The sequence below is a fragment of the Psittacula echo genome, assembly GCF_963264785.1.
Source record: "Psittacula echo genome assembly, chromosome: 13".
In the NCBI taxonomy this organism is placed as follows: domain Eukaryota; kingdom Metazoa; phylum Chordata; class Aves; order Psittaciformes; family Psittacidae; genus Psittacula; species Psittacula echo.
Window position 1 is genome coordinate 2881605 of NC_137749.1, and position 53183 is coordinate 2934787.

General features: G+C 39.9%; 1 protein-coding gene across 1 annotated transcript; it reads left to right on the forward strand.

Moving 5' to 3' along the window:
• Positions 1-462: 462 nt before the first annotated feature.
• Positions 463-39930, forward strand: IFT81 (intraflagellar transport 81; the record flags this gene model as incomplete). Its single annotated transcript, XM_080628591.1, has 18 exons — positions 463-606; positions 1367-1470; positions 2083-2263; positions 5165-5254; positions 6314-6379; positions 6693-6803; positions 8027-8111; positions 15572-15735; positions 18376-18471; positions 20428-20574; positions 28792-28941; positions 30821-30949; positions 31705-31794; positions 32799-32885; positions 34220-34291; positions 34378-34463; positions 38542-38587; positions 39748-39930. The coding sequence occupies 18 exons, from the start codon at positions 463-465 to the stop codon at positions 39928-39930; spliced, it is 2031 nt and encodes a 676-aa protein (XP_080484717.1).
• Positions 39931-53183: the final 13253 nt, after the last annotated feature.

Sequence of the window (53183 nt, forward strand, 5' to 3'; positions counted from 1 at the left end):
GGAGCGGCCGCGCCTCTCCACAGCCCGGCACCGCCTCACCGCGCCCCGCCGCTCTGCGCATGCGCGGACACCCCCTCAGTCTTCCCCTGCCCTCCATTTTCCCGCCTCTCAGGCGCATTAGTAGAGACACGCCGGAAGTGACGTCACTGCCCTGGCCTGGCAACTGTTACCAAGGTAACCGGAGGACGAGGCCGCGGCTGTCCCGGTGCCTCAGGGCGCTGCCGCCGGAACTGGTCTCCGCTGGCCCCTTCCCCCCCCCCCCAGTCGCGGTGGGGGGCCTGAACCGTCCTTCGAAGGCTGTAGGGGGGTGAGGGAGCGGCCGGGTTGTGCTCCGCCGAGCCTGGTGCCAGTTCACTTCTTGCGGGCCTCGCTGAGGTGGTGCCTTCACCCGCCCTCCCGGCAGCGCCTTGCTGAGGCCTCCTGAGAGTTCTTCTGCAGAGGTTTTTGTTCCAGGACACGATAATGAGTGACCAAATCCAGTTCATTGTTGAGAAGCTCAATCAGGAACCCTTCAGGAAGAACTACAATTTAATCACGTTTGACTCTTTAGGGTCAACGCAGCTGTTGCAGCTGCTCAGTGATGTTTTGGGAGAGATTGACCCAAAGGTAAGGAAGGCAATCAGAGGTGCTAAGGCCTGCATAGTTGTGGACATCTCAGATGGGGTTGACACAAAAATCTGCTTTTATTTAGATCTGGCTCTGCATAGTCTTGTGGCATGTTTGATTTACCAAAGCAGCTTGTATGGAGCTTCCTGGAAATAAATGTGCCTGGCAAGAATCCTTCGGGTCTATACATCTAAGTGGTTTTGGCAACCCAGCAATATTTCTTGGGCCAGGGATATTGGATGCCTGGTCTCTGGAGACTGATGACTGTGTTTTTTTTCTTGGGTATCAGAATACAGCAACTGGGTTCATACTGCCAACCACTGTGTTCTTAAGTCAAATGTCAGGCTGTGTCTTGCACAACTGGCCAAGAACTGAACCATCAATTAGCTGTTGCAATAGATATTGAATCCCTCTCCTCTGAGGTTACCAAAACCATGTAAGATAGAAGGGATCGTTCATACATCTGGAGTGCAGATACATGTGCCTTGCTGTGCTTGGATATCTGGCTTCTTTGGTGGGAGTAATTGTTTTGTCTGCATAGGCTAGGTCCCATGAGCAGGCAGAATGTATTCCTAGAGTAAATTCACCTGAATAAATCCATTAGAAGAGAATTGAAGTTCAGTGCTGAAAAGGATGTTCTGTAATGGAGCATCTCACTTCATTGACATATGATGAACACATAAATTCTTTTAGTGTTGCTAGTTAATTAACATGACTTGGACAAATGGTGGGTAATTAATTTTCATTTTAAACTATCCAGCATGCTGTTGATATTAGAGAAGAGCTGCCGGAACAAACAGCTAAAAGGATGTTGAATCTTCTTGGTATCCTTAAATACAAACCTCCAGGAAGTGTATCGGACTTGTAAGTATCTATTTGCCTACAAACCACAGTAAAACGTCTTTTACAGTTTATCCGGACCTTGAATTCAGTACCTGGGTGTATTTTTGACCTCGACTGTCCCAGTGGGTACATGTAATGCCTTGAGGACAGCCGGTCCGTTGTCCCTATAGGGTGAGCTATAGGGGATGCCAGCCAAGACTGCCCCTCGGGCCATGCTGCAGCGGCTGCTATTACGGAGGAAGCCAGGAGAGGGTGCCCCATGACTGGCAGGGGCACTCCCTTCCTCATCCATCCCCTTCGGACCAGCCGCCCGAGGCTGGATTGCACCTTCCTGCGCCTGGTTGTAACCCAGAAAACCCACACTCTTCCCCTTTATTCCTTAAGAATATAGCAGAAAAGTAAGAGTCATGGCGGCCGGCTTTAACCTGCTGACGTGTTATGGGGGTTTTATCTGTCTCAGGGTAGCAGAATTGAGATCATAAATAGCAAATTGGCATCATGAATGTTTTGATTTTTAACAGCATTAAGAAATCATTAGACAAGTGGAGGAGGAACATCAAAATACTGCAAATTGTTTGTTCCAAGCCAGTGCTCTTTACTTTGAGGTATTTTCTTTTTGTTGTTTTCCTGTAGGAGTGCATTTCGCCAAGGTTTAGTGGCTGGAAGCAAACCTGTAATTCATCCTCTCCTACACTGGCTTCTTCAGAGGACCAATGAACTCAAGAAGAGAGCTTACCTGGCACGTTTCTTGGTAAAACTGGAAGTGCCAGCGGAGTTTCTACATGATGATACTGTGGCTGACATCAACAGACAGGTACCATTTTTCATGAATGCCAACATCTTATGTTGATTACTTCAAGCGCCAACAGGAGGAGTTACTGCTGAGATGTGTTCAAGTGAGGTATATTAAAAGCATGTTGGAATCAAGGATGAGCAGAGATTTGTGATGGGAAATATATGTCTTGACCATCTTTCTTCCAATAACCCTGAAATTGTATGTTAATAGGTAGCATCAAATTGAAAAGTTTTAAGCCCATTAAGTACTTGGTGCTAAATAATGTTCACAGCCATGCTGGCCAAGGTGGATTTTTATTTCTTAATTTTTAAACACTTTTTTCCCTCCTATGGACTATGAAATGAATGCTTTTAACTTCATAAATTACTACTTCAAACTAGTGCAGAAAATGTCAAGACCAAAAGCCAATGTCTCCTAATAGTCAATTTTCTTTAGAGCTTAATATTTGTATTAGCCCTATCCCACTTCTGCTTCAACCTTATTTTTTTTTTGGTGAATAAGTAAAATAATTGCTTCTTCCTGGCTTGACATTCCTGCTCATTATGTTCCCACTTCTTTTGTGAGCATTAAATGTTGATTTTAGATAGACTGGGTGGGTTTGAAATGTAAAGCTTAAAAGTGAACCAAAGTTATGGTTTTAGATCTGTATTATCTGAGGTACATATTTACTTAATTTTTATGCAGTTTTCTCTGCCTTTTGCTATTTACAGTGCAAAATCACAGTGGTTTTGAATGTTTGTAGCAGGTAACTTGATTTATTAACTGTGCACCAGCAAAGCTGTGTAGTTTAACTGAAGCTTGACTAAGTCCTTTATTTTTTTTGTTGCCACTAACAATATTGATGTATAATTTGGAGTAACTAAGCAGAAGTAGCAAAGAGAGAAAGGAATGCAGATTGTATGGGGGTCTTTTTCAGTATGTCACAGTCTTAGTATGTATAAATATCTAACTCCATTATTTCCATTACCTAAGATTGTTCCTTTTTGGGATTAGAATAATATAACCATCTTATTAACTAATGCCCTGCTGATTAATTCAAAACAGAAGCTGGATAATATAGTGGCTCGATATAAGTTAATATTACAATGCAAATATTTAGATACTATTGAGTAAAAGAATTTAGCCTAAATAATTTAGATACAGGCTTCCCATAGTGTCTTTTTAGAGAAACATTTCAAATAGAAGAGCTTGGAAATCTTTGAACATGGTTAAGTTTTATAGGTGTATAAAATCATAGAATGGTTGGAGTTGGAAGGAACCTTGCAGGATGATCCTTTTGTAGATCATTTAAACGAGATACTTGGGATACTGGCCACCTTCCCAGTTGTTTTGTGATTTAAACATTGGATTGGCTGCAGTACTTAATATAAAAGTAAGCAACTTCAGGCATAAATCTAGTCTTCAGTGAGCTGCCCCCAGGTGCCAGGTATCTTTCTTTCCACTATAGGAACTTGGGTGTTCTTTGGTCATTTGATTGTGTCATGCACTTCAGGTGCACATGGGGTAGCTGCAGCTTTTATTTGGTGAAGGTGAGAAACCTGCCCTTCATTATGCTCTGGCAAAATGTGCTCTGCCCTTGTTTGAATCTTGCCATTGGGCTTGAAATTTTGTGTCCCAATAAGGAAAAGGCTCACTAAAATCCCCTTTTGCAAGAGGTAGAGAATCCATGCAAAGGGAAGCTGCTGGACATCAGCAATCAGGAATAGAGTTGCTCGAAGACTACCTGCTATTTGTTATTTGTTAAAGTATTTCTGTAACACCCAAGTGATAGCATGCAGGCCAGTTGAATTTTTACTCTTACTTTTCTGTAACTTGTTCTTCATTGTCCAGTGTGTCCATACCTTATCATACCTTTATTTGCCAATTAATCAATTATTTTATCTTCTTCTCAGTAGCCATTTTATTGTTGGGTTTTTTTCATTCATTCATTCCAGCTTGTCAGTGTGTTGATATTAAAACAACCAGAAATGAGCAGAGCATTCTACATTCTGGTTCCCTAGGGTTTTATAAAATAGAATTGCTGCTTCACTGCTCATAGCTGGGATGTCTTTGTTTGAACTGGCCCTTGCCATTTTGTTTTCAGCATTCATATCAATTGCTCTTTCCAGGAAGTAAGCAATGACTTGATCTTCTCTTTTTAGATTTTTCCATCTCACTGAATGGCTGTTTCTGTGGAGATTATCTTTCCTTGTGTCTCAGCTTGCATTTCTCCCAAGTTGAATCTAAATTTATTTCCTATCCATATTTCTAAACTCTTTCTGTCCCCTGTTATTTCTCTACCCACACAGACTTTCACACTGCCTCTCAGTTTAAGATTACTGGTGGGCACTGTACTGGTGTGGAAGTAGCACACTGTCTACTTCTTTCTAACTACTGAACTGCATGTATAAATCCCTGTAATATACTGAGGGCATGATTATGCAATGTGTCAAAACTGTTTCTCACGTGTTAAGTCAGGTGTGCTCTTGGACTGCTTTGATGGATTGAAGCTCAGTGCTCTCTAAATTCAAGCCCCATTGCTTTGATCAAGTATATTGTGGGATCAAGCTCTTCCTTTTTGGGCTGATAAATTTATGTATGTGATATACACACAGTAAGAGAGAATAATTTGTTAATATAGCATCATCCCTTTCAGATAACATCTTATCTTCCTGTTTTGAAAACACACTGCGTATTATAAGGTGAAAATACCAAAGAAATTGTGAAACTTCTGAGCATACCTTTGAGTAGAAGATAATTCACTGTGTTTTTTAAGTTTTGCTTTATAAGTTGACAAGCTTTTGTTATGGAAAAAATACCTTTAATTCTTGTTCTCATCATACTACTTTTTGAATATTTGTTGTCTTAATAGCAAAGCAACATGTTGATCTGAAAATCCTTAGAGAGCTCATTCTGCATGGTTTTTATTTCATTTTATAGTATGAAGAACTGATGGAAGCATTTAAAAACCTACATAAGGAGTGTGAGCAGCTCAAAACATCTGGTTTATCTACTGCAGAAATAAGAAGGGTAAAAAAATCTGACAAAATCACACTTTTTTTTTTTTGTTAGGGTTTTTTTGAATGTCAGTAGTTCTATTTTTGTTGGGTTTGTGGACTCACTGCAGTGTAAGTTGTAGGGGTCAGAGCTGGTGGGCACTGCAGCTGCCTTTTGAAACTGTTCTCTGTTGGCAAACAGCTTAGCAAATCCTCACTCATGCTTAGAGCTGAGCTTTCTGAAGCAGATTGGGAACCAAGGCTGCCAAGACTCTGTTCAGCAGGATTTGCAAATATTAGAACTCCCTTTCCTCTGAATGCAAACTGCTACAAAGCTGTTTGCTTTACTGATGCAGGGTAATAATTTCAGAGGGAGTTGAATGAATTAAGAGCTTAAGTCAATAAAAATGATGATCCTGTGTGGCCCAGGTGTTAAGCAACGAGATTTGCCCTGTTTCAGCAAAGTATTGAAGAGTGTATAAAGCTTTTCAGTAAGACATACCGACAAGTTAAGCAAATGTTGAGATAAGGTCTAAATTTGGAGAATTTATTTCCTTTTCTCTCAGAACTATCAATCTGTGGAGCCCTGCTGCTGTAAAATAGGAGAATAATAATTAAATACATGTTTTAGCACTATAAAGTGTTTCTTCTAACACAATATTAATACAAGAAGTGGCAGCAAACATCACTCATCTGCAACTTTGTGCAAGATTGTGTGCCAATTGTTCTAACATTAAGAACCATATGTTAGACTGTATGAGGTGTTGAATTTATACTGATTTTTGCAAGGTGGTTTCTGTTTGTTTGGTTTTAGTTTGGAGAAATCCGCCTGCTTTTATTTTAAATGTTCACATTAATAATGGAAAGTGCAGATGAAGCAATGTCAGCAGAAAGAGAGTGGGAACTGTGGGGGAAGAGAGAAGAGAGGTTGGAATCCTGTATGTTCTGATCATAGATCAATAAATTATAACTACTTCAGTGTATTCAGAGAAGAATTCTGATTTTCATATTAATTTGAACAGAATTTAGTCCAATCCATATGATACTGTAAATAAATTAACATTTCTTTATCTATTTTTTCTCTGCTTTTTAGGACATCGATGCAATGGAAGAGGAGAAAGATCAACTTGTCAAAAGAGTGGAACGTCTGAAGAAGAGGGTAATAAGTAACACTATTACGTTTCAGTGTCATAGTCCTTGGCTTGCAACTCTGATTTTGGAATGCAAACAAGGATTAAGATAAACATGCTCTGTGTCTAGGAAGGAATCAAGTAACTAATTGACCCACAGAGAATCTCCCTAGGCGTTAGTCCAGACCTTTTAAGAATCTTGGGTCCAGAACTTTGCTGTCATTTCTGAGTAGTAACATGTATGGAAAGGAAGTGCTCAGTGAACTTGTGAAACACATGATCTCTTTAATGTATTTCTCAACTATCTGACAGTAACATGCACTATTTATCCACTTGCTGTAGGTGGAGACAGTACAAAATCATCCACGAATTCTTGAAATAGCAAGACAGCTTCGTGTAGAAAAAGAGAGAGAAGAATCTTTGGCTCAACAGAAGCAGGAACAAAAAAATCAGGTACTGCCATAAAAGCATACCTATTCAAATAAATAGTTGTTGACATGTGTTTGGGAATAATGCATTAAAAAAGTACATCAGGAACAACAATCCAGTGTTTCTCCCAGCACCAGAAAATTAAATCCCATTTAAAATATCTATGTACATTTTAAGGGAAGAGGCTTGACCCTACAAGATCTGAAGACCTCATTCAAAGAACTTGGCTGCTTCAGCTGCCACTGACATCATGATGTAGCAGTCCCAGGATATGTTCCATGACTTAACTGTTGTAGCACCCAAAGAGAATGCTTTATATTTATGGGAGTGAGCAAATATTTCCTTAGATTTGTATCTCTTCATCTGTACTAAGATTTCAAGGGCTGAGGAACACAGCAAGTACCTCAGCTTTTCACTGGGTGGGAATATTGATTCAGGAGCAACCGTGGGATTTTGGTCCCTGAGTTTGACAAAAAGATTGTCCTAGGAAACACTGTAAGCAGTTAACATCCGAATTCCTCAGCTATGTTGTCAAAACAGGATTCTTTTATAAAATCCAGTGCAATATTGATATATCATCTTCCCAAATTCTGTAGCATTAACTTCAAACCTGTATTAAAAGGGGAAATCCCCACAGATTTCTAGTATTGCAGTCTATGTCTGGATGTGGAATCCATGTGACTCAGTTGGCTGTCAAGCTGCTGAGTCTTTGCTTGAACCTGGGTGAGATCACAAGTAAATGAATATGATATCCAGCTGATTCCAGTTCTTGATGCACATCATCTGAATCACAAAAATGATCATCAACTGGGTGTTTTCTGGCAACAAGATTCCCAGTGTGCTCTCAGGTTGGACAGTGGATCTCTGTGACAACTCAGCTGCATTGCAAAAACTGCAGTACAAGGATAGTTAGCTGCTGCAATCCTGAGTCTTGCCGTCTTTTTGTTATTGTTGTTCTGATGCTCACGCTACTTGTATTTTTGGTTAAAAATTAAGCAATGAATTTCTGCCACAGAGAAGAAACCACTTTGGAGAACAAGAATCCTCAATGAACACTACAGAATATTGAGTAAAGCCAGGCCAATTGCTGAGAATTTGTTTTGGCACGTTCCCTTGGGAAACAATCAGCAGATGTTCATAGCTATCATTTTTTATATTTAGGATTTTTTTTATATTCTTTTTTTTTAGGTGTTTGAATGTGCATTTCAAAGGAATGAGCTTATCTGTGTCCCATTCTCTCTCCACAGTTGTTCCATGCAGAGCAGAGATTGCAAAGAGCACAGCTCCAGCTGAAAGAAATGCTTCATGCAGTAGTGGATTCAAAACCTGAAAGTAAGTAGTAATCTATAAAGGTTGGGGGTTTACAGTTCTCTGTTAGAAATGAAATCAAAATTGGCTGCTGTCAGTAATATGGTAATGCCAGAAAGTGTATAGAACTTAAGAGGATCTAAGGAAAGAAATAGCTCATGTTCTAAAGGCACATGCTGGAGATCTTATGGCTGAATATGCCTTGCTACAAAAAGCCAAGGAAGCAATCACAAGGGAAGATGATATCAATCATATTTTGAGGTCCACTTCTTAAAAAAGCCTTAAACCAGTTAAATACTGAATACTGACCATAATAATTTGCAAAAAAATACACAGTTGGAAATACAAAGGGTTGGAAAAAATCAGAAACCACTTACTAAATCAGGAGCTTGTCTTCTCAAAGGTTTTATGCCTTTTATATTTGTAATTGGGTGTCAGTGAAATGCTGCTTCTGAATTTGTTTTCCTCAATGAATGTACAGATATATGAAATACTCTGGTTTATTCAGTGTAGGTTTGTTTCTTCTAGTTACCTCCTATAAATACTTTGAAAGTTTGGAAAGCTTTAAGGCCTCTTTCTCATTGTAGTGCAATTTTGTGTTGTAGTTTTGCATGGTACTAAAAATAAAACTAATTTCTAATTAGGCTTTATTTTTATAGATCATGGTTTATATATATATACATGCACTTACATATGATTATGTTTATAAATATTTTTACTAGATACATGTATATATTGAAGCCTGTATATTTAGCTATAAATATATTTGTTTACGTATGATAATTTTTTGTTCCCATTACACAATTGTAGCTGATTGTCTGTTGCTGTATTACATTAATCACAGACTGATTTGGGTTGGAAGGGACCTTCAGCTCATCCCCTGCCACAGGCAGGGACACCTTCCACTAGAGCAGGTTGCTCCAACCGCCGTCCAACCTGGCCTTGAACACTGCGAGGGATGGGGCAGCCACAGCTTCTCTGGGCACCCTCACCACCCTCACAGGGAAGAACTTCTGCTGAGATGAGCTAAGAACCCATCTCAATATCCCCTCTCAGTTTAAAGCCATCACCTCCTGTCCTATCACTACAGGCACTTGTAAAACAGCAAGATTGTTTCTCCTCATTTTCAGTGATACCTCAGTCTGCAAATCACCTCAGCAAATAAATTATAGTAATTGTGGAGCAGGTTAGTACTATATGATTGTTTATCAAAATAGCGGGTGGGAAGGAGTTGCAGTTACTAGATAAATGCATAACTAACTGTCTCCAAAGGCTATGATTTGGTAATATCTAGGTTTCTGCTGGTTTAATCACTTTGAGGGGAAATATAACAAGGATTAGCCTGGCAGTTTGACAACAAAACTGGGAGTCAGGTTAGGGTTCGGTGCTTCAGATGTATGTGATCTTTGGCAAATCACTTACCTCCTTTCAGTTTGTCTCCTGCACTTAGTCGCTAATAACACATCACAAGATCGATAGATGTTTTATGTGCTGTTCATACAGAGATCAGGGTTGATTTATAGGCAAATACTTTACTGCATGTAAAGTAGCGTGGAGGTGTAAGACTCAGAATGATCCTTTCTCAGGGCTTTTCCAGTGGCATTCGAAGTTGCTGTGGTAAAAAAAAGCCATAGAATGGTTTTTATTATCTGTATAAATTACATCCAAAATTATAGAATCTGTTTATAGATTTAAACTGCACAAAGTAAGTCATTGTCCTGCTCTTTCAGGTGCAGTTAATATTCCCGTTGCATCACTTAACTGCTTTGGCAGCTGCTTTGAGCTAGAGAGATTTTTCCATCACCACCACACTGCATTGCTGTTACTTTGTGATTTTACTTTAATTCTTTTATGATGCTCATCAGCTGCTGAACCACAGATTGAACTAAAAGCATCTGAACTATCTTCTCTACTCCAACGACCTGCAGTGGATTTTATAACTGTTCCATTTTTGCAGTAGGTATCAGAGAGTTTATACAGCAAAGCTGTGTCAACAGTTCTATTTCAGTTCCTGGGTTTTCTTTTTAAGGCCAATGGAAACTTGATGGGTTCGGTTCACAGAAGCAAAGGTAATATAAGAAAAGGCAGTAAATATGTCATCTAATCGTTGAGATGAAAATAAAGATAAAGCTAACATATTTAATTTCCTTATCTTGAGTCCTGCTTGCAGGGGAAAAAGTGTTTGGATGTTCTGAAGAAAAATTCAGAGTCATTACTCAAGAAAAGTTACGTTGAAATGTTGCCCCAACAAAGACTCCAGGATGTTGCTCTGCAACTGCTTTTCTCTGTAGTAGTTACAAAGACAAAGCCTGTAGTAGCAGTTGCAGAATGCCAACTGTGTGTTTGAAATAATTGAGATGAGGTGACCACAGTGCACTGAACAGGATCCCATTTATTTTAAAAGCTTTGTTGGGCTACAGTTAACACAATTTATTTTACTTTAAAAACTCCCACTGGCTGCAGTTTAGTCCCTCAGCTGCCTGCTCAGGTCAGTATAACTTGTGTGCTGACAGGTCAGGAGATGCTTGGTAGGTGTGGATTTTCACTGGAATTTAGACTTCTCTTTAAAATGAGTTTATAATACTTCAGGTGGTTTTACTTCCAAAGCAAGACACAATGATAGAAGTTGTTGATAATGAATAGAAGCTTTTTTGTGTCTTACAGATGCTGCTTTGATCACTTCATCCTATAATTAAGTTAGGATGAAGTACTTTAAAGAAATGAAAAGGAATGCAAGTAGCATGTATTGATGAGTGTCATTTGTATGCAATTAGCATCAGTCTGCTTTAGCTAAGCCAGGAAAGTACAGCTTATGGTTAGCAGGTTTGTAACTCTTGGAAACAGAATATTTAGAAGACTTTGTATTGTATCATGAAAACCAGGTGATTGTTTTGAAATGCTCTGTGGACTAAAGTTGATCATACTGGTTTCTACAGCAGACTCCTTGATGGTTTAACTTCAGTACTAAGTGTATTTAACTACAGAGAGGCAGTTGCTGTTGATAGCAGTAACATGAATTTAGAGTTTCTGGGGTTTTTTTTGTGGTAGTCTTGTTATTCCAGATATGAATAGCATTTTTATTAGCACTGACCACTTGCCTGCATAACCTAGCTCGTGCTTCCTCAGCAAGATTCCCGTCTCTTTGCTTTGAATATCTCTTCTGGCAAAACCAGAAATGTTTAATGCCAAGAATCAAACAGAATTATTGAAATTCTTGATCTTTGTTCATTTTATAGGACATTATTGTTCACTTTATTGGCAGAACTGTGAAGAAGTGGATGACTGGAAAATATTGATTAAAAGAATGTATTAAGATGGTTATTGATAAACAGTGAAATTAAGTTAATATGTAGTAATAGATTTAGAGCACTGAGAACCTCCAAGATACTATTATCGTGGTATATTATAGATGTGTTTGGTAAAGGAGAATGGCTTAGGTGGAACTTTATTTCCATCTTGAAATGATTTCTTTATTATAAAGTCACTGTCAACTGATGCAAGCTCGGGGGTTAAAGCACTTTTACACTAACCTGATGTCTCTGATGAGAATTCAAGCCTGGTTGGTCAGATTCATAGTATTGCTGTGTGGCTGACTTCTTTAAGACCATTGACTCTTAACTGGCACCCTATTTTGAAGAACAAACAAGGCAGCATAATTCAATATGGGCTCTGTTAAGAGGATTAAAAGGAATTTGTTGAAGGTTTTAGAAAGAGAATCAGGGAATCATCACTGAGTGGATGCGTTTCTACTTGGGGCATGCAGAAATCAGTGTGGGGCTCTTTTTTGTTTAGTATTTACACTGGACACCTGAAAGAAAACAGCAGATGAGGTCTGGTGAGATCGCCAGGAGAACTAAAAATAGGGGCAATGACTGAATAATGAGGAGACTGTTGATTTGAAGTGACCTTAATCACTTAGGAACCCAAGTCCATGCCAACAGTGTGTATTTTAAGGAATAGCAGAATGCCACAGTATTCCTCTAGGATGTCATTATAGCATGTGGGACATTTTCCTAAGAAGTGACTCTGAAAAGGATTTGTGGGTGATAGTATGAAATGGGAGAATGGTCTGAAAGATTTGGTGCTATCCATATATTTATTTCTGGAAGAAAATGGAGTGGGAGAGCTCTGATGTATTCATCACTGCAACACTGTGTCCATTGACCAGAGTTCAGGAAGAATGTTGAAAGGTCAGAGAGATTTTTGAAGACCATCAATAATGATAAGCATGGAAAGAATAACTTCCAAAGGCAAATTCTGGAAGCTTTTTAGTTCTTCAAGGAGATATCAAAGGGATGATTTTGATCATAATCTGTCAGTGTTTGCATGTGCCAGGCCTCTGATATCACTTCCAATTTCCTTCTGCTAAATATTGGAAGCTGTGGAGGGAATAATTTACATACTCTCTTAGTGAGGGTGGTTGCAGAAAGGGAAGTGAAGGCTTTGATGGAAGTGAATGGCATATGGAAGTTTGTTCTAGATGTGCCTTCCTATGTGGTCTTAAACAAAGTGTTGGCAGGTAGTCTATGAAATGAGTGCTCTTCTTGCACTGTCCCCTTTTTTTCTCCGTTTAAAATCAGTTATTGCTGCAAATAGTATTGATACATGATGCACACAATTGGTTTCCTGAAGAGGGAAAAGAAGTAAGTGAACCAAGCTTTCATAGAATGGTTTTAGATCTATTAGCAGAATTATGCACAGAAAATTGCTTCTTTTCTACATGACTGAGCAAGCACAAAGAAACTCTTCTCCCATCCCTCTCTTTGTAATAATAATAACAAAAAAATCTGAATGGAAAACATGAGTTGCTCTTAGTAGCTCTCCACATGTAAATACTTGGTTGGCAGAACCTTGCTAAAATAACCTTAGGGCACAGAGCCAGGCTTTCTGTGCAGCTTACGTATGTGGATTTTGTAACCATAAGTCAACGCTGAAACATTAAAAACAGAATTTATATGTGTAATGGAAAGATTTAAAGCATGCTTGCTTTTCTTTCCTCCAGCCTGGGAATTTGAAACAAGAGTGTTTTTCAATGAGGAAAAGATTAAACCAAAACCTGCCCTACGTTTTGTTTTTTAAGGTTCTGTTAAGCAGCAAACGTAGCTCTCAGGTAGTTACTTCTCCCTATGTTATGTTGAATTGTATAGGAGGGAAAATATATCCGGAGTAGTTAGGAAAGAAACTACATTAGTCATGAGGGATGTTGACATCATCATGTCTTTCTCCATAAAGATGTCAAGTCTTAACTCGCTTCATTGCTTGCTGAGCCGTCAAGAGTAAGCGTGATGCAGAACCAGCCAGTGTGTAAAGGGAGTTGGTAGTAGCTCAGAGGTATCTGAGAAATGGATCTAGATAGTGATCAAGACTATACCCTGTGAAGGCATATGTCCCCACTCTCATGAAAGCAGTTGTTCAGGCGTGGTTGTTTCCTGAGTGTCATATCTACAACAAATCATAGAGGCATGTACAGTTTTATAAGGAAACTGGAGAGGTGGAAGAAATAAAGTATAGGCTGTAGATGCAGGTTTCTTTTGCTACTAAGAGGAAAACAAGAAATCAGTTTGATTAAAATATTAATATTTAATATCAGCATAATTAAATTGATATCACTTTGCTTTCAACACTAAAGGTCTTGGTTTTAAATATCAAACTGTGTTTCTAGTCAGTTCTGAGGTGGTAATTCTGCTCACAGCATACGTGGGAAGCTTTGCTGCATTTGCAGAGGTGGTAGATCTCTAGTGAGACATTAAAATGTGGTCCCTCCTGCCCAGCTCTGTTGTGGGCTGAGGAAGACTGGAATCAAGTTCTTCTGGAAGAAAGAAGTGGGAAATCTCAGTGAGTCCAGGTGTGTTTCTCAGGGTATAGCTGTAGTGCCATGTACATAATGGCTTTTGCATACCCATTCTGTTAACCCATTCTGAAACCAGTATCAATGCTGTTTGTTTTGCACAAGATAAATGACTTCCACAAAGGAGAAAAGATCCTGTTGCAGTGTTGCTTTTCATAAACACAGAATCAACAAACTAAACTGCTGGAAAAGAGGAATTCCCACTCCTGTTTAGTTTATGTTGACTTGACTTTGTTAGCAACCCTACTTTCCCTAGGGTCTGTTTTCTTCTAGTTCTTGAGGCTTTCTCAAGATCTAATGGCTTGTTTCCCCTCTGGCAGCTAAACCCAGTAGCTTTCCTCTCAGTCTGAGCTGGGAGCAGAGGGTGAGGAGGATCTAGAAGCCCTGGGGGCACATTTTCCTAGGCTTCTATTTCACTTTGCTCTGACCTCCTCCTTTTGTCAGTTAGGGATGTGGTCAGCAGGCTCTCCAGCCTGAGAACCACAAGTTCTGCTCTCACCTACGTCCTTTTCCATCTCTGTTGCATTTTTTTTTAGCTGTGTATTGTTCTTACCTGTAGGTACCTGTATTTATCTGCTAAGAAGGCTAAATTACCTGGTAAGAGCCAAGTCATCCTAAGCATGCTAACATGCAGTGTGCACCAGGCTTGTGTAGAGCAAGACTTACAAATGGAGTTGCTTTTCTGAACAGATTTTTTATCACTACTCAGGAATTCCTTCTTGGTTTTTCTGTTTTATTGTTATTTTCAGCATTCGTAGTCTATATCCTGTCCTGAGAGTGAATGCTTGTTCTTACAAGAAAAAAATAGTGTGCTATTTACAGGGAGGCAATTTATAAGTGTTCCAGCAATGCAAAAGACCCTTAAAGTAGGCATACATTAAATTCTGCTCATTTTAAAGGGCTTTTTAGATGCCAGATTGGAATCAAGTTTTATTTTCAGGGAGACTTTCCAAGGATATACTAACTCTATACATGAGCTAGGCCAAATTAAGATCTTTGTACAGATAAAGGATTCATCCCGAGATAATTTCTGCCTATAGATGAAGTAATTCACATGAAACAATGAACTCTGCATTCTGTGAGTAGCACCAGCTTCAGGACGCACACTCCCCTGGTCCAGCCAGGGAAGTTCTAAGGGATACAGCATAGCTGTGATATGCTTTGCTGCCCCTCATCAGTGTCTGCATAAGCAACCAGAGTCTAGCTCTTCACTTTAAAGGTTTCAGAAGAATGTAATTCACAACACAAGTAACACAGAATCCAGTGTGTTGATGTGTGTAAGGTGCATCAGGTTAATGGCTTTCTGTGTCAGTGCTGCGTGTTGAATTTTGCATCTGATTCAGCTGGAATTTCATGTAAGAAGGGATTTCCTTGTTTGTTGATGAAAAGATTCTGTCAAGGAGTTAATAGGTATATGCTGGAGATACAGATGGATAATAATACTTATATTATTTAACATCCAGATTGAAAATCTAAATCAAGAAACTATCTGTTTTTTCGAGCATTGAAAAGAATGCTCAAGTGTTATGTTGTTGTTATCATAATCTGCTACTAAATACTTAATGTATTGGTGAAATCAGACTTAATTATCTGCTATGTTACTTTTATAGACACACTGATTTAATTTGCTTTGAAGGTTTAATGAAGAAACTGGAAGAGGAGATAAATTTCAATACATATCTGGTTACTGAAAAATTACCTAGAGAGCTGGAAAGTAAGAAGAATTCAACATATATCTTACAAAAGGTGGCTGCAGAGCCAGCTATGAGTCAATCTGATCTCAGTGTACTTGAAAGCAAGGTAAGCTAACCAAGGCCACGCTTAATTTGTATTCCATAGCATAGTCTAAGGTTCTTGTACACTACTTTATATCCTTGAGAAAATGTCTAATTCCCAGAGGAACATCCCTTCAGTTGTAAACCAGAAGATGTGTTAATGACTAAATGTAAACTCCCAGATAAGTTTCTAAAAATACCCACAAAGCAAACAAGAAAACAAGCCCTGAACCAAACCCAAACCAATGTCCTTAAATGCTATTTAGGAAATCGTGTTAGCAACTTGCTGTGGTATGAGCAGAGGTGTTAAATTAGCACTAAAGATTTGATTTTAATTCTCTTCAGATTTCACTTGGTTTAAACTCTCACTGGTATCAAGGGAGTTTACAGCAGCATATAGAGAGCGTTTATGGGGTGGTGAACAATGTTCTCAGAGTGATACATCGACACAGTATTGTGTTTTAATGTGCAATGGCTCAGAACTCCTTAGTGTTTGGAATAGGCCTGGTTTAGTTGGGAAGCCCAAAGGAAATTTGAGAATCAAATACTTACTTTACCTTTCCAGATTTTTTCAGATGTTAAAACCAAATGGTGTTAGAATGAGCAAAAGTCCTTATTTGTAGTATATATCCAAAATGTGCAGAGGTATTTGTTGCCACAGAAGTCCATTTATATATTTCACTCAATGAAGTTTTCTTATTTGCATGATCCTAAATGAAAGATTAAATAAGTAACATTATCTTCTAGAAGAATTTATATGAATGTTAATTATTAGTATTCCTACTGATGATGAAGATTTACAACAATATTAGCTAGGGTAGGAAGACTAGTCCTACATAGTACTAGCTATGAGACTGTTCAGTCTCAATGTCAGCTTCTTTTACCAGCTGGTTTTTACCATCTCTGGGATCTCCAACTCAGGCTCTCCTGTGAAATATGATAATGAGGAAACAGAGTACTTGTAATGGATCAGAGAATGATTTACCCATGGGTGTGAGGGCTGCCATTCACCATCCTTCTTGTGTCTTGAAGCAAGTGATCAACTTCACAGTAGCCTGTGCATTCACACACAGAGCATGCCAAAGTAATGCAAGAAAGAAATGCCCATGGGTTTCTTGGATCAGAGGAGAATCAGCAGTCAAGTGTCATCAGGAATACATTCTATTTTAAGGTTAAGACTACTTTTAACAAAAGTAAAGTCAGTGACAGCCTAATGCTATTTTGGATCCCGATCATTCGACTTTTAAGGATGCAGCATTATTAAACGGTAGATGAGGTCTGAAATAATAAACCAGCTCTGTGGTTCAGCCTCCGCTTTCCTCGGGCATGTTTTCTAATCACAACAGTGTTTGTGGTTACAGTTATTTCTTTCACCCACACTTGAAGCCTGGGTTTGCACTTTCTTTTCCAAGACTTGTTGGGGTTCTTACAATATTTTGGGCAATATTGTAAAAAGATTCAAAGTTGGTTTTTTTCCCCTCTTTCTCCATGAGGTCACCTTTTAATTTGTTATATTTTGGAAGTATGCTTTTCTTAATAGATAATAAACCCAAAATAGATAATGTCATCTACTTGGCTGTTATCACAGCATGGCCTTAGGACAGCATTTCCTTTTTTAAAAGTCAACCTTCTTTTTTCTCAGTGTCTTAAAAAGGAGCTGGATTGCGCTGAGCATGCCACTGTTCTGCATTTTCTAACATATAAACCAGGAATTTATTCACACAAGGGAATTCTTATGCCATCTTCAAATTCAGGCCTGTTCTACCACTAATAGCTTTTGTGAAGGAATAGAATTCACAGGTGGTGGAGTATTTTTAGTCCTATGGAGCACTTTATTTGAAATACTTAGGTTTGAAAGTGCATGGATATTGCTCATGGAAATGTCTGGGGAATGCCCAGTGCTACCTGTGGTACGATTTGACATTATTGGATTTCAGCACATATTTACACTGCTTATCAGCACTCATCTAGTTAGCAGAGAATTAAAGGAAGGTTGCTAGGGCTGCGGTTTCCATGGCTGATGAGAGTCCCAGGGTAGCATTAAGTCAGGACTGGAAAAGCTGGAATCAGTACACTAGTGTAGCTGTGATTTCCAGGTGCAGTGGGCTCTAAAGCTTCAGCTAGAATGAACATCAACAGTTTGAGACTGTGGACCAGCAAAGAGACTATGGAGAAACTGCATTTTGCAGCAGTAGGAAGAAGGTACAATAGAGCCGGAATATGATGGTCTGCAACTCTTCAAAGTATTGATGAATTTGGTATAACTTAGTCTTTGCTTGCTCCCCTTTAAACTTGTGATAAATGGTTGAGTGAAAAGGAATGTTAGTTAATATTGATAAAATGACAGTTTTCATACAGTATGTCACAATATGAGTCTTTTTTCCATCTCTACCAATTCCCTTGCATTTGCTCTCCCTGTACACCAGTTTATTCCATTTTCAGGGCCAATGTCATGCTTCTGCCTTATCATAAAGGCACAGAACTGGAAGTGCAAAACCGTAGCCTCTTCCTGGCCAGTGCTTAATGCCTCACTGAGTTTTTTGGGTTTGTTTCTCTGTTTTAAAAATGGAACTAGCTGGATTGAAAATCTGGTTTGCAAAGCATTTAATTCGTGGGAGAAGACAAATAAAGCTCCATTTCCTTAATTTTCTGCTCTGTCTTGCAGATAAATGAAGTAAATGCACAAATGAATCAGCTTATTGAGAAAAGAATGATGAAGTATGAGCCAGCTGATAGCAAATTTTCCATGTACCGCCAACAGGTAAGAAGGAACAAAGCGTTTGTTAAGCAGAAGCAGTGCAGCAATTTCAGTCCCTGATTGTTTTACGTCCTGATTTTTGTCTTTATTTAGTGAATCAGTGAAATGCATAACAAGAGAGGACAAAAAGCAAATAAATAGCTGTTGAACATATGTATGTTTAGGGCTGAGTCAGATGCTTTCAGGCACGTTAGTGAGTTCGTATCGACTGCTGTCCTTCTGCTGTTAGGTGTTGCCCTTCAGCTGCATCCCAGGAATTCTGGAAGCATCATTTTGGAGGAGCTATTTTGGTAAAGCTCCAGCTGTGGACAGATTCTTAAGAGGCAGCATGTGGGCTGATGGCTGCAGCCAGTCCTGGAGGCAAGGCTTGCTTTCAGTTGTACCCTTGCTTGTGTTTGACCACATGCTATTTTTCCTGTTGCATCTATTAAGAAGGCATTCTTTGATTTCTTTTTTTCATCCTGAGGCTATAAAATAGTCTTTCTATAAAATAGGCTGTCTGGTCTAGTCGGAGTAAATTCACAAGTTCTAAAAAGGATTTATGAACTCTGAGATTTTCAGAGCTTACACAGAAATGTGGCTTCTTTTCCAGGCAGCCTGTGCCACTGCTAATTTTAATGAAGATTTTCATGATGCTGCTTATGGTGATGGTTCAAAAAATAAAAAGGCTGAAGTAAAATGGATCAGTGGGAGGAAAAAAATAGTGATAAAATGCATCCTGCAGTTCAGTCACATATGCAATAGGAAATGCCCCAGTTTGTTCTGTAAGAGATGCTCTTCTTCCCGAAAGAAAAGCTGCCACATAATGTGCTGGTAGCAGGACCAGCAGACTCGGGATATAATTGTGTTCAGTGGAGGAACCACTGCAGGAGTTGAGGTTGCTGCTGTGAGTTGAAAGCATGCGGTGGTCTTTGCTTTGTTCCACGAGGGACTGGCTTCTGTTTCTCACAATGATCATATATATTGTTCCAGAGTTTGTCACTGCAGATACCTCGTGAAGCAAAGAGCCGAGATCCTACCCCAGCAGAACTCTGATAGGTATATTTTTAGACATAAAGCTGGTTCTTTTAACCTAGTGGGAGAAAGCTGCTGTGTATTTTGCTTCATTTCTTTGTAAGTTTTCCCTTTTGTATGAAGAAACCAGCCATGCCTCCAAATTCCTGCACATGCATCAAAATTAATCCATTGTGTAGATAAAGATGCCTTTTTTTTTCTTCACTGAACAGAAGTACACTTAGGTTCTAAAATCCATCAGCTTCTGGTCAAATCTTAGGTACTATGAAATATTGTCTTGTATAAAATATTGGTTTTTAAATGCTCTATCTTCTAGACTCAAAAAGAGGAATAATCTGTAATGTACACTATTTCTGTACTGTATTGCTTTATTCATTGTCTTCCAGCTATTTGCCAAGATTTAGTGGCTCAGATCTGCTGTTAGGATAACATATTTCTGTAGGTTGGAGTAGGTTGGAGTTATAAAAATCTGTATTATGACATTTGTGAAATCTTGGATAACTTTCCAGTTAAGCCATGTTGGTGCATCTTACATATGCACAGAAAGGGACGAAGTAGAAGAAATGAAGCAGCTCAAATGCCTACCTTTTCTTCAATGAAAATGGAAAAAATGAGGTGAAGAAATGGAAATCTAAAATGTGAAATCTATCAACACGAATGTGTGAAAAAGGGTGTGTTTGGGATCTCAGCCATACTGAAGGAAGTTGGGAGCCTGCAGTCAACTTCAGAGGAGTTGCGGTTTAACCCACTGTATCTAATGAATAATCAATGCTTTTTTCTCTGCAGTGAGACATGCTCACATTTCTTAATGAAAAACAGTTTCTGACAGTTAAAATGTGGTTTCAGTGGTGCAGTGCCTGAAATTTAATGGATTACATTTTACTAATGCTGAAAGAAGGCAGTTTTTACTTTACTTGTCCATATGCATTTTTAATGATCACACAGGCATCTATAATGTCCCGGAAGAAGGAAGCCAAGGCTGAGCAGCTTCAGGCTGCTAAGGAAGAGCTGGCCAGTGTTGAAAAGCAGATGCAGCAGAAGACCAGCCAGGCCCATGAGTTGGAAGGCTCTGAAGTTCTGAAAGGGGATGAGGTATGCACTGTAACAGGGGATATAAGGAAGAAGAACTCTGAGAGATGGATCAGTTTTTGTTAACTCACAGTTTCCTTTTAACTTTACATTGCAATAACTGCTCCTACAGTATCCTATCCACCTTTATAGTATCCTGTCAAGCTACATGTCCTCTGCATTGCAACGCATTGGCCTCTGGGTTTTCTAATGCTTGAAGGCCAAAATGATCATATTTGAAGACTTGTTTTTTTGAAGTACAGATAATACAGGTGCTGTCCAGTGCTTTTAAATGCCTCCCACTATTTATACTGCAACAGTGCTTGAGTTGTAGCTGTTTTCAAATTCAAATTTAAAATCCTCACATTGTACCTAATACATTGCAAGGTATGTGAGGACTTCATGTTGGGCTGTCTTGATAATTCCAGACTCTGGATCAGAATAACATCAATATCACAAGGGTGTGATGGCAAATAACTAACTACAGAAGTTAACGACTCATTGATTAGGAGCTCAAGTGAGGAGTAACATTGATTAATTTTATTATTTGGTGTGTAATAAAACTCTGCATTACTGTCCATTCTCTCTATATGATCATAAAGCATAATACCAGTAATATCAGAAATGCAGTTAATCCTGTTGTAGTTTTGACTTGCATTTCCCCAGACCCTCCTGAAGCTCAGCTGCAGTACAGCCTCTGACAAGCACAGTCGCTGTAGCTCAGGCAAGTCATATTTGAAGCTGTACTTAACCAAGCAGCTTTTTCTTCTTCAGAAGTTTGCAGGGAATCTGGCTGCTGCAGCTGGGTACTGGTTTGTCAGGAAAATGAATTGACTTTCCTGATGACAGTAATTTTTCTCTGTTTGGATAAAGCCTGTTAAGTGTACTTCCAGGAAGACTCACTAAAGCAAGGAATATTTTAGCTACATCATTCTTTGACTTAACGTATCTTCTCATGCCCTCATGTATTGCCGTCATTAGCACTGCCATTTATCAAGACTAACACTCTGCTTTCTTTCTCTTTGCCTGTTTCTGTGTTTTTTTTAACATACTACTTAAACCAGGGAACGCCTTTTGTAGCAGGAACTCCCTTCCTAATCCCGTAGGACATGCCCGCTCCACAAACATCAGTTTTCTTTTAAAGGAGTCTTAAAGAGACTGTGGAAATGTGTACGTGTACACCCATGCATCAAGCTTCCTGTGTGGTATGGAGTCCATGCATATTTCACTCGTGCCTCTTGTCTTTCTCCTCTTCTGTACATCAAGATTAAAACCACAGGTGGAAGTAATGGCACAGACACTGAACACGTGAGATGTTGATTTCTCTGACCATGACACACTATACACATTCCAAGGGTGTTCCAAGCAATAATAGGATGACCACTGCATTAGATTTCTCTCCACTACAAGGTTTTGAGTCCCAGGGGCCATGTTGCTAGGGTCCTTGACAGCTTTTTAAGTGAAAAATAAAGCCAGAAAGCAGACAGTCTGTGTTTCATGACGTGATGGGAAAGAAGTTTTTAATAGATCAACAAGAATGCATTACCAAGACAGCAGCATATGTTTTACATTATCTGCACATGCACAGATAATGCATGTGCAGAAATAATTAGTGTTGTGTCTGTTCTTGAGGAGGATAACATACTCTGATCCATAGAAATTCAAGAGAACAGGGCAGGAGGGAAACCTCCTGAGAAGGAACCTCCTAAGAGGCTTAATAATGAAAACTTTAAGTGTCTGACACAAGAGGCTCAAGACAGAAAAAAGACCTGTTTTGAACATAACTTGCTTTCCTTTTGTTCAAATGTGTTCTGCTTTTGACTTCTTAAATCTTTCAAGTCTTCAGTTTTGAGGAATGAGAAACAAATGACAGCCCTTTGGGCAAAACCATCAGCTTTAAAATAAGAAGTGTTTGTCTTTTCATAGGAAGCATTTCCTGGTTTGTCAAATCCTTTCTAATATTGGCCCAAGGAAGGCAGTACTGTACAATCCATGTCTTGATCATGATTTCATTAGGTAAACTGCAGTGGCACTCACAGGCAGTAGTGTAAAGCATTAAAAAGTGTTTCCTATGGCTAAAAACTAGGGAAGGATTTGAATTCTTGATTATTTTGATCACCTCTTTTTCAAAGGTCACAGTTTCCTCATCTGGAAAATGGAGATAGTGGTATTTAATTATTTCATAAGTGTCCGCTGCCAAAAATGCTGTGAAGGACCTTGGTACTGTACTTCTTGTATCTCCTTAAAGTACATTAATTACATTGCAGATGCATCTTATAGATGCAGTCCTGCTTCAGCCTAGGTTTTGAGAAGACACCACTGATAAATGAGACAAATAAGTTGGCACGGAAGCAAAAGTGAAGTGAACAGGTTCTCTCTCATCAGTTCACCAGACAATCTTTTGCTATAGGTTCATTTCTGGTATGTTATGCCTTTAGATTTGTTCTCCGGTTCAGTGCTTTGTTACTCCAGCTTTGAGCCAATACTGAAGGAAATCTTGATTAATGTAGTAGTGAGTCACTGCTGCAATACACGTGTTTGATGGGGACAGAAAGGGGTTGTACATTCAACCTTCGCTTTGCCCTCTTAGACAGCCAAAAGCTTCCTTATGCTTTCTCTTTGCAAACACACACATTTTACATTTAGTTCCTCCAGTTTCAAAAAGGAAGAAAGAAGGGTTTTAACAAAGAGCTTTGCTGTCTTAAGTTTAAAATGGGCTTTTAATCCTGCCACGTTCTACCTATTTGAATGCTACAGTTTAATCAAAGAACTATTTTTCTCCCATTCCTGATATTTCTCATCTTCCCTCTGTCTCACTTTGCTGTATCCTCTTACATCACGGCACTCACAAGACCTGGCAATCAAAGAAATGGTGCCCTCCCAGCTTGTGCTGGTATTTGGATCCCAGTATTTGGATCTCCACTTGGTGAATGAAGTGCTAAGAAGACCTCAAAAGGTCAATCCTGGCTCATGTTTTCAGGTGCTGGTGTTCTCCTTTATTCTGTAATTGCAAAAAGGAATGTTACAGCATTTGAGAGGCTGTACACCTCGATAGACCTTAGAGGAAACAGCAGGGAATAACCAACTCATTTACATCAAACACAAAAAAAGCAGGAATAAATTGTCTGTTTCAGGGATTACAGAATCTTTTCAAGTACTTCAAACAAAGCACAATGAGCATGGGGTAGAGTTGGCAGGTTCCTCGCTGCAGCTGTCAGATCCTGAAAATTAGGGAATCAAATGTTGACACTTAGAAGGCTAGATGGTTCAATTACAAGTTATCCTAGGTAAAGCTGGGGTATTTTTAGTTCTTTACACAATGCATTGTGCTTTTCAGAGCTCAGCATAGGGCCCCAAGGACCTAGACTTTCCCAAGGCATCAGAACAGCAGTGCCATCACGGTGCTTCGCTACAGTAGTTGAACTGAATGTGCTTTTGAGAGTGCAGCATGGAAAATCCTATCAGGTTGTTAAGATACGTGAGGTTTGCACATTCATTTACATGAGGAGTTTAATTTTCTCATCCATGCCTACCTGCCTCCTGGTAAAACAATCTGAAAAGGGTTTCACTTTGCAAACAGAGAAAACAGTTTTGGACCATAGATCTTGCCACTTTTCCTCTCAAACTGTCAGGTCTGTCTGAATCCATCCAAAAGAGTTACCAGGCTCCAAATTAGGTGGGTGGGTTTTTAAGAAAGTAGCTATAAAGGAGCTCACAACTTGAATGTTAAACAGTTTAAGCCAGAACCCAGGGGATGTTATCCTATCCTTTTGCTATCTTTCTCTTAACTTTTCACTACGGTTCTAGGTCCAGTTATATTCTGTCTATCAAAGGCTCCTTCCACACGCAAATAGGAGAGTAGCTGGTAATCAGGGTGTAAGAACAACAGTGGCAAATCTGTAGGGTTCTTACAGAAGCCAGAAGCTTTTTGCTGTAAGAAGTTAACCATCATTTAAGCCAAATGTATGCAGTGATTCAGACGAATCTGTACTGAACTGAATGCTCGTTCAGCACCCACTGGCATGAATAAATCATCCATCTTATTGAGCTGTGCATTTTCAGTGATAACTAAGAATGGGTTTTCATTATGAAGATTCTGATTGATCCAAATTATTAGTGATGGCAGCTTTAATATCTCCTTCCTGACTAGAAGCAAGCTCTCCTAGGGGAGATACCCTACTTAATGCTAATGAAGAATTTTCCTGATTGAGCTGGCCAATAAGCAGGCTGTGGGATACTTTCATTTTAATGGATTGAGGTAATACTGCTCCTATCTTTATATTGTAGAAGTTTGTCCTCCTATGTAGGAGTTATTAGCTATAGCCAACAGTTGCTTAAATTTAGAGCCTCTTAGGAAAAACTGCTGAAAATCTGTTATGATCAGGAACTTTTCCTGCCTGAATTTGAACACTTTGGACAGTTTGTACCCCTTAATTGGTCTAGTTAGAAAATTAAAACATCTGTTCATCAAGTCTTAATAAAAATAGAGATTTTCTGCAGTTCCTGGGCTTGTGCAAGTAATTTTATTAACAAACCTTAATTTGGAACCTTGTTTAGATTATGTATTTCAGACAGATTGGGATTTTTTAGTAATACTTTACTTTCTGAAGTACTTTTGTATGAAGACTATTTTGATTACTATAACACAACCAAATTGATACAGTGATCCAGAAAATACTGTTTTTAAAGATGTGACTCGCAAGTAAGGGATTAATCTGGGATTTGTTCTTTCCTGAAAATAAGCTTATCCATTTTCTCCTTTAATGATAATCTTGGAATAAGAACCATGTGAAGACATGGGGCAAATGTTAGTTTTAAGGGGACAAAATGATGGGCTTATAGTGAAGGCATAAAACGAGGCATTAGAGAAGCTGGGCTTTGATCCCAGTTCAGCAACGCACTGATGCATGTAGTCAACGTGCTTATGTTTGTTCCTGTGGGGTAACCTGCTGTATGGTCCTGGAGAAGCCATTTCAATAGCTGTGGTTCCATCTTGGTGTATTTAGAACTGTCATAAAACTTAATGACTTCACAACAATGTGGTAAGATTCATCTGGTGACAGCAATCTCTTTCAGGTTGTAATAAGTGGCGAAGCACAAAGTACTAGTGCTGCTGGATCCTTTAGATAATAACAGAACATAATACAGGGATGCTAGATACCTGCATCCTGCAGGGCATTGTAAAAGAGACCAAAGCCCTGTTTTCATTCACTCTGTTTCATAATCTAGATTCCACGCTTGTTATGTTCCAGTCATCCATAAAAATTGCCAAGTGAAAAAGCATAATCCTTCCTTGCTTTCATTCGGATAGTTTTCCTATCGCGGGGGCTCTGACCTGACTAGCAAACATGGGGCTTCAGCCTTGTTTACTCTAACGGCTAACTCAGTGCCAGCATTTGGTTCTTGTCCAGTCATGTAATCTTTGAAGCTTAAATAACTATTTGTGTTAAGTTGCTTGAGAAAGAAACGCTTTCTATGACATGGCCTTGAATGGTGCCTCGCTGCGAGCACTGGCCGATCCCTGGGAATTCTGTAGGTTGAGCCTGCTGAGTATCTACGCAGGAAGAAGTTGACCTGGTCTATGGGAAAATGCCGCTGCTGCTGGAGAAGAGATTCCTTTTGGTTAACTGTAAAGTGATACGGCTGAGCAGTGTTATTCTGCTGTGAACTGTGCAAATTGTTTAAAAGACCTTTCACCACAGCCAAGTACAATGTTTTATAGCACTTTAGGGGCTTGGTTTTTCATTTACATATAGATGGAAGCAGGAAATTTGCAAAGCTTCCAAAGTAATGCTTATGCAGATGAAAGCACTGGTGTTTTAGAAGCAGCTTATATTTATTGTTTGGAAACCTACAGAATGATTCTCAGCTTTTAGGCTGAAGAAACCCAATTTTGCCATAAGATCCCTGCAAGCTGCTGACTTAAATGGATCCCAATCTAATAACCACCTCTGATTTTGGCCTTTGATATAAAGCCTTCAGTTAGCGAGATTTTGAGGGGCTGAACCTTTGGAGGAGGTGGAGGCTACAGATATTATCGTTGTTTATATCTTGTTTTGTCTTGTTTGCTGCAATAAAAGCTATGTGAGAGGTTGAGGTTGCTTTTAAAAGGCCAGATATTGTGCTGAAAGATAGACAGCATCCTCTAAATGAATAGGTTTTGCTTGTCAATGTGAGCAACTTGTAGTTCATTTTGGATGAAATTTTAATGATATAGTCCTAACTTAATCAACTAATAATAGAACATTGGTAGAACCAGTTCTTTAATCAACAAGATCCTTTGACTTCCATTGTAAAATACATTATGCTTTGAATATTGAATATGCAAATACTCAACCTCCCACTCAAGCTATTTTCAAGACCTTAAAAGTAGCTGTAGAAGTGAAGAGAATAATAGTTGGCTTTTCATCCTGGGCTAAACTGACAGAAAACCATTGAGATTTGATAGCTGAATGTGGTCACGTCTTAAGTAAGTTTAATCTTTTACATCATTCTTTACTATATTCCACTGGTCAAATGAAATATCTCAGGAACTACTCGATCAAGACTGTGCTTCACTGGAGTTTTCCTCAGTTAGTTGGAGACGTTGTACTTATACTTTTGTACTCTCTTGACAATCACAGAAAACTTGGGATTGTCTAAGCAATTAAAAAAGAAATGTCTTTTGTGTTAACTAAGAGGATATGAAACAGAATTGCTATGAAAAAAGGCCTTAATTCTGGTAATACTCTATTCAGGGTGCCAATAATCTAACAGAGCCAGGCTGACAGTAACAGGGCTGCCTCTGCTGTGCAGTGCTGTGGCTTAGGTGACCTTGTCTACCCTTGTCCTAGGTTGTACACACAATGTAAACCGGTGTTCCAAAGCCACGCATCGTCCAATCTGCATAGAGCACATTGAGTAATTTGTGGGTTTGTTCTTTCACCAAAAACGTTTATAGCTTTTGGCTTTAAAAATAGTTCTGGAGCATAGCAAGAGAGAAGCAGCTTTGGCCTAGATATCGCACAGGATGGCAGATGAACAGGGTTGATTTCATTTTGGGCATTGTGCCCAGGACACTTTTTATAGAACATACAGTTACTCGGGGGGTTCTTGGGCTGTGGTCACACCGGTTTGTTGGATTTAGTCTTTGGAAAGGAGAGGCATAATTTTGTGCAAAGAAAAATTAATGTAAATTTCAAACCCCAAGTTCCTTTATGTTTGAGTTTTAAACTTGTACCAGTGGTAGTGGGAGTCCTGCTTTCTCCGCGGGGCTGCCTGTTCTGTGCTCATACTGCACACATGGAACCCCTCCTCATCGAGGAACTTTCTGAAGCCTTTGCTTACATCATTTACTTTAACCAATTGATTTACTTTCCATCTCTGGATCTGAATGCAATTTTTAGTTGTGACTATCATTTGTCTTGTAGCTCTCACATAAAATAGAAGAGCTAAGCCTGTTCGACAGATGGAAAACATTAAGGCAAAGAAAAATACTGCATGTTTGTTTCAACGCCTGATATTTCATAGGTGTTAGAACTGGAGCACACACGGATTCAGGAGTAAATTAGCTAAGGTGTTGATCTGTAAGGCTATTTTACTTAGTCTTTAATAAAAATCTAAATTCGCCGTTACTGTAGCTTTTGAGTGACATGGATAGTGAATTTCACTGCTTCTGTGCAAGGGCTCTGCTTTCTTTTCCTGTTTTGAAAAACTCAGCCAATCATATCATTTAGGTCTGCAAGAGTCAAGGAAAGAGAACAAATTCTGACTATTGAGAACTGCCACTTAAAGGTTGTCCTTTCCCAGGCCCTCTTCCAATTTTTCTGCACTTTCTTATCATGTTTCTTGGTCTGCAGAGCATTTTGGGGCTGTGCGCTGCTGATCTGGTGCTCTGGTACCAGTGCAAACTACTATTACATTAACTTCTTTATTATCTGTGATTCTCACAACATTCTGCAAAGAGTAATTACTTTTCCAACTGTCAAACGGTGATGAGCGGAATGGAGGGATCTCACTATTGCAAATGGGTGAACTGGGACACAGAAAGCAATAGAGCTGGTTTTGTTCATCTCCCTCAGTGAACAAATGCAGAGCTGAAAATGAATGGAGCCTGGGAATCCTGAATTCCAGTCTCTGTTCTAAACACTTCATCTTCAATATGCAGTCCAGATAGGATAATTCTATTTTAGATAGCAACAGCCTGTGATAAGGCTCTGTTTTGCTTTAAGTTAAATGATACTTCTGTATCTCTTTTCCCAGTTGAAACACTATGTTAATAAGCTCCGGAGCAAGAGCACATTTTATAAGAAGAAGCGACTGGAAGTAGCAGAAATTACAGCTGAGTATGGTATCCTCCAGAGGACAGAAGAACTTCTCAAACAGCGCCACGAGGCTATTCAGCAGCAGTTGGTAACACAGGCATTTACTGGTCCCACAGTCCATCACCCTTCCTTCCCTGAGAACAGCTCTCTAATAACATGGATGTTGTTTTGTTAGATTCTAATGTGTATCGTCCTCAGGTCTCCTGCTGGCATTAGTAAAAGAGTCATTGGGGTATAAAGTTTATTTCTGTCTGTTGACTATGTGAAGCTGCTGTACTTTATGTTCAGCAACTGTTTCTTACAGGCAGTCACGACTGTCCTGCAGTTTCTTTTTAGACTGTGAGGGGCTTGACCCTGCTTTTTAAAGTCAATGGTAGATCTTCACTAACACCAGTTAGAGCAAGGCTGGATTCTTAAATTAGTTTCTGGAATCCACATACATAGTAAGGGCTTTGAAAATTACCAGCAGCAAATAGGATTCAAGTTACTGCTGCAAAATATATCAGAATAGTATTTAAAAACAGAGCCAGCAGGAAGGAAACATTCTAACCCCAGAATATTTAGAAGAAAATGCATTTCACAGTCAGTGAAAAATGTAAAACTGGATGAGGGCTTTTTCTAGCCAGAACAGCAGGAGAAAGATTTCTGCTATGCACAACTGGAAGCCTTCAGGGAACAAACGTGCATCCCAAATGCAATGCCACTGCCATAGTGTTTTCTTCCAATACCAGTATTCTTATTATCAAACACTTTGGTTTTATTTATCTTCTGTCCTGTTTGTTATATGCACGTATTTTGCATGTTGAAACCTAACAGTATTTGCCTTATTAAAAGAAAATGGAAAGTGTGAAAATACATGGGCTAGGCTCTGGGGAGATACTTGCAGAGATGCAGTGGATGACGTAGCACTATTTCAGTAGCTTTCATTGTTTAATTAAAAATAAGACCAGCACTGCTACCTGGGTTGAAAGAAGCCCCCACTGCTGTAGGACTAGAGCTTGTTCTCATGACTGCTACTCACTAGAAGAAAGGGGAATAAACACTGATAAAGTGTTTGTTAGCAGCAGGATCACTAGTGCACAAGGGTCATCTCACAGGGAAATCACAGCAGAGGCAAAGCCTTTCTCTGAAGTGGCTGCACGTGGTCACCAGTATATTGTCGTTCAGGTCTAACCTTTCCTAAACTACCTGTTAGTAAAACTACAGAGCTTTAACTCCATAAAGTTCTTCCTACCAGATGACTGGTGTGCACTCTTTCCCCATAGAATCAAATCTTCTTGTAGCCCTGGGCATAACACCCTGTCAAATTACCCACTGCTATTAGAGTCTGAAAAGAGACAAATCTTTTCTTAAACAGATGGTTGTAAAAGGGTTTTGAGGATAATGGACTTGGAGTTCAGAGAGATGTGGCACTTTTTAGAAGGCATGTTTTGCTTTTCAACAAATTGTGGATGCATAAATCAACACTTCGCTTTCAGATTGCAGAAAATAATGAGCAAGCGTCGCTAAAGAGCATTACATCAACATATAATTAAATGTAAAGCTTGGGTGATGTAGTGCTAGACTTTGCTAGTAAGATGGTATTAGTGTTACTGTAATGACTCCAGTAATTAGTTTTGCTTGACAGTTGTTTGAAAAACAGTTAGCTACATCTTCAGATTAAACAGCTGCATTTTACACACTGAGCTTCAGAGCCTGACCCAAAGCCCACTTGACCTTGTGGAAACTTTCTGTTCATTTCATTGGGCATTGGATGACCAAATAGTGTTAGGATAGTTGTTACTATGCTACTGTACAGGCACTAGATAGAGTGAGGCTTTCCTGGCAGTTAGATTATTCATCACTTTTAAAATAAACTGATTACAGTACTTCCCTTTTCCCATTTCTTACAGTATTTTGGCTCTCTGAAGGAATTTGCCATGTTACTTGATGGACTCACATTCCGTGTTTACTTTTTGTGTCTGCAGCAAGCTATTGAAGACAAGAAAGGCATTTCTGGATATAGTGACAAGCAGGAGGAGCTGGAAAGAGTATCTGCAGTAAAAAGTGAAATGGATGAAATGAAAGGCCGGACACTAGATAACATGTCTGAAACGGTGAGGTTTGACTTAAACTATTGTATTTCCTCAATGTGGGTACCTGGTTCCTCGGCATATAAACATATAAACCCAAGTTTAAGAGCTAAATCTGTTGGGTTTTATTCTGTAGCCCTATTTCCAATTGCCCTTAGTTCTGTCATGTTTTAATTTAACTTCCCACATAGCCATAGAAGCAAGACAGAACTGGAATTTCTAATGTGAAAATATGGCAAAAGAGCAAAAAGCAAAACGACAATCTTTGAAATCATTAGGGTGCTTTTAAAATGAAGTGGTGTAATTAAAACAGAATGATTCTCAACTAGAAAGCTGGATCAAATTTGAATCTTCAGTGTAAATCATTTAAAGTGATTCTGGTTTAGCATTTTCAAACTTTATTTAACCTATGCAGAGCTTTTTTTGTTTTCTTAAGGAATTTTTCCTTTCTCTTGATCCACCTCTATGCAAAGTCTTCATTTTCCCCTACTTCTTAAGGTCTTCAGGTGTCTGGCACATAGGGTGTCTCCTATGTGATGGCTTCTATGGGATGTTCTCACTTGAAACAATGGGAGCAGAATTCCTTGTCTGTGGTAATGACCCTGCTGCAAGATGGGCTCTTTCCCTTTGTTAATTAGGCCTGAACTTCTATATAATTCCGGCTTCATCACACATTTTTCTCTATATATTTTGGGTTACTTCTCTTTCTTTTCACATTCCTTATTATATAAATGTACTATTAGTATCATAGTGTTATTGTATATTATTGTCACTCTCAGGTTAAAAAACTGAATAGCATGGTGTCAGAGAAGAAGGCAAGCCTAGCTCCTGTCATCAAGGAACTGAGGCAGTTACGTCAAAAATGCCAGGTTAGTAGAAGCACTTCTCTCATGCTATGTAAATAAAATCAGAATCCCAAATAAGTCTCATTTCTGGATCTCTGTAGTGCTGTACAAGAACATAATCAACTCCAAAGACAAGCTGGAAATAGCAGAATGGGTCAGCCGTGATTTGCAGTAGGCAACATGCTAAAGATTGGGATTCATAAAAGCTGACAGTGCAGACACAAAATGAGGCTGAAGATTTTGTCCCTTAGAGCAACTCAAAACACTGCACCAGGAGAACATTTAAAAACCGTGGTTCAAAACTATAGCAAAGTGATTTTTTCAGTTGGTTTCAAAGCTTTTTGTGCATCTCTGAGTTAATGATCTCGACTAACGCTCCCCTTTTGAAACAAAATGCAAATCTCTCATCCAAATAGTTGAATTCATTGATCTAAGTCCTATATTAGTCTGTGGGAGCAACAGATTTATCCATTTGTTTTCAAAGTTGTAGAGAGCTGAAAAATTAGAAATTATTCAGGTCCGCAGCTGCTGTAAGTTGGCTCCTTGCTGTAGAAGTAAATAGAGCAATCCAGTTCTGTCAACTGAATTTCCAGAAGAATTCCTTTTAATGGTTCTATTAAAAGTGTCAGCAAATGAAATCCACTGCGGGATTGTCATGTACAACTAAAAAGCTGGCTTTTCATAGGTAGCAAATACACTAATCCTTTCTTAATCTCTATTTTTATGATTATTTTTCATTTCTTCTTGCAAACACTGCTTACTAACCTAGCACATCAAAGCTAGGACTGTGAAGAGGAGATGTGCCCTGTTGTGGTATGTTCAGCTGGGCTTCCAGTATGCATGTGGAGCCTTGTGGCTTCTCCCTGTGGAATAACACCCATATGCCTGCTGGATTTATGTAAGTGTCTGCCAGTGTGCCAGCAGCTGAGGGTGATGTGTGAGACTGAGAGCAGCACCGTCTGCCTGAATGTCACATGTCAGTCAATTGAAGAGTTCTTTTATGTCTCCTTTTGCCCTTTTTACGTAAGGAACTAACTCAGGAATGTGATGAGAAGAAAATGCAATACAACAGTTGTGCAGCAGGGTTAGAGAGCAATCGCTCTGCGCTGGAACAGGTAAGGTGGTGGCTCGCTTATGCATGTTCATAAACACTGTGCAACCTGTTATTTTCTGTGGTACAATATTTCCCCTGCTTCCCCCTGGACATGGGAAGCACAAATCCATCTCGTGTGGAAATGAGTCAGTGGTGATCCACAGCTACACAAATCGTGCCTGAAGCTGCTGTGGACTGGCTACAATCTCATACATCTCCAGCAACCAATGAACCTGGTGGTACTTAAGTCCATCCACCAACATCCAGCTTTGATTAGCAAGGTGCATTTCCCAGAAATCCTGCTGGCCTAAATACTATCTGTTGGGAAAGAATTTCACCATAAAATACTTGTGCTGTAGCACTTTAAGGAAGGAAGGCATTTAAACGAGTGAAGTCCTTTATTGTGGGGACAGTGTTCATGTTTATATGAATCTAGTTTACCTCACTAGATCACCTCCTGTGAATTGAGCCTGGACTTGATTTTTCAAGACCTTGCCCACATACAGAATAGAGGTCATAATAAAAAAGGCATACATTGAAAGTGTGGGTGGACATCTAGGTAATTCTTTTCCTGCACTAAAGTACCTTTGTATGGCTTAATCCAACAAAATAAAAGAATCCACAGATGAACCCACTATGAAGCAGACCTTCCATAAGAACTATTTTACAATAGCAATCAAGGCTATTTTTCTTGGCAGACAAATCTTAGTCATTTTCTAGCACATGATGACAATCACATCCCCTAATTAAGCTGGACATGAGTAGTGCCAGCAAACTCTTGCAGCTGAACAACAGAATTCCATTTTCCAGCTGATGGTCGGAAAGTCAGCTTTGGAGTTGATAAACTGTGTGACCTGGGGTATAAGAATTCCCTTTGGATTACTGGGGTGGTTTTGTATAGACCATTTAGAGATGGGACTAACCCACTGTCTCCATACTCCTCAGTGTAATTATTGATTGCTAATTAGCATACTATTAACATATCTGTAGCTTCTAATATACAGTTTGCAGATGAGTACCAGGAAATGCTTATACACAACTGTATTTAACGCTTACCATGTGCTTACAGGAACAAGAGTCTTGGCAGCACTTGAGGTGTCTGTTGGAAGTCAGTCATATTAATAAACAGCCATTAACAGTCATTTAGCATCTCTAACTGTGACCAAAACTGCAAATCTGTTGTCTTTCACTGTAAAGGGACTTTTGGAAAGCTCGAATTATATAAACATCTGAGAATTTATCAGTTCAGTATTATGCCTGTTTCTGTCCAGTCTCTCATAGTTTATAGAGCAACACAGGGCATCTCCTGTGGACTTCAGTTTTGATGTGCTTTGAAATCTTATTCTTGTACCACAGGAAGTGAAAGGACTTCTTGAGGAGTGTGTTCAGGAAGAAAGCAACTACCATTACATTAACTGCATGAAAAGGGTAAGATTACAAGAGGGTCCAAATTGTTCATTATAAAATGAAATAATAATTATAATATGTATATTTAATTACCTCTTTCTTTCTAGAACCTAGAAATACAGCTGCAGCGTGCTAAAGAAGAAATGAAGGCATATGTCTCCTCAGACCCACAGGAGAGGCGAAAGGCCATTCGGTAAGTGCATTAGTGCTTTTCCTTCGTGTTAACTTGAGGGATATTCATAAACTAAGGTTGAAGTTTGAAATTTTCTCACTGGCATTTCAACTAGAGGAGTTCACCTGATAAATTTAGAAACACTATAATAATCTAAAAATAAGCATCTTGAATTCCAGTATATACTGCTGTAAACCTAAGAGTTCTCCCAGACATACCAAAAGATTTTCCCTTCCTGCTAGAGATTATAGGCCCTAGATAGTGGTTTTAACTTGCAACCTCTGTTGGCACAAGCTCAGAGAAACCCTGCAGGAAGCATGGCTCTACCACACATAACGCCTCTGCCAAGTTCCCCCCCCAAGACTCCAGCATGCAGGAGTAGGTCTACCACCTCTTGGAGAGCCACCATATGCTGCCCTCAGGTTCTGGCCATTTCTTGCAAGTCTTCTCCTTGTCTTTCCAGTATAAGAGCTGTTATCAGCACTGGTACAGGAGTGGAGGACTGTGTATGTACATCGTAAATGGATTTTGTTTTGCTCCTATTTGTAATTCTGACTGGAAGCAGAGTGAATACAGTTCTGCATTGTCACACTCACCTTCATCTTTGCACTCAATTTAATATACTCCATTGAAGACACTTGCTTCATCCTGTGAGCCTTTTAAGGACCCCTTTTCTTTGCCTGGTAGGGAGAGAAGCACAAAAGGTTATGAACTGAATAGCTTATTTTTTTTTCCATGTCATTTTCTATTTTAAATGATGCAGTCCTGCCAAAGATTGAAATGGTTCTGGATTAATTATCTGTGCTAAGAAGTCTAAATGTTACTAGGTCATATAGATGGTTTTTTACTCTATACTGAATGCTAAATATGTTTGTTCAGTGCAGAGGGGACATCAGCTCTGCCTCGTACCCCTCCATCTCACAGTGTGCATCAGCCAGCGTTCCTACAGTTTGCTTTATCATTTAGGCTTGAAACAGCCCCAGCAATAGAATTCCTTGGTGAAGGCCTCTTCTTAGATTTCTGCATATGTATTTCAGTGATGGGACAGATTGTTGCTTGGGATCTGTGTCATCTGTCATGGCTGTGGCTCCTGCACAGTCTTCTGTACGATGTGCCAAAATGCTGCACAAAATTGTCCCATTCACAAAACAAGATAAAAACATGACTGAGTGCAAAGCAAAGAGAGAACTGCTCCATTAGGTAACTGAGAGTCATTCTTCATTGCATCGGAAAGCCTCAGCCTTGCCAGCATGCTGACATCACAACAGGAAGAGAGAACCAGCAGTTGTCTGTCACTTCTCCAAAGAGATGGAAGAATAAATTAGTATGTTGAACTGAGTGAGAAATTCCAGGGATTCCCTCCGGACACTAAGACATGAGACCTCCCTCCATCAGATCCTTCATGAGCTAGAAGTTGTCCTTATGCACCTTGCACTGGCTCCAGTGGAGCTGTATCTCATCACAGAATCCCAGACTGGTTTGGGTTGAAGGGTCCTTAAAGCCCATCCAGTTCCAACCCCCTGCCACAGGCAGGGACACCTTTCACTAGAGCAGCTTGCTCCAAGCCCCATCCAACCTGGCCTTGAATACTGCCAGGGATGGGGCAGCCACAGCTTCTGTTGTGGCATCCACAATCTCCTGCTGCTCTAGAACGAGGCAGAGACCTCAAGGAAGTAAAGGATTCGTTTAATATCCATCACAGAGACCTTCCACAAGGATCCGAGGTGTGAAAATGTTTAAATATGACAGTAAACAATGCAGGAAAAATAAGAGTAAGAAAAGAATCAGAACTACTGATGTCAGGGTGGGAGGAGATAGAATGTGAATGGAGGCTAGGAAGCCTCTTCTTCCATCTCACACAGTAATGGAAGGCTGTAGGAAATAAAGATTTATCTCATGAAAGACGATGAAACAGCAAAAATAAGCAGAAGGGTGAAAAGAGAAGTGATTGTGAGAAAAATCTTAGTGATGATGTGAATATCCATCAGGATGGAAAGCAGCCCAGCTCAGCCAAGCAGCTGAGAGGAAATGCGGGTCCAGCCTTTTATGGCCTTGCGGGGAAAGGGGGGGTCTGCACTTGTGCACTGACACTAAGTAAGAAATGCTCTGACCCTGGTGCTTCTGGAGTGACCATCCCCAGTGTGAGCTCTCACCCAGACAAGCCATGGAAGCCAAATGCTGGAACTGAGCGTGAGTCCAGCTCTGTCATTCCAGGTATGGCGAGGAGAATGTGAGTGGAGCATTACCGCTGTCCCTGTCTCACTGGGGAAATCATCCTCACACAGTGACTACGCACATTTCTGACCTTCTGTAAGAGGTCGCAGACTCGTCACATTTAAACAACTCACAATGAAGTTCAATGCAGCAAATTGCAACATCTCAAATGAGACGATAAGATTTTTTTCTAGACATCCTTTTACAATGCGAGTGTATTTTCAGCAGACACTGGAATGTAAACGGAGTAAAAAAGAACCAGAAATAGAACAGCACTTTCCTAACAATGTATTGAACAAAAAATGTCTTAATTCAGACCCCCTTTATTGAATATAAACTCTCTGTCTTGTGGAGTCACTTCTTAGGAATGTGAGAAGTTAATTTTCCTCTCTAAAAATAGAAAGTTGTGGCTTTGTTGATAAAGTTATTAAGTTGCATTCTTTCCAGTCATCATTATAAATAGTAAAGAAAAACTTAGTAGGAAAGACATCCAATCTTCTGATGATTACTTTGAAAACTCTGATTAAAAAAACATATCAACTGTGTTCTTGAGGCCAAATGCATGTGAACATCTGCTGTGTGCCAGTGGAATTGAGGTGCAGTGTGGCTTTCCATCTCTGCTTTGGTGAGGGCTGGAAGGGATCAGCTGAGCAGTCTCAGGACACTCTGATTTGTTCTGGTTAGAGCTGTCTTGAGAGGGAGAGATCATAAAGTGATCCAGCTTCATTCCTTGCACATCCGTTCTGCAGGGAGCATGGCAGGCAAGGCCAGGGGCTCCAGTCAGGAACCTGGAGTACTGAATAGAATGGAAGGAACAGAAGAAACACAATGCCTTGGTTCTGCTTGGCTGCTCACCACGCTCTAGCAACCTTCGCACTCTGGTGTCATGAAGACTGAGCTTGCTTTCTGGAAATGAGGATTAGGCAAAGGTCTTCTTCCCTGAGCAATGTGGAAAGCTCTTCAGATGGGCTGGGTTAGTTTTAATTCTGCTAGCAAGCTCTCGACCACTCAGTGTACCTGTTACCCACCAAATATAACACCTCATCTTTTTTCTTCAGGTGAATCAGTGAATTTTATTGTCACATTTTACAATGAGTATGTAGCAATGTATCTGAATCCTGCTGTTATGGTTTACATAATATGTTGTCAGGTTTCATGTGTCAAGTTTGCCTATGTTAAAGTGATCCAGCCACTTGTTACAGACAAAGGTGTTCAGCCAAGATATGTAATAATGAATGTCAACAGTTATGTTTCTAAGCCTATATTTAGGCACCTAAATGTGACGGCTGTTCTCTGAAAGTGAGGAATGTGCAGCGGATCCGTCGCACCCCACACCTGGGCTGAAATGCTATTCCCCTTCATTCCTGTATTTTCCCACTCATTCCAACGCTACATTCACAGCAATTAAAGGCTGTGGACTTGTAAACTGACACATGTACAAGTGAGGCCACTGGCTGACCTCAGAATATCACTGGGATAAATGCACTATCAGAAAGGGATCAAGTATATCTTACCTGAATGATCTTGCTGTTGTCTTCAAGCTGGAAGGAAAAATTATATACCTAGATCTCATATATCAGCTATCATAAAATCGTAGAATGGTTTGGACCTACTATAAGGTCTCCCCAGATCATCCCTGCTTCAAAAATGTAAGAGATCTTCTCCAGTATCACTTACCCCAAATGCACAAGTGGGAGAATCAGAGATCTGATCCTGATGCCAGGGGATTGATGTGTTGTCCAAAGACAAAAACGATTCTTCATGCCTCCTCTTTTATTTATGAACCTCCCAATACTTTTATCATTTTCCATGCCTGCATCATTATTCTGTCCTATTACATAGAACCAAAGAAAATCATAATCAAATTATCTTATCTTTCCTTTAGGGAACAGTATACACGAATGATCCTGGAGCAAGAAAACCTTGGGAAGGTAAGAATGAGATTTTTACCTTGTAACAATATTGTGCAGTTCATATTTTTGTGGGGCTTATTCCCAAAGGCTGTGGTCAGTCTTTTATAAAAAGCATATTGCAGCCTACAAAGAAATTCCATTACTGCTGGCATTGGTTACTAATACCCTGAAAAGAGATCATGCTCAGGGCTTGATTTCCTGCAGAGCGTAGCATGAGCCGCTTGCAAAAGATAGTCAAACAGCTTAATGTGACAGCGCATTCCCTGAAAACCATTTGGATAAGAAACTGAAACATGGGTATAACAAACTATGCCAGCTCAGATTTTATGTTGTATATAAAGCAACCTGTTGAAGACAATAAATTTCAAGCCTGTCAGCCTGATCACTGTTATTAAAGGCCAAGGGATCATCAACGCAGCAGTGTTAAACAAAAGCAGTTGTCCCTTTTTAATCCTGCGTGAAGCTCGGATGAGCACGGATAAGGTTAGGCTTTCCAGCTCACACCAGACAGCTTTCTTTTATTAGTTTCCTCTTTCTGAGTCAGTCTGTGAGCAATTTGTACAGGTTTGGGCTGCCACTGTTAATAATCAATAGTGGGTTTAATTGTAAAGCATTGATTTTGTTTGTATAATGTCATGATATTGGAGAAGAGAAGGTTCAGAAGCTCTTCCCTGTGAGGGTGCTGAGGCGCTGGCACAGGGTGCCCAGAGGAGCTGTGGCTGCCCCATCCCTGGCAGTGTTCAAGGCCAGGTTGGACACAGGGGCTTGGAGCAAGCTGCTCCAGTGGAAGGTGTCCCTGCCCGTGGCAGGGGTTGGAACTGGATGAGCTTTAAGGTCCCTTCCAACACAAACCATTCCATCATTTTATGATATGAATCCATTGCAGGCTATAGCTGGATAATGCAAGAGCTCTGTATGGAAATGGGCTCAGATTTTAGCATAACTTCTCAGATAGAGAAGACTATTGTTTAGTTTAAAACCATTGAAATACTTGTCAATGCACACAAAGATCCAAGTCCTAGGTGTTGATGCATTTATCACTTGCAGAGAGTGTCAGCAACGCAAACAAAATGATATTTCAGTAGCATATAGAAATATTTGTCACTCCAAGGTGCCTTTTGAGCAGCTCCTGTGGCACGAAACCAGCCCAGAAACTGATAGTTTTGTATCTTTAACAGAAATTACGAGAGAAGCAGAAAGTTGTCCGCGAAAATCATGGTCCAAATATGAAGCAAATGAAGATGTGGCAGGATTTTGAGCAGTTAATGCAATGTAAGAGGGAATGTTTTCTGAAACAACAAAACCAAACAGCCATTGGTCAAGTCATCCAGGAAGGAGGTAAAGACAGGCTTGTATTATGAACTCCTGATACCAACATAAAGTAGGAGGACACTGCATTGGCTTCTTAAAGGTAAACCCTCAGTAAATGCTGTTGCTTTCATCATTTCTACAATTTGCTGTGTGTTGTTTGGTTTTGGTGGATAAACAACTAGAGCAGCTGAGCACTCGATGAAGCTTTTCCTCCACTGTTTAAGAGAGAAGATCATGTGGTTAGGAAGATCTGCTATGAGAGCTGCTCCGGGGTGAACCTCGTCGTAAATCTTTGGTTTATGAGGCTGGGAATGGCATGCATCTGCAGAGAGATCAAAGGAAAAGGAATCCTTCTCCAGGGTCACAGAAAACTTCCCTAATTGCTCTGCTCCTTACTCTGTATCACTAAGGTTACATTTTTGCAAGGTCTGGGACCTGATATTGTGTAACTGTGGACCTCCTGTCTTGGCCTTCTCCTTCCCTATTGTCTTTATTCACCCAGTGTGACTGGTGAGAATGGAGCCCCGTTGGCTCTCAGCTGCCCAGACCTCGCCGGCGTACACTCCTCATCATACTTTCCTTGCACGGCTGAGTTCAAGTGATTGTGCTTCCAGGAGACAGTTCATGGCTACAGCGTCAGGAGCGGGCTCTGAGAACAATTACTTGGAGTCTGAGGTTTTTTTCCATTATCTTTGGTGGTTGATTTTGACAAATGTATCCCTCTTGCATGTTCATCTTCTGCTTTTTCTGAGTTGCCCTTGTGAAAATGTGAACGGTGCTTGACTAAAAGCTTTCTCCAGTGAGGACATTTTGAGCTGTTTTGTCAGTGCAGGGTGGTTCCAAGTGATTACACCACCCACAGAGGGTTATTGGTGGGTGTAAATTCAGCACTCAGGTTCCTGTGTGTGTCAGGGTGTGCAGAGCAGGTACCGAGGGAGGGTTGTGTCCCCCTTGGCTTTCACCTGTGAGCCACAGGCAACTGTCACTGCCCTTCATATTGCCTCATGAGACCCAGAGCTGACCCAGGGTAAGAGGAATGTGGGTGAGGCTTGAAACTGTCCCTCACGCTTCAGCATTTCGGGTGAGAGCCTCTCAGCCACAACCCGAGATCGGAAGCAGAGAGATAAGTCTGCAGGACCAGAACTGCGGCTGTTTCTTCCTTAGCCTCTTGGCTTATTGAATTTCTTGATAGGTTTGGGTTTGGTTTGTTTGGTGGTTGGGGTTGTTCTTAGTTTTGCCTACCTGAAGCAGGATGTCTTTTCAGGACCTGAAAAATAATTCTGCTTTCTTTGATACCCAGCTATGAGATCTGCTGTTTTCTATATCAAGAAGAGAGGATGGTGGTTATATAGGTCCCGGTTTGGCTTTGCATTCAATGTATTTGGTAACAGAACTAAAATAAAACCTGATGACTACATTTTGTCTACATGGTATTCTTTTTCCTAGGTGAAAGAAGGTAAATTGTCAGTGACAAGAGCCTTGCAGGGCCACAGGAAAAAGGTTTGAATGGGTCATTTAATGAAATTTAATCTGGCTGCCACCAAAGGGTTCAGAACCGCAGGGTATGTGTAAGGAATGGGTCTCAGATCTATAGACTTCCAGGACATCCTCATGTAAGCCCTCCCACGCTGCTGAGTAGCTGAAGATAGTCTTTCTCAACAGCTGCACTGAGCTTTCCCAGGACAAGGAGAAGCAGCAGCTTTCCCCCAGGCACACTTTTAGTGAGTGTGGAAGGAAGGCTGTTTTGTAGGACACGGGCACAGGTGAAGTTGCCCAGGGTGAGGGTTGTGCTGAATGCTTGGCAGCAATAGTAAAATAACACAGACAAATAGAGATGAGACATGCTGAAAACATGGAATAATCACCAAAAATGGGCAGTCAGGAATTAGCCTCTGGTTCAGAGTCAGTGGACAGGGCAGGGAGAAAGGGGATTTTTATATACTTCAAATCAAAACTTTAAACAAAACCCTACAAAGCCTATCTGACTAAGCCATTAATGCAAAGATGTATTACATGGATGAGCCTGCTGCCCAGGAGGAAGCAATGCTTTTGACGTTCATAGCAATGATGTAGAGTAAGATTGAGTACAATCATTTTCTGGTTTTCTGTTCAGAGTTCCCCTAAAAATAGTTCATCTTTCTTCCTTGTAAAAACAGTTTATTGCTGGTTACTCAAAGATGACGTGATTGTTGTTCTGATCTGATTAAGGTTCTGTCATTTGTACTGCGGCAAGAAAGGGCACACAGATTATACACCGCAGCAGCAGCAGCAGCAAAATGACTTTCTGAGATGAAGCAGAAAATCATAATAACTGTTATGAAAAGAAAATTGGAAAAATTCAATGCTATTTTTAGCTTTTTATACAAGTGGGCATTTAATAAATGTAACTTTAATGGATTCTGTTCACTGGCTTTTCAACCTAGCTCATGACTTGAGGGGAGAGTTCAGAAATCACAGTTTTCTCTTTGCTAACTTGCAACTAAAAGCTTACTTCTAGTTTTTCTTTTTACTTTGCTGTTATTAATAACCTAACTGGTTAACTAATAAGATTAAATGCACCATATGGGAAAATACCAGCCTTTTCCTTGTGAAGGTCCAAATAAGTCAGAAATGTGCACGGCTAAATTCAGGGCTCCAGCACCTACTGAATGTCTTCCTGTTGGAACACTGATCCGTGCAGTCCCTCCTAAGCAGCTTTGTTTCAAAAGGCTTCTCCTTGTCTTCACCTGGAACTGGATGAGAAGTATCCCAGCTCTAAAACTACAACAGTATCTTGCAGCTTTGTGTTATTTAGTCACGGCAGCTTCGGCTGTCTTGAGAGCTACAGGCACGTTCCACATGGACCTGAGAGATTAAATAGTTAGAGCCATCGGAAACAGGCATGAGAAAACAGAACATCTCCGTGGTGCATGACCAGCCATTTTACCATCTGGAGATCAGATTATTGTGTTTAGATGAGTGGTACCACTTTACTTCCACTTCAATGATAATAAATAAAATAGATATTAACTTTACCCATATCTAGGATTGCTTATTTGTATATCTTTACTCACATGGATATTACTACTAATAAAGTCTTCTGCACATAGCTGCCCACAATCATAACCATTAAGCCCTGCTATTGTACTTGTGTTTAAACATACTGATTTCCAGAGCTTGCTTAATAACTTTCCTGCAGCGCGATGCTGCTCGCTGTTGTAAACCACAACACAGCAGAAGTATTTAGCTGCAGTTGAGTGCCTAGAAGATGTCTTTGTAATGAGGCTGTTTAGATTACTAAGCATGGATAGTGTAGTACCCTGTAAGCAAAATGAAATGTATTCTGCAAGTGACCTGCTGCTTCTCCTTAGATCAGTGCTTTGTGTCTGGCCCAGATGAACAGCGACTGAACACTCACTGTTAATGTCCTGGTGGCTGTCCGCAGCAGGTGATACATGCAGAGCCACTTGGCAGGATCAGTCCAATTCCTAAATCACCACTCTGGCAGTGTTTGGTGAGCCTGGAGCCAGCTTCCAAGTGAACACAGATAGATGTATGACTGACAGACCAGGGAAGCTGAAGTGCTGTCACCTGAAAGGTGTCCCCTTGGGAACAAGGTCATGACACATTGACACAGTGAGTGTGGGAAGCTGTTCCCCCAGTGCCTTGTCTGGCTGCAGATCTGGTTTCTCCCGTTGGCTCTGTATTTGCTCAGACTTAAGTGAAAAAACCTAAGGAATCTGAATGTGTGTCCTGTCTGTGTTATCATCTGTAGCAGCAGGTTTCGGGCTGAAGGAATGCTGTTAACTCTCCAGCTGCCTTTCTCTATTGCAGTTCAGAATGGAAACAGGACTGACATTTTCATGGATATACCAGTGTTCCAGGGAGGAAGTATTACACAAATCATAACATTTTATCACAAGGTACCACTTGTCTGGGCAACACCCATCTGGGTAGTTGTTTCTTAACAATCAGATTTTGACTTATTTCCAGCTTGTTTAAAAAGTTCTCTGAATTCTCAGTGTCTGTTTCTGTGGCATTTAGTTCTGTGGCATCAGCTCCCAAGGCAATGTCTCTTCTTCCAAGGTCATTGAGTAGAAAAGGGTATTGGTCACAGCTGCATTACACTGATTTCCATGATTCCAGTTTAGAGACATAAAACCACTGTGAGCCACTGTGCCGTGGTGATGTCAAGCTCTGATGGTTGAGGGGGGAGCAAACACACTCCAAATAACCAGCAGGAACTGTGAGACAAATCATGTCCTTACTGTCACAAACCCCTCGCTGACTTCAGTGGGAGGTTTGCCAAAATAAGGTCTGCTGGATTTAGCTCTGTATTCTTCCTCCTGACAGAACAAGCGGGAATTAAAGGGCCAGCATTAGATTTATAAGACACAGAGGATAAAAAAGAACTGTAATTACCCCAAAGAATGACTTTCATCCAACACAAATCAATGTTTCCTTAGACACATTCTAACTTATAACAAAAATCAAATGGTTGTGGAAGTTTTTCCCAGCACAAACAATCCAAGCACTCAAGTTCTTAGCAATATGGTTTGATTTTTATTACATCTATGAGAGGCTGTCTTGCACTGAAGTATTTATACTATTTAGCACTGAAATACAACTTTATGCATTACCTTGTGTTTAAAGGCATTGCTTACATGCCTTATATTAAAAAATACGTATATTTTTACCTTTTTTCTGCACTTTTATTCCTCATAGTTTTGAAAAAAGTATGTTTTGGCAAATCAGGAGACACAGAACCAGCATTTGCTGAATGCCAGAAACTGGAGCTCTTTTCCTGCAAATGGAGCTACTCAGGCCAGTGTCTATTACAGTGCTTCAGTCTGTCATTGCAGAATAACGTGTCATGTTTAAGCTTCTACATTTCATTGTGACTGCTCAAGTTTTCAAGCCGCTCATTTATACAATAAGCACTTCATTAGGTCTGTTCTTGAAATAGGATAAAGCAAATCCTGCACATTTTGTTAATACCAGAAAAAATGCCGTTGATGAGGAGTATGGAAAATGGGATCTTAGTTTTCAAAGATAAAATCCTTTCTCTCTCCCTACTTCTTTTCTCTGGAATGGAATAGCAAATATGCCTGCCCCTGAGGGAGCAACAAGAACAAAACCAGAAAGGCACGCATCACACGCAAATAATAACCACATAGGGAAATAAGGAAGGAATTAATCTCACCGTTTTTATATACATTTTACAACTGGTTCATACTGACAACAAACAAAAGCCCCAAAATCTCAGTATTTTCTGCAATTAAAATTTGTGGGGGTTCAGTTCCTTTTTGTCACCGTATTCCTGTTTATTGGAAATAGCAGTTGTAACTCTAAGGTTATACGATATGAATAATTCAGCAGTTTAATTGGTTTCCAATTAAGTTATTGCAGCATTTTCTGGTGAGTAAACCTGTGTTTAGGCATTTCCTGGCAGTTATCAGACAGAAATCATAGAGCCATTAGTGAAGAATTCCCAAAAGCAAGAGGCGCTGATTAATTTGGGAGTCTAAAGGTGAAGGCTTTAAAAATCAGATGAAACCTATGCCTTTTGCTTATCAGCTGCTACGTAAAGGATGCAGTGCTCCAAACCAGCAGGCTGCGGACTGCAGCATTCTAAGACTTTGAGGGTTTTAAAGTATTTATAAACCATTGTACCCATCTCCGTTATTCCCTGCTTTCAAGCTTGCCGTGTTTTTGTAGCATATTAAAAAGAAAACAGAACTGTATGAGAAAGTCACCCACAGACAACCTGTTCCACTAATATCCTGTATTCATGTTGCATCTTTCTGTCCTAAAGGATTTCTCTACTCCATTTTCATTTTCCATGGGCTGCTCAGGTCTGCACAAGTGAGCCAGGAAACAGTGAGAGATCAAGTTAATGTACAGTAGACAGTAATGAGAACTGGGCATTTGTTATTTCCTGGGCAATGACAGCATCACCTCCAAATGAAGTCTCCTTAGGAACGTATCTGCCACAGCTAATAACTAGAAAGCAATCTGAATTCTTCTAATAAAGAGGTGGAGCACGGCGTACTGTATAGTGGGTTCTTACCATGGTGCTTCCTTTTGTGGTTTTATTTACTACAACCATTCGTATGTGAAATGCGTCACTTTAAAATCTATATACACTGAAGGTTCTTTTCTGCTTGGTTTAATTGAACAAAGTGAAGGTTGATCGTAAAATACAACGGGAGGGAAAGGCAGAACTCCTATACTGGAAAAAGCACTATAAATATTTTCCTGGGATCATTAACACAACCTGTAACGCTTCACCCCATGTAGCGGAAAGAATTATAGAGCCCTTGTACAAAATGGCTAAGAAGTGATTCCAATTGCATCCGAAATTAACGTGGCTCTTTCTTTAAGTGCAAAGAAAACATCCCTTAGTCCTTAATTCTGTTATCAAAGTTATTTCCAAGCTCTGAAGGGATTCACTTGCAGTGACCTGGCAGTGTCAAGCCAAGGTTCGGCTTTTATTCTGACACTTCTTGAAGAATTTGATTGAAACTATATATGTCCAGATAACACCCAACAAAGTGCCCCTCTTACGTTTGTTTCAAGATATTTTTGGAAACAACAGAGGCGACCTTGGATGGAGCTGCTTTTCCAATTTAGGACTTCATTTGGTCTAAGAGAGTAAAATCATACTCTTTAATCCTTTTGTGTGCCGGCAAACAAGACAGCTTTAGTTTATGCCATTGCCAAATTGTTCTTCTGTGCCTTCTTAGCAGTGTTGATCTGTTTAGATTGTCGAGAAGAATTATTTTAGGTAATCAAGAGTTCCTTTCAAATGTACATGTAAATAGTCCTCTGATACATCACATGCCCCTTAAATATATTGTTTAATCTAAACCAGCAGTGGTCCTTTATGTAATACCTTCGCTTCTTTAGAACTAGTGTTCATAAATAAGTGTTAGCCTTTGCTTATAGACACAACGAATCTGATTTCAAGCCAGAGCTCACACAGACTTGATGTAAAGTCTAAATGAGGACAGTGGTAATGCTGATGCCTGCACTGTGATGGGACTGCCACCTGTCCACATCACAGCAGAAACAGTGTTTGTCAAGCTTCAAGTTTAAAAGCCAGGTTCTGTGAACGTCTACAGTGGGGTGACTGTTTTCTTCTCCCTTGCTTTGCCAGCTGTGCCATTGTGTCTGTACCATTTTATTACATCCAATCACTTAAGATTTTTTTTAAGCAGTTTGCACTTAATTTTCTACATAATCAGTATCTTTTAATTCATTTGTATTGCTCTCTGTTATAGGCATACTGCGCTCTGTAACGAAATGGAATTAGTTTGTTGCAATAATGCAGTTTCACTGCTGTGAATAAAGACAATTGTCAAAGTACAGTATTCTCATAATTTCTCCTGCACAACATTTACTTTCTTCAATGATAATGTTGTCCAGTGTTACCTAATAATCAAATACAAAGTGTATATATATAAATGTATATATTTCTAAACCTAGAAATGCCAGTGGAATCTATTTGACAGAAGTGGTGTAGGCAAATGTGGCTGTAAATGTATATTGTTTATATTATTTGATCACACTTAGTGTCAATGCATATTTTTGTAGCTCTATTACACACTTACTATGATCGATGAATCAAGTTCTAACTCTAGAATATCCAGTTCCCTGATTTTATGACATTGTCATGTAAAGCATTTGTGGACAGCTTAAGAGAAGCTGATCCTGTGAACCCGTATGTATGTGCTATATCAGCGTATATATATATATATCAGCGTATGCATAAACCAGGTTAAAATAAACTATTTGGTATAGCAACATTCATCACAGAACCTCAAACTAATTTACAAACAACTCTTAGTAAAGCCTCTTGACTGTGAAGCCAGAAAAACAAGTGGCTGCTATTTATAGTCATTTCTAGATGAACAAACCATAGTGTGGAACGAAACAGAAGCAAAACTAAGGATGTAGTCCTTGTCCCTGGGCATGCCCAGGATTCCCAACCTGATCTCCCTGAAAACCGCCTGAGTCTTGTCCTGAGCACAAGTTCAGACCCCCAAAGCCTCGTCCTGCCCGAGGTTTGGTTTAGTTGAACGCAGAGGAGTGATACAGCAAATGTGACAGAATTTCCCAGTGCAGCAGTCGGTGTCCTTGCTCTGAGTATCCTCATCTGACCCCTGACACTCCCGAAGAGTAATTCAGCCGTAAAATGCCTGTACATTTGTAATGTGATCATTCACTGGAAGGTGTAAGAGAAAGGTCATAACAGATACAGATAAATGTGAGACGGAGAAACGTAAAGGCGTTTCCTGAAGGAGCTTTTAATTAAATCATAACGAGGACTTTCAACCATATAAAGCATCAGAGGTACCTCCATTGAGCTAATGGAGTCAGCGAAACTAAATGTGAGGTTTTCTCTTATCTTGAGATCTTTTTATAATCCCAGAGAGATAAATATCAAGAGAAGCAGCCCTAAATAGAACCACTGTGTGTGTGCTTGTGCATGCATGCATGCAAACAAAGATTAGCGCTCTGTTTCTAAACCAGCACACAACACTCTGGGGCAATGTTTTACTTGTGTGCCCATTCTGTGTACATTGTCAGTCTTCTACAAGTGTCTACTCTGTGCTATAGCTGAAGCACATTAACCACCTGAGCTAGCACAGAAATAAGAAGAAATTCTATCTTAAACATCTAGAGGAAATGAAGAGATTGTGAATGTAAGATAGTGTTGTCTTCAAACAGAGAAGAGGCATGAATGTGAAAGCACTACAAGAGAAAAAGTGGCTGGCTTAGAGCATGGTAAGGGACGAAGGTGTTTGTGCTTCTGGTTTATTACCCCAGGCAGCCCTGGCCAAAGATGCTGCTTCTGCTTGTCTGGTGTACACCTCAGCGTGCTGACATGGAACTGGTTGGAATTAGACCTCAAAACGGAAGGCAGCAGATTTGTCACTGGAGCATTCAATTTTGCTTTTATATATGAGAACAAAACCAGGGTAACCTCAGTTAATGAATAACCAGTCAATGGTGATCGCTCCTGTTTAGATGGATAAATTTGGCCTTAAAAAAACCCTGACTGTTTGTTGATACAAACATGTACCACAGGGGAGTAAAATGAAATGTTCATAATGCTTCTTGGAAAAAAAATGAAAAAGCCTGTTTAAAAAACCCACAACTTTTAATGCAAAGTTAAAATTTTCAAAAGAAAACTTCCACTTTTGGGGAAATAAAACCAACCAAAACCCCCAAAAAAGGTTCTTTAATTAATGCAATAAAATAAACCCAACTCAAAGAGTTTTGATGGAAATGTTCTCCTTACTAAGAAGACATACAGGCTATTACTACGTAGTTCCATAAGGATCCAATAAACTCTAGCAGGCTCAGCAACACTACAATATGATGTTCTCCATGGAAAGGCATGGACACTGGAGGTTCATAATAAGGGGATTTTTCTTTGCTACAGCAGTTGCATCAGAGCCACTCTTACCTGCAGTAAATAGTGCTGCTGTGGTTTATCTTTGTTTGAAGCAATCCATATGGGTACATCCAGTTTTTATAAAAGGGCATTCAACAAATAGAGTGGTTTGCAGCGTTGCTGCTTCCCTGATGCACACATATTGAATACTTCAACACAACATTAGCTAATTAACTTGGGGGTGATTACTGGCCAGAGATAAAGCACACAGTAAGTAAGAATGGATTAAGCCTGCCCTCTTACTGCACTTGCTATGGTTGCTCCCTGAATACAATGAGGATGTAGGTTTCCAGGAGATTAAATCCAGCAATAAGTTGTACCTGGAATCTAAAAGAAAGCTAAAAAATCCCTTTTGGATGGAGCTTAAATTGCAGGGTGCTGCATGGAGTGTGCTGAACTCTATGCAGTTCTGGAGAAGCCAAAGCTTCTCCAAACCAAAGTCCCTCCAGTAAAATTGTAGTGAGAGCTCTGATTTAACTGAAATCATTACTTGGTATATACTAACCCACTCTGCACAATTTATCTTTAAAGGCATAGACAGTAAACCAACATTCTCAAAAGGCTGCTTAAAAAACACAAACTGCATATAGATGCATTCCACACTCACACCTCCTGCCACTAGAGCAGAGCCAGCGGCGATCCCAGCCAATCTGCTCAAAGCAGAGCCATCAGAAAACATCTTCTACAGAAAGGATTTTCTTTTCCCATGGGAATGCTGCTTCATAGCCATTACTGCACTAATGGTAACTAAAAATCAGTCCCCACAGCCAGGTTCCTCCAGTTGTAACCACCTTCATCATCAAACTGCTTGTATGACTGACCGTGGGTTACAGGATTTGGAGGACTGACCCATCTAAAACCCCTTCTCCAGGCTTGTTTGCAGCCACACGCTGGGGCCACACAAGTCCCCCAGTGCAGTATCTGTAAGAGGCTGTTTGCAAGCTCATTTTTTAGACATAAATTAGTATTGTAAGCGCTGTCAATAAGCTAGAAGGGTCTGCACTAAGATGAGTGGGCTGGTTAAAGTACAGGAATGAAGCTAGGTCACGATCAGAACACACTCCCACTTAGAGTGCCTGTGGAGCAACCCAGCTGTAAAGAAAACCCAGGCTGCTGGAGAGAAAAGCTATGGAAGACAGCAGCTTTGCCTCCAGAAGAATCCTATCCCAGATGACTTATAAATTCTCTTAGTGTATTCATTGATGGATTACATCAGCATGCAGCAATACCTGTTATTAAATAGTTAGGGAAAACCAGTTTGTAGCCTGAGAGAAGTGGGACTGCCCTGCTCCTGTGGTACCACAATCTAAAACAGATTACCGTGATTGTGAAAATGGTGTTTTCAGTTGTGCTGGCACAACTCTCTGTGGGGCTGCACGTTCAGGCTTATCACATTCACTTGGTGAAAGATGATTATTAACTCAGTTACTCAGTTTATAGCCACAAACGATCATAAAAGCACAACCAAAGGGGTAGAGAGCAGCAGGCAAGGAGCAAGGGACACAGAGAACAAGGGGCAGGAGCTTCCTGCACTGCCCTCCCTGCCAAGGAGAACGTTTTGCAGCCCTGCACCTATGTCTGCAGTTCCTGCTGTCCCTGATGTGCTTCAGTGATCGGCTCAAGGCATCTGAACGCAGAGCAGAAAAGTTACAACTGCTTTATTAAAAAGCTCATAAGCAAAGGTGAAATCTCCCCTTCATCAAAACCTTCCCCCCGATGGGATGGTGAGTGATGGCAGAGTTAAGTAACACAAAACAAGACAGAAGCACATTTTATCTTCTAAGGAATACTCACCAAGTGATCAGCATGGGAAGGCAGGAAATTAATCCTAGCAACTTGCGATGAGCTCTGGCAGAGGTGTCTTGCTCCTTTCTTTTGTGTGAGTCTCAAGAAATGAAACACAAAGACGCAGAATGATCACCTGGGCTTTTGAATTTCCAGGTAAAGCTTTTCCCTCCGTCAACTCCCTGTCCTCTCCTCACGGAATGTATGCATGTGTTAAACTAGAACATAAAGTTCTGGAGATGTCTGCCTATATGATCGTATAAATCAGCCTAAGTCACTTTCCTGATGTGATATCTTGGACAGAGCCCTTCCGATTTCCTGAACAGGATTTTGGAAGGAGAAAGTAGACTGCCCTGATTACTGTACCCCATCATTTCCATTGCCTTGCTCATGGTAAGGTAGGACTCATGGCTTTTATGGAGTGTGACATTAATACCCAGGCTGATAGTTCATATGAAGTAAAATACAACAACAGGGAGATTGTAAAAATGCTCATGCAAGAAATTGTGGAAAACTCCAAAACACTGGAATCCATTCTGGGTTATGATGGAATTCAAGGACACGATATTTTTCAATCTCTTAAGCGATGAACATTCAAAATATGTAATAAGCCCTACATCATCATGTGTCTTTTTTATGAGCAGCTTAAGGTATGAGTGTGTGAGTGATTACGCCCTACAACAGTCTGGTTTTTTGCCTTTGGAAAATGAAGAGTTAAATGTTGCAAAGGAAATGGTCATAAACAGTAATTTTATGAGTAAATGCTTTCACCCTGAGCTTTAATAAAAATATACATAACTAATAGGAATGTAATAATAACATACACAACTGCCAGCAATTCATTAAGATATGCATTAAAATGTGATCTACAGTCAAAATGACTGCTTATAGGAAATGTGTGACTCTCGTTCTGATTAACAGGATGGCAGTTATGAGGGGAATGATGCACGCATGCTGTAACCCCCATGAACTGAATGAACTAACCTCTTTTGAGTCAATCAAGTCCCACCTAGCCAGGAGAAAAGAGTCCGACCCAAATAATCCATAATTAGATCATCAGCTGCTCACACTATTGATCTCCTGAGATCTGGGGTGGCCTGAGCTGCCCTCATGCTCCAGCTGCAACTCAGAGAACAGACTCCATTCTTGAAAGAAAAGAGGAGTTTTTCAAAGACACATGGAATAATGATGTTGGACATCCGTCTTCTTGGAAGTGTCTTAATTTGTTGCTCTTAATATATACCCAGAAATCAGATTATGACCTTGTCAAGCAGAACAGCAATTATATTGTTGCTTAGATCATCAGGGGTCTGCTTGTTGCCTTTTATTATACCTTGCTGGCAAATGCAGGTGTTGTTCAAATAGATTTAAGTTCTTAGTATCAGGTTCAATCTGCCAAAGTCACCACACAAAAGTTCAGCTGCAAAGACATTCTTTACACAAATCTGCTTCCAGAAAGCCAAAAAACTGGATCAATCCTGAAGTTCTAATAGAATGATTTTCCATATTATTCTCATGTATTGGGTATTTAATGTCTGTTGCCCTTTAAGAACATGATATTCTTGCAATAATTCAGATTGGTACACTCTGTTTCCCAAGCTATTTTTCCAGTGGCCTGTATATAAATGCAGCAGGTTACATATGGCTTTGCAATTTCATACTGGTATCTCTTGGAGTAAAAATAAGTATTTTAAATTTCAGCAGCCTATGATGTAATTCAATTAAAAATACAATGGGCAAAAATAAAAATTTAATTAAAATTTTCTTTAGAATATCTGATTCAGAGCCCAGTTCTGAGGACTATTAAATCTGTTTGAAAAAGAAAACCTTATTGGATCAGGTATAAATACAACTAATTCCGTTCCAAACCCATCTGTATTAAATCCTTTCAAGCACTAACATACTGAAGCATGTAGAATCCTTCAGGAAGATCAGGAGGCCCTCATACTAACTGCAGGGTTTTTTTCCTCATTTCTATGGCATATGTTGTATCAGAAATCACAGTTAAAAGAAATTTCATGCTCAAAATCGAAATCTTTTCTCACATTGAAGGCAGCCAAAATTCCTGCAGTGGCA